The sequence below is a fragment of the Protopterus annectens genome, chromosome 1.part1 (genome assembly GCF_019279795.1).
Source record: "Protopterus annectens isolate FY-2018-M chromosome 1.part1, PAN1.0, whole genome shotgun sequence".
Taxonomy (NCBI): Eukaryota; Metazoa; Chordata; order Ceratodontiformes; family Protopteridae; genus Protopterus; species Protopterus annectens.
In genome coordinates this window covers 1,011,625,178-1,011,697,266 of record NC_056726.1, presented here as the reverse complement: position 1 = coordinate 1,011,697,266, position 72,089 = coordinate 1,011,625,178, and the positions used below count along the sequence as shown (strand labels likewise).

The window sequence follows — 72,089 nt, the reverse complement described above, 5'->3', positions numbered from 1 at the left end:
GGTATGCCATTGATATCCAACTAAATGCATTTCTTTCTGGTACTGACAAAATAATAAGTAAGCATGTTTTCAAATACTGATTTGTAATCATCAACAACATAATTATCACTTCCTTTTCTGCATTTTTCTGGTATCTGGGTGTCCTTTTGGCCATCTTTCAATACAGACGCACTCTCTTATCACATGTCTTCTCTCTCACACAATCCATCCGTCTCTTAGTTGGACATCTTCATTTTCTCCTGCTTCTTCCTGTTTCTCTGAAATCTTCTTTACCACATCATCTTCTGCTTTCTTGCACATATGACCATACCACTGTAATGTGTTCTGCTTGTCCTTCTCTGAAACTGGGATTACTTTGGCTTCTGCTCTGAAGTCCTCATTTCATCATATGTCCCACAGTTAGCATCTTACTACCGTCTAAGGCACTTCATCTCCATCCTCTCAGACTTCCTCTGTCATCACTCCCCAGGTTTCTTTACCACACAGAAGAACTGGTTGCACCACTGTTTTGAGCACCTTACCCTTCATCTTCTTTGGCATTTTTCTGTCACACAGTACCGGTGACACTTCATGCCAGTTGCCTACAGCAGTTGTGTTTCTATCTTCGACTCCCTCGCTCTCATTCTGCTTAGTCACCCCTCCCAGATACTTGAAGCTGTTGAACTTGTTCCACTATTTTCTCTTCCATCTCACTTTGCAGCTTCTTCTAATTTCCTCAATTTGCTGTCATGATCACTGCCTTACCTGTACTCAGTTTCATCACATGTGCCTTCAGTTTTAAATTCCAGTCCCATGTCATTTTCTGAAGTTATTATTCCAAGTCTGAGTGAAGTGACACATCATCCATATACAGAGCTTTGCTGGTCTGCCACTCTAACCTGTTGGATATAGTAGTCCAGTACCAGTATGAAAAGGAGTGGATTCAGAGATGAACCCTGATGCAAACCCACTCAGACCTCCTCAAAGGGTTCTGAACACTGTTTATACTTGTGTCAAGAGCTTCCTGGACATAGCCTGCACTAATTCTACCAATGTTTATGGGATTTCAAACTGTCACAGGAGTACCCAAATCAGCTTTCTTGAGACTTTGTCATATGCTTTTTCCATGTCTAGGAATGCCCTGTTGGACTCCCTCATCTCCAAATTCTTCTGCATTATCATTCTCACTGCAAAAATCATTTCAGTTGTGTTTTACCTTAATCTGATTCCAACCTGTTAATCTCCCATTTTCTTTCTATTGCTCTGTGTATTCATTTATCAGTCACCTTCTCCAACACTCTCATGCGGGTCCCTATTAAAACTACGAAAGTTTGAAAAATCGAACGGCTAAATAGCCGAATATGCAGTTACTCAAAACTGGTTTTGTGGGGGTGGAGCTGCCCCTCCCCCCACATAACCCCCCGCTAATTATATATACCAACTCCGAGATCGCACTACAGTGAGGAAAGGGCAAATTTTCCGATCTTCACTGTACTGTGATCTCAGAAAATCGATCTTGAGTGGCTGAATATTTGGCTTTTTAGCTGTTCGATTTTTTTAACTTTCGTCGTTCTAATAGGGACACTTTCATGCAGTGTGGTAGGACATTGATACGTCCATATTGTGTGTAGTTGTGAATGTCGGATCCCCTTTGTTTTCATACACTGGCACTAGAATAGGTATTCTCCACTCATCTGTGATATGCCTTTCTCTCCATATCATGATGAATGCCCTCAGGAGACATTCCTTTCCCCAATGCACCCAACATCCTGATAATAATCTGCCATTGTGTCAAATGCGCTTGCTGCTTTTCTTGGCTTCATTTACTTAGTGCCGTTTTTACTTCTTCTATGGTGGGCTCTGAATCTTCTTTCATCATAAGCTATGTCTGGGACAAAAAAGCTCCTAAGGTGATTTCTTCATTCAAAAGCAGCTGGAAGTACTCCTTCCACCTGCCTTTGATGGCCTGTGGATGGTGATCAGATTGTTTTTGGCATCCATTATGAATGGTTTGTGATGACTATCTTCTTTATCTTTGTGTCATTACCTTGCAACCTGATAGATCTGCCTTGTTTAATCTGCTGAGTCATTACCTTGTTCTTTGCATTGCAACTGCTCTCTTAGACTTTTTGTTTGCCGATCAGTCTTTCTTCTTCTGATTAAATTCTGACTGCTCTAGGCATGAAATCACTTAACTGTGATTTCATGAAATTATTTTATTTTACTTTTGAGTGCTTGGACTTACTTTAGGACAACATTGCTCTGGTTATCAGCATTTCTTCTTGTTGTCTAACAATCGAAAAACAACAACTTATTACGTCACAGCTATTTCACAAAAATCAATAGGCTGTATAACAGAAGGAAGAAAATCATGGCAAAAATTAGAAGATGCAGTTCCCAGCAGGATAAAAACACTCTCATCAAGCCAAACAAGCATCTCAGAGGTCAAATAAAGTCTACCAAAGCCAAATTTGAGGTGATTCGGTCTCCCAGGCCAAGGACAACCACAAGGCACTCTTTAGCAAGCAATATACAATAGTGTGCAGAGCTCATTGTAAATGGAGCCACCTATATTGAGTCACTGGATATAGCAAACCTACTGGCTGGCAAATTCAGCTCCAACTTTACCCTTCTCTCTCCCCTTCAACCTTCCCTGAGGAAATACCATCAAATATAACTCCCCTTGTTATCACTAGAGAACAAGTCCTTAATGGTATCTCTCTCTAAGCCCAAGAACACTGGGCCCAGACAGTATCCCAAAATAGCTTCTAAATAACATGAAACATGACCTATCATGGCCTCTGGGATTGCAATTTATCTGTAGCCTCCAAACAGGCTTCCTGCCTCATGAATGGATAACAACAGTCATCTCTCTGCACAAAGGTGGGCCATCTACAGATCCTGGAAATTACAGACCCACAAGTCTCACTAGTCTTACATGTAAAGCCATGGAAAGAATTATCATGGAAATGATCAATAGTGATATAGTAAACCTCCAGACACTTGACCCAACCCAGTTTGGTTTTGTCAAGGGCTGATCACGCCTACTCAACCTGGTTGACTCCTTTGAGAAGGTTAACAAAGCAAAGGATGACGACAGAATGGTTCACACTGCCTACCTTGGCCTGGCCAGGGCATTTGACACAATACTCACTCGGACATTGTTGACAAACTCAAGAGGTTAGGTACAAACCTGTTTGTCACCTGGTGGATAGCCAACTGGCTTACAGACAGGACCTGGGAAGTTAGAATTGGGAAGTCCACCTCTATAAATAGGCCAGTCACAAGTAGAGTCCCTCAGGGATCAGTTCTTGGACCGCTCCTTTTTGGCATTTACTTCTCTGAAATCAAGGCCAATGTCAGTGGTCTCTGGCTGACTAAATTTGCAGATTATTGCAGATCTGGAATTGGCATTGAATCCCACACTGACACAGATGTTCTCCAGGAGGGGCTGAAGCAGACAAACAACTGGCATCAGAGCCATGGACTAAAACTAAATGCCAAGAAATGTATAATAGTATCCTTTGGGAAGTCATCCACCCCCTGGTGACTATCATATTGACAACACACCCTTTAGAGTTGACCCAGTAGTCAGGGATTTGGGGATACACATAGATGGTAATCTAGCCTTTGACCATCATGTGTCTATAGTAGTGAGGAAATTCTATGTTGCGCAACTTATAACAAAGGTATGAGATCTAAGTCCCAGGAAGTCATTTTTCCACTGTATTCGGCATTCATCAGACCTGTCATTGAGTATAATGCCCGCTTTGGTAAGTACCTAACCTGGCATATCCAACAATTGGAACGTCCACAGAGGTTCATCACTAAAAGAATACAATGACTTAAGTAAAATGTCCTATGCAGACTGCCTCAAGGCTCTATCCCTGTATTCTGTCGCCTACAGGCTTTTAAGGGAAATATATGCCTAACATACAGGGCATTGTCAGATCCCACTCTGATGGACCTTCTGCATGTCCACAAAACAAACAGCACTAGAATTACCTGTTCTAAAGACTTAAACCTGTTTGTGATATAAATAGGACCTGCTGGAGAGGCAGGTATGTATCCCAAAGATTACCCCATCTCTGGAACAGGCTCCCCATCAATGTGAAGCAGAGTTCCTCCCTAACCCAATTCAAGTGCAACCTGGACAATTGGATAGTGAAGAGGAAGTTCATCCCTGGTTTGATACCTATGTCTCTAATGGACACAGGCAACCTGTAAATGGTTCATCTCACAGGCCTCTGCTTGTAAATGTTTCATCTCCCAAGCACCTGCTTACACTTATCAAGGGTATCAGAACTTGTCAGAGATTTAGGATACATGGCTAGGCTTAAAAAGGCTGATTGTTAGCTGAGTAAACACCTTTGAACCTATGAACTTATGAACACACAAAAATGTCCATGCAGTTCTTTATTACTTCATCATTCATAGGATAGTGAGATTTTGGCTTTATTGGTTAGGACTTTTTTGTTCCTGTAGAGGAGACCGCGTTCTTGGTGGGTTGCCCAAGTGGGATTACTTGGGCAACCACAAACTTAGGCCATCTGCCTTAATATCAGAGAAGCAGATGCCACAGGGAAGAGGACTTCACAAGAAACAAGAAGGACTACACAGCTGATTAATCTATTAGATGAGAAGGTACCACCAACCCTCACCCTGTGTATGTAATCAGAGAGAAAATTAGCAGTCTATCAAGTAGCTAATAGCACCTTAGCTAATGTCTTTTCAGAGTAAAAAGTATTTTTCTTGGCCTGGTCCAACTTTTCTATCTGCCATTTCTGTTTGCACTCCTTCTTTCCTTTTATAACTTAATGGACTTCTGTATTTCACCACCGGCTTTCCTTATGTACCTTATTTCCATACCTGACTCAGCAACATATCTGTTCTATCACATTTATGCGTGCTGGTTTGACATGCTGTCATTCTTATTTGGCTCCACCTATTTCCTCTTATTCCTGAGGTACTAGAGCCCTGACTATTTCCTTGAACTTCTGTACTTTTGCTGCAGTCAGCTTACATACATACCAAACATAGCACCTCCACTGCCCTCATTTCCTTTGTCAACTCCATTTCACATCAAGAGACCAAAATAAACCTAACCCATGGCTATTTCTTGATCTCTCAAAGGCATTTGACACTGTCTCACATAACCCCCTCCTGAACAAGCTCTGTGAACTAAACTCATCCTCCTCCACTATTTCCTGGTTCCCTATTTACCTCAATGACAGATCTCAATCTGTTAAATGGCTTTCTGCCACTTCCCCTGCTCTACCTGTCAAAATGGGTGTACCTCGAGGATCAATCCTTGGCCCTTTACTGTTTAATATATTTACCAACCTATTGTCTACATCTTGCCCACAATTATCACTTATGCAATATGCTGATGATTCCACAGTTATTACCATAGCTGACACCCTCGCTGACAAACACAATTACACAGAAATCCTTCTTATCCATCAAAAACTATCTCAACAGGAACCTACTAATTCTAAATCCAAAAAATACTAAAATCCTGCTTTTCATTCCCACAACTATAAACCATCTCAAATCTTCCTTCTCAGTCTCATCTCTCAATAACACTCCTATCACTGTGGAATCTCATACTAAACTACTAGGGGTCATTATTGATGACCATCCCAAATTTGACTTGCGCGTTCTCAGCAACATAAAGAAAACCCACCAAACACTCGGTCTCCTCTACAGGAGCACAAAATTCCTATCCAATAAAGCCAAAATCTCACTATCCTATGCCTACCTTCTCCCCAGCCTACTCTATAGCTCAGAAATACTTACTAACCTTCAAACTACTCTCTTAAGAAAACTAGAATCCACCTACAATAAAGCTGCAAGATTCGCTGCCAGTCATTCCTACAACTCTCATCACTGTCTTGCTCTTAAAAGCTTAAACTGGCTAGAATTTCCCCACCATCTTCTCTCTCAGCTTCAAATAATTCATTCTATTCTGTATCTACCTTCCTTCTGTCCAAACATTGCCTCAGTTGTCTCACTTTACTCCCCACCAAGGTCCCTTCGAAGTGCTAAACAAATCCCTCTACAAATATACAAGCCTAAAACCAGAATAAGACAAAACCTTTACAGCTACTCCCCAGCCCAATCCTGGAATAAACTTCTTTCAACATCAGAAATATAAATCACCCACAGGTTTCAAAACGTCTACTAAAAACAATCTAAACAGTACATGGGTCTGTCACTGTAACTATCCTTGTTCACTCATCATCCCTTGCTGTGCACCCCATCTCACCTAACTCCCATCCTCTCGCCTGTCCTTACTCATAAGTTGTACACGCACAGTGGCTTGATACTTACTCTTGGATTTGTTCTTTTCATTATATTGATGCTAGAATGTATTTACTAACTGGGTTCATTAATCATGTGATTATTTTATCTTAATGCATTTTTATAATTTACTGAATCTGATTTTTGTTTCTACGTGTATTGTGTAACTGTTGGAGCTTTTCTCCCCAGACCTCCGCTGAAAAAGCGCTATAGCTCAGTTGGACTAACCCAGTCAACAAACATCAAATAAATAAATAAACTTCCAGGTCTTCAGCCTGGTCTCTGTTGATATTACACAACAGACAATAGCTTGCAGCTCATTGCAGCCACCAGTGGTTTATACTGGGGACCAATGGTTTCATTAGGGGTGAATTTGCAATCACTGATTTTAGCCCAATTCAATTTGCTTACTAGAAGGAAGTCTACATGAATTGCATGCTGTACAGTCTTGTATGTAATCATGTGACTGTCTGTCTTGATGAACCATGTGTTGGCCACCATTAAGCTATTTGCCAGATATCTCAGGTCTGTGCTGCTACCCACACCTCCATTTATTTTGGGTGCACTCTGTAGGCATGCTTCTTTCAGGTTCAAATGTGAGGGCTGGATTTGAATCCATTGCATTATATTGTTGGGGCAGAAACAACTCGAATGTTATTTGGAGGTGGGAGGAGCTTAAAACAAAACATAGGGAAATATGCAAATTCTACACAGACAGTGACCAGAGCTCAGGATTGAGCTCTGGACCTTATCTCTGTGTGGCAAAGACCATAGAAATTATGACCACCTTTATCAAACACCTATCTACTCATCAAGACCTAACTTGAAGGAGGCTAAGGTGTTACATCATTTGACATACAAGAAAAATTTGTTCCATATTTAAGAAATGCTTTAGGTAATGAAGCTATCCCATCTAAAAAGTCCTATTTATGTTACATCATAATTTAAGAGTTTTGGAGCAAGTGTTTTTAACAACAACATGTTTCTGATGTAGATATAACATTACCAGTGTTTCTGAGGTAGATATAACATTACCCGTGTTTCTGAGTTAGATATAACATTACCAGTGTTGCTGAGGTAGAGACAAACTAGCAAGATGGAGTTATTCATATCCCAAAATGCAAGACACCGGAGTCTGTATGCGATGGGAAAAGTGAGACTGTAGTCTATCATAGCTGAAGGAGCCTTTTCATTCTCTTCGTTAGGAAACATGGAGGTCCTTCATGTTGGGATACTTGTTTGGTAAGATACATATCAATTGGAGTGTAATGTTTAATGATCAGCCAAATAAGAGAGGAATATAGGGGGAATGTGACCTCTTTGTATTTAGAGGATATATTTTCATAATTATCTGAGCAATGAGAAAAGACTTCCTTACTGATGATCAAAGGATGGCTTATTATCAGTGAAAGTGCCTAGACCTTTAATGACTGTATCCATCCTAAGTGGATTTTCTCTACCTTTACCTAGGAAATATCAAAAATCTGCAGCCCAGATTTTGCAGTGATCCACAAAGTTAGGCAACCACAATATTAGGCAATCTGTCTTAGTATCAGAGAAGAAGATGCCACAGGGAGGAAGACTTCACAAGAGACAAGAAGGACTACACAGCTGATTAATCTATTAGATGAGAAGGTACCACTAACTCTCATCCTGTGCATGTGATCAGAGAGAAAAATTAGAAGTCTATCAAGTAATACATAAGTTAATACATAAGCTGGTAAGTTTATTAACTTGGATAGATGGATACTTGCATGGGGAAGTCCTATCAAATGCCTCAAAAGGATAAACAGCATGAACAGAATAAAACTTAACAATGGCATTAGTCACACCCTCAAACCTAGAACCAAATTTCTCATTCAGTGATGCTGTCCTATTCTAGAGCTGTTTCAAGGGTGGATAGGGATATGTTCATTAATTAGTTTGTACCAGAGGATGAGATGGAATCTTCAGTGACCCTGAGATTTGCAGAAAATGCTGTCTGCTATTCATACATATACAACTAACAGCTAATTGGAGTAGTTTGGTCTTCTTGGACACAGTGTAAGTGAGGATTCACAGTTTACCACTTACTGACTCAATGGTTCTGCTAGGAAAATTCAACACTCACATATGGAATGGAGTCCAAATGGAGACAGGGGTCCAAATGGAGACATGGGTCCAAATGGAGACAGGGGGTCCAAATGGAGAGATGATAAGACAGCAAGCAAAGGAAAGTAGTACTGCTGAAACTGAATTCATCCTCATGTCTTTGTGAGTACCTTCATGAGGTGTACCCTGTTTTTCACAAAATCTTACCAAGATAACACTGATATATAGATTGTATTTTATATAGTATATATCATGGACAGAAGTAGGTCAAAAACAAAAAAAGATATCTGGGTCCACAAGACCCAGGATAAAAAAGTGTCCAGTCCTGGTAGGGGCACTGGTGTCAGGACTGGAAAAAATGACAGCGTAGAATCCTCAAAATCCAGAAACATTCCTACAATGGGGCCAAGCAAAAACTGTCAGAAGCTTCAAATAAAAATGTGTGTTCATTAATACAATACATTTGTGAAAAACATTATGTAGACTATGAAACGTTGATCTGTTTGGAAAATGAAGCATTTGAGGAAGTGTAAAAATATAAACAAGAAAATCTACAGATTTTTGAAAGGTATAAAAAAAGAAATACAGACATGGGAAAGAAAGACAGATTTGATATGGTGCAATATTTATGCAAAGCTGAAAGCCAAATTAATCAATACAAAAAAGGCAGCCCCAGGGTGGCCTAATGATTAAGGTGTTTACCTTATAAACACAAGGTGCAGGGTTTGAGTCTCACAAGGGATAATTGGCTAGGCTTAAAATGGCTCGCATGTGCAGTTAGCCTAGTACTAATCTATGAACCGATGAATCTATAAGATATTCAAAGAGAAATACAGGCAAAGGCATCCAGATATGGAAAATTTCTTAATAAAAAATAATATCACAAAGAGGGAACATAGAAAAGAAGATTAGTAAAGTAGAACTTAAAAAAACTAGAAGTTGAAGTTATAGAATGTCTGTGAAGTGAAGGATTTGGTGTAGTTCTAACACAGGTTTAGTCACGGCATGATGGAAAGAGTCCCCAAAGCAAGGAGAAACAGGAAGATCAGGAGACATCTGAAGAAGAAATATGGACATGGGAAAGAAGTAGAGATTTAATATGGTGTAATATTTATGCAAAGGAGAAAGCAAAACTAATCAATGCAAAAAGAGCAGCACCAAAGATATTTGAAGAGAAATACAGGCAAAGGAATCTGGACATGGAAAACTTGACAATACAAAAAATAAGAAGACAAAGAGGAAAAGTAGAAAAGGAGATTAGTAATGGAGAAGTTAAAGAAATAGAAACTGAGGTTATGGAATACCTGCAAAGTGAAGGATTCAGTGTAGAAAATCTAACTCAGATAAAATCGTAACAGGATAGGGTAATGGACATCCAAATTAAGGAGAAACCAGTGGAGCAGGAAGCAACTGATCAGTCACCATATGAAGATATTTTGGAGACTTCTAGAGGAAACCAGTATAAACTTTCAGTTGGAGCTGGACAGCAAGGGAAGGAACAGGAAACTGTGGCAACTCTGACGCAGTCAACATTGAGGAGAGATATGCCAGTGAGTTCCCATATGACAGAGCAATGGATGACACAGGATGAAATTGAAGAGAATACGCCACAGGAAGATGTTATTGAACTTTCTATGGAGTACCCGCAAAAAATGGAGAACAAAAAATGTGCCCTCAGTTTAGAAGAAAATGAGCTAAGAGAAGAGTTGCTTGATTTAATAGAGATAGATAGATATGTTAAGATCAATAAAATAAATAGACTGCAGAATGTTAATAAAACCCAAAAAGTTAGAAGAACACAGTACTTAGGACTGTCCATAGAGATCCATGCAATATAACAGAAGTAAACAGGATATATTACTGTGCTGCTAATTTAATAACAGATAAAGTTCTACGACAAGAACACAAGAACACAGAGTAGTGAGGGAGAGAAAGGAGAGAAATTGAATACCATCATGGAAGTATCAAATAGAGAAAACTATAAAGCAATTAAGACACAAAGTGTCACTGTTAGCAGAGTATAGAAGAGGGAACAGATCGACAAAAATACTAAGAAAGATAGCTGTGACAAAAGCAATGCACAATATTAGAACAGATCAGGATCTATCATGCACTATGAAAAATAAACTAAAAATCTCAGCACATGCAGAAAAACTTAGAAGATATGCAGAGAAATATAAAAGAAAAGTACAAAACAAGCAATTTATTGATAACTCCAAAGAGTTCTATAGAGAATTGGGAAACAAGGCAAAAGGAATTGAAAGACCACCCAAAAAAAAAAAGAAATAGGTACCTTTTGGAAAAATATCTATGACATTCCTGTGGAACATAACAAAGATGCTAAATGGATAAAAGTAAAAGAAAGAATAAGAAGTTTAAAGGTACAGGATATGAAATGGGATGAAGTAACAGCCAGAGAGACTGAAATAAAGTTAAGAAAAGCCTTCAAATGGAAAACCCCAGGCCCAGATGCAGTACCTAACTTCTAGCTAAAAGTATTAACATTATTGTATGAAGATTTAGGTATGAGTAAGAGTTATTTATATGCATACCCTGAACAGTCACCAGCCTGGTTAACAATAGGAAAAAAAAATACTCCGACTTGAGAGTGAACCTGCAAATTATCCTAAAAATTATACACAAATAACTTGCCTTCCGGCGACGTATAAACTATACACCAGAATTGATGCCGACAGAGTTTATACTCATTTAGAAGAAAACTCAATCTTGGCAATAGAACAAAAGGGTAATAAAAGAAAGTCATATGAAATAAAGTATCATTCGTGACTAAATAAAGTCATAATGGAGAACTGTAAAAAGGGGAAGAATTCAAGTATGGCATGGATTGACTACAAAAAGCATTTGATAGTATCCCACATTTATGGATAAAAGAGTGCTTAAAATGTATAAGATACACCCTACACTGATCAATTACATTACAGTGACCATGAAACAGTGGTAGACCAGTTTTTAATTAAGCCATGATAAAGGACCAATTATTATTCCAGGGATAAAAATTCAAAGGGGGATATTCCAGGGTGACTCCCTGTCACCTCTGCTATTCTGTCTTGCCTATAACCCATTAAGCTGTCTATGTAACAGATTAGACCATTGCTATAATTTGGCTCCTAGAAAAAAACAAAGTGTAAAGACTTCTCATCTTTTTGTAGATGATTTAAAACTGTATAGTTCATCAGATGATGACCTGACAGCACAACTGCAAGTGGTTAAAACACTTTTAGATCATAAAAGAATGTAATTTGGTCTTGATAAATGTGCAAAAGCAACCTTTAAAGCAGGAAAGCTGCAGCATCAAGAAAACACCAGTTTGGGACAAGAATGTGATATAAAAGAAAATGAGCAAGAAGGAGCATATAAATATATGGAAATTGATGAAGGATCAACAATAAAACATGAACAAGGAATATTTTAGAAGGCTTACATTAATACAAAAACAGCACTGACATCTAGGAACAAAGTTCAAGCTATAAACCAATTTGCTCTTCCTGTCCTAACTTATAGTTTTGGAGTGACTGACTGGCCCCAAAAAGTGTTGGATGGGTTAGACAGGAAAACAAGAAAGATGTTTCGTGCTCATCATATGATTTATAAACGTCAGTGCATACCAAGATTATATATCCCACATTCTGAAGCAGGTATGGGCTCCTTCGAAATTGATTACATGTATAGATCTGTAATCATGGGACTTCACACATATCTGTTGACTTCACAAGATCCAAATGTAGTGAAAGTTCTTAAACATGAGGAGAAAAAGTCTAAGATGACTTCCCTTCTTAGTTTAGCAGAAGCATATCTGCGTCAAGCGTGAATGGAAATCAAACCAGAAGTAGATAAAAATCAGGCAGCAAATGAATGTTCCAAAAAAGAAAAGAAAGAATATAAGGTGAAGGATCAGATGAGAAGGCAAGAAATGTGGAAAATGCATAAATATAGTTGCAAGTATAGAAAACTCCTGGAAGAACCTCATGTTGATTAGGATCAAATGCAGGAATGGTTAAGGAGAGGCAATTTCAAACCAAAAGATGAGCAGTTAATATTGACGGCCCAACATTGTGGAGTATGTACACATTGTTTTACAAAGTCCATTAAACATGTGGTAGAAACAGACAAATGTAGGTTTTGTAAAACAGAACTGGAAACAGTTGCACACCTTGTTGCTGGTTGTGACATACTAATGGCAGAAGAACTGTATACCGAAATGCATAATAATGTGGCAAGACTGTTGCACTGGGGATTGTGCAAACATTATAATAATGAAGTAGCTGAAAAACATTGGAAACATGAGCCACAAAGCATCATAGAAAATTATGAAGTCTAAATCACATGGGATCACCCATTACTACCAGTTCAAAAGACAGATGTGAGAAAACCAGATATAGTGGTCCATGAAAAGAAGACAAAAGTAGCACTGATCAATGAAATCGCTACACCCAGTGACTACAGTGTCTTGTGTACAGAGAGACACAAAGTCATAAAATATCAGGATTTGCAGGCAGAAATGAGAGCAATGTGGAGAAAAGATACTCAGACAGTTCCAATAGTAGTAGGAGCAACAGGTCTTATAAAAAATAATCTACAATCATATTTAGATATGTTACCAACAGCATAAATTGCAGGAGACATTACTGGGCACATTGCAGGTGCTGCAAAGAGTACTTCTGGTTGACATCAAAGATTGAACCAATACTAATTTCATGCACTTTAATCATACTTTGACTTAGAAATGGTGTCCATTCCCATCATTGTATTATAAACCCAAAAGATTTGGAGAAATTAAAAAAGGAATGACAGATATAACTCAAAAGAGTATGATTGTGAAGAATTACTTGCATTATCAGAACCCCAAATGCTGAACTGAATTGTTATTTGACGTCTCTGTCAGTAACTTACTCTCCATTTGAACACAAACCTGATCATAAGAATATTTAGCATGAGGGCACCTTAGACTAGTGGTCAGTGACTGACTTTGTAGTCATGTTGTAATGGCTGAACACATATCTTATAAAGGCACATATTGCGAGAGTTGCTTAGCTGTTGAATGAGCACCACTTGGTCATAATTTGGGTCACATAGTTGGAGCAGTGGTTGGGTAGACCTGAGAAACCCTAATATATAGTGACAGCTCCCTGGGAATATCAAGCAGGTGATTCTCTGTAGGATATGTTCAGTTCCCAACTCTCTGTCATATACCAGAGAGACTGGAAACATAAACTGTGAAAGGTCCATGATCAAGATCTCAGTAGCTTAGATGGCAACAAGGAGAGATATTAAAAAGGTGGTGAGTACTTTTCATGACATTAATTATGGGGATTTCTTGTGCTGTTAGGTTAAAAAAAGTGACTTTTCGTGCAGTATTAGAAGGGGGCTGCAGGTCTGACTGAAAATCATTCTAATTATATATTCTGTCAGTGGTGTTAGCCTTGTATTGCTGATTTCTTGGACAGCAAGGCATTTTCTCTATATCTCAAGACTGAGACAGAAAATAGCCCAGAAGGATCAGCACTCTAACTTGGCAAGAAAGAATGTTCACAAAACACAGAAATGCACACTGGGGCACTCAAATAAGTGATCTAACAGGGATAGCTATAGAAGATACTGGGTGTCGCTCGTCTGGTCAGGATAAAACAGAAGAATAGTTGTGGGTTCTGTTCAAGCAGCTTTATTGTACACAAACACATCAAGATTGAGGCTTTTGTAACTTAAAAGTACAAACAGACTGAAGGAAAAAACCAAACCCGACAAATATAAACCCATTTAATGAAGCGCTTTTTTGTTACAGTGATACAATAACTTCATCAGATTACATGAACACCTTTACGACATGCTTTTATAAACAACACTAAGGTCATATGATCACAAACACCAATCAGCTAACTACCTACTATAAATCTAACCACATTAAAATAAAAATAAATTAGTTGATAACTAAAGTATTTCAATTAATATAAAATTATTAAACACATAAAAAAAGGTGTTCATGTAATCTGATGAAGCTATTGTATCACTGTAATGAAAAGCGCTTCATTAAACGAGTTTATATTTGTCAGGTTTGGTTTGGTCCTTCAATCTGTTTGTGCTTTTTAGTACTTTTCTTTTTTATTAGTTTGCAGCGTGGGCTTTGTAACTTAAACTTAAATAAACATAGACAGAGTGACTGCCACATTCATACATGCTCACACCCTGGCTGTTCTCTCAAAATGGCACTGCTGCCTGCACGTGCTCAGTACTTATACTGCACATGCGTCACTTAGAAATGCTTCTTAAAGTCATGACACACATGCTGTTCTACATCCTCCCTCTTTTGAGAAATTGTTCATACAACAATGATATTCAATGATATGCAATATGCAACTGTGCAAATAATCTTTTGTCATGCAGTTATACAAAACTAGATACACATAAACCAATCATGTCCAGGATGCTGCATATTTCACACTGGGTTTAGAGATACGAACAAATCATGTGATATAAAAATTGTAAGTAGGTTTAGCTACAGGGGACTGTCTCTACAGAATGTTCATCTTTGGGGACATCAGGGACATTAACAGGAACGGGAGTTGTCAAGATAAGTTCTGCCATCGGAACATTTTCTGGATTGCTCTGAAATCCAGAGTCTGTATCACAGGTACGATGCTGTGATATTGGTTCTGATACAGGAAGAAGATGTCTGTGGTTTCTCCTGTATTCCACATCCTCTGCCTTTACCATGTAGGATCTCGGCTCAGCACAAACTTCAGTCACTCCACCAATCCTGCCAAAGCCTTTCTCTGTTTGCATCCTCACAATCTCTCCTTTCTTCAATGGATGAAGAAATCTGCTCTTCTTGTCATAACTGTACTTCTGGAAAGATCTCTTTTTAAACAACTGGGCTTTAACTTCTCTGTTGTTCTTAGAATTAGGCACTAGTAAACTGGAACTAATCAATGTCTTTTGATACAGAAGGCCAAAATACTAGTCCTCTCTCCCTTCTTTTGATAGAATTGGAACACCTGGGTAGCCACAATGTAGAATCTGGATATACTCATGTTGTAAGGAAGTAGGAACAACTATTTTAGGACCTTTGAAAATGATACCCTCTTCCATCAACAACTCGTTTCGGTAAGGAAAGTAAGGTTGTACTTCTGGCGGTACACAAGATTGCTTTGATGGCCATCCAACATCAATAAAGTGGATGAGCTTTTGCAAAACTGGATCAGTCTTTGTATGAACTCTCAGCTCATCTAATCTCATAGAAGAAAAATTATGTACCTCCATGACATCAAAGTCAAAATTCTCTGCATCGTGCTGTTCCATAGTATTTCTGGGTGATCTGAATAAGATATCAGCCAGATAAAGACCTTGACTTTAGTGTAGACCATTTTGAAGTTGTAATTTTGTAATATGAGTGTCATTCTTTGCAGTCCAGCTGGAGCTGTAAGCATAGTTTTCTTTAAAATAGTAACTAGAGGCTGATGGTTTGTTTCAATCTGGATAGCTGGATCATAAATATAATCATGGAACCTAGAACATGCAAAGACAATTGCCAAATGTTCCTTCTCAATTAAGCATACTGCATTTCAGTTTGGGTAAGAATATGAGATGCATTGGCAACAGATCTGCCTTCTTGAAGTGCTCAGCACTTGTTCAGAACTTGTTGTAAGCACTAAATAAGCTAGACATTACTTTAGCACTCAACCTTCCTCATTACCTAGAGGAAAACAGTTTTTGTACTGACTTTCATAGGTTCATAGGTTTCATAGGTTCATACTAGGCTATCTGCCCTAGGGCATTTATAAGCCTAGCCAGAGTGTTCCTCACTTGCTTAGAGAAAAACAGCTCTTGTACTCACTTTCCTCACTTGCCTAGAGGAAAATATATTTTTTTAAAGTTTTTTATTCAGGCATGTCCAAGGGTCACCTCCCAGTGTTCTCTCCTGTCTATCTGACGAATCTCGGCATTTTGGGGTAATGTAGAAATTGCCTCATGTACACAAACAACCCTCTCCTCCTACCACCCAACACTACAACCTATGAGACATGCACTTATCTAGCCAAACTGGAGATAAAGCTCTCTCCAACCAAGACTGAACTTGACAGTCAAGAGTAGAAAGTAAACACTTGCACCACACCACACTCATCACATAGTCCTACTAAACCTACACCACCAAAATCCACACATAGAAACACAAAAACATTCACAGAGTCTCTCAGTAATAATCTGCTCAAGCAACAGAGACCTCCAAAGCTGAAACGTAAGCATCCCCCACCCCCCAACACAACCCAAATGACACATAGCCCACAGACTTAATGTGCCACTCAACCAAAGCCCATAAGGCAAAACAACATACCCAACACACTACATACCCAACACACTAGTCATAGGTGACTCTATAGTCAGGCACACTGATGTCCCACTCACCAGGCTAAACAAGGAGAAGGTTACTGTCAGCTGCCTGTCGGGTGCCAAATCACTCCACAACAAGTACAAATATGACTCTGTCATTGTCCATGTTGGTGTAAATGACCTGAGACATACCTCCCTGGACTACATGAAAAGAGACATGGAAGAGCTCTCCGATCTTGTAACCCAGGCAGGTATGACCCTAGCCCTGAGTAGCATCCTGCCTTTGACCAGAATGATACCACAGTACAAGGACAAAATAATTGACTTCAACAATTGGCTAAGCTTCTAGTGTCATTCTAAGGGGATCCAGTATCTGTCTGCCTGGGACGGCATGGTTAACAGACCACAATGCTTTGCCAGAGATGGCTTGAACCTGTCACCCCTGAGATTCCGGATACTGACTAATGGTCTTGCCTATAGTGCCTTTTTTAAACAAGGTTCAGATGACAAATTCACCACTGTAACAGGAACAGGCAAGCAAAAACTGAGGGTAATGCTACTCAATGCTAGAAGTCTAAATCTCAAAATGCACTCCCTCGAGGCACTCCTTAAAATAGAGAACATCGATATCTGTGCAGTGACTGAGACCTGGTTCAAGGCTCCAGAGGTCACCCCTGCATTACCAGGCTATAACTCATACCATGCTTTTCGGCCATCTAACCTGGACCGGAACACCAAATGTGGAGGTGTGTCCATATTCATTAAGGATACCCACACCTCCAGGATAGTTGCTCAGCATAATACATCCGAGGTTATCCAAGTGCAACTAACTCTGGGCAAAACTGCAATCCAAATTGTAGCTTGCTACAGATCCCCCACCATGATATACTGGAAAATATTGGGGTTCAACCAAACACCCTAATAATGGGTGATTTCAACTACCTCACCATTAACTGGGAAAACTACTCATGTACCAACTCCTTCACTCAACGCTTTCTGGAATTCATAAATTCCAATGCCCTGGATCAACTTATCCACACCTCCACCAGGGGCAACAATATCCTCAACCTAGTCATTACCAACATGAGTGACCGGTGTGCCACACCTGAAGTCAACTCTTCATTGGTCAGATCCAACCATAAGCTAATCACCCTAGATACCCACATCCCGCCCCCACAACCCATTAAGGAAACCATGGTAAAAAATTTCTCCAAAGCCAACTTCATGCTTCTTAAGACAGAAGTGGTGAACTTCATGACACCCATGCAGATGGACAATACAGTTACAATTGCTGAATCTTACACAAATGCACTCTATAAGCACTTACACAAGTGCATGGATCATGCTATTGCAAACAGAACCAAGACGGTATCTTCCAAAAAAAGGAAGCCAATCTGGTGGTCCCCTGCCATAAACAAACTTTACAACAGAAGGAAGAAACTGTTGCAAAAGAGAGTAAAATCCCATGAGTGGAGGAGCTCCCTGGTCAGCCTCAGTAAGAAGCTGAGATCCCTTATAAGATCCTCCAAAGCTAGCTACAAAAACAAAATTGCCACTGATTTTAGGGACAACCACAAAGCATTCTATAGCTATGTCAAGAATCTCAATGGCGGCAGGCGTGGCAAAGATGTTCACTGACTAGCAGCAGTTTCATCTATCTCTGCCAACCTGTTATATTTCTGAGAGGATTTATACTTAAAAAATAATCCTTTGATCTTAATTTAATATTTCTAATATCTACAAACCTACCTGTGGATTATTGTAAAAAAATCATTTGATTTTTTTAAAATTTTCCTGTCAAAATCTTCAGACAACATTTATAGCACTTCTGCTTGAAAGATGAGTTACTCCAAAAGCAATTCCTCAGACTCCTCTCTGAAGAAAGAACTTCTATCCTTGACAACAGCCTTGCAGGAGATGTATCTGAAACTTGACAAAATGGATACAAAAATAGATATATTTGAACAGAAATGTTCAAAACAGATGGATCTTATATACAAAGAATTACAGCTACAGAAATTTCAAATCTCTGACATGGAACAATCACTCAGTGATGTAGATGGAAGACTCAAAGAAGGAGAAAACAACATAGAATCCCTCCTGAAACATAATACTGCACTATAAAATAAGTTGGAAGATCTGGAAAACAGATCAAGAAGGAATAATCTATGAATATTTGGACTTCCAAATAACATAGAGGGAACAATATGGTGAGTTTCTTAATCACTTGACTTCCTACTGCTTTGAATCTCCCTGAAGCCCTTTCCTTTGGGATTGAAAGGGCACACAGATCTGCTGTTTCTTCTACTAATAAAAACACTATCAAATCTTTTATAGTTAAATTTATTTCAGTACAAGATAAGGAACTAATATTAAAAACTGCATAGTCTTAAGTCCCCTATAAAAATAAATGACAGAATCATTTGTTTCGATAATGATTATTCTTCTGCAGTTATAACTAAAAGGAAACTCTTCTTACCCATCATTAAAGAGCTAAAGAGAATCAAATAAAAGTGCTTTTGTTTCCAGCTAGACTAAAATGATTTCTCATTGACGGAATAAAAGTTTTTGATGACATGAACACTGCTGTCAACTACATTAAAACAAATAAAATAATTGACAAACTGGAAGACATGGAATGGACAAATCCTACATTAAAAAGAAATGCAGAGAATAACACCTGGAAATCTATGGAAAAGAAGAAAAATTTAAAGGACAAATGACTGTGTGCCTTTTGATATATGTTCACTTTTTTAATAATACCTTGAAATATGCCTTATATTATCTGTGGTCCTTGGAGTTTACAGGTTAGTAACCTTGCTGTTATATCACATTTCAGCTGAGGAAAGGGAGAAATGTATATAAAAATAAAAATAATAATACTAATAATAATAATGTTTAAAATATGATTGTTTGAATATGTAGATGTATATGTGTATATATGTGCATGTGTATGTGTTCGTATGAGTGAAAGTACGCATGTATAAATAGATATGTATAAAAAAATTAAAAAGTCAGAAACTGTTGAGATATATATATTTGTTAATGGGGAAATTTCAATAGTATATATTCATATGAAAATGAAGTCATATGTAGTTTGGGAGAGATCTGATTGATGTGTAGCAATGCATGGGTTTGATGCTGGGAGGGTAGGATTGCACATGACATGTTTTGGCAGCTTTTCCCTGCTTTGTTTTGTTGCTTTGTTGAACTCTTTGTGCCTTTCTACAGTCAATTCTGGGATATTGTTGACTGAGGCACTGGTGATATGAAAAATGTTATTGTGGTGCTTGATAGGCATACATTCTTTTTTTTGTGTAATGCTGTGGTTGCGAGTCTGGAGACTGGAACGTTTTTTTTTATTTGTTTTTTTTTTAACTTTCCAGCTGAAAAGGACATACAAGAAACTGTCTGAGAATTAAGAGAAAGCTTCATCTATCCTTTAGAACACTTTCTTGAGCCTCAAGTTTCTTAGACAGTTAACTATTGTTGAATGAAACGCTCGCACAGCCGTGGATCCGAAATGAATGCTGTGAACTTTGAACTCACACAACAGGAAGCGAATAGAACATTCAAACAATAAAAAGGACATTGCGTTAAGCAACTATAAAACTTTAAAAGTGGAAAAAAGAAGAGAAGAACTACATACCCAAGGTACATAATCATATAAATGTTTAACTTTATTATAAAATAACTCTAGTTCATAAAAATGCAGAAATGACCTGCTTTTCACAGTAATAGGTTTGTGTCATATACAAAACGCTTTTTGAAAAGAACAATGTCTACACAGTTAATGCTTGGTCTCATAACTGAAAGATTGAAATATCTTATATTTATTTACCTACTTATTTATTTATTTACTTTTTTTCACAAGAGGGATCAGGATGATCTCTCTTGTCCTACTAATAGAGCTCATCATTATTAGGTATTTGATGGTTATTAATATGTCATTTGATGTTTTTTTATCTATTAGTAACTGCAAACATAATGCCCTAAAGCTCTGACTATGTACACATGCTGAACTATTCATCTCTTTCCTAAAGGCTTCAAAACAAAAATAACCGTTTTAAATGGGGTTTGTCTATCTCTCATTATAATATATTGTTACAAAAGTACAAACCATTATCATACTAAAGCGGCATTATTAATTGATTACTGTGTCCTTAGTTAATGTTTCTAATTCAGAAATTGAGAATGAAGAGATATTGCTATGTGTGTGTACTAAGTGCTAACTTATTCACTATAAAATATAGAGATACAGATATACATCTCTAACCTATACTGATATACATGTTGTTGATTTGAATGTTTTCAGACATATTGATATGTTTCACCCACTATACTTCTGTTGCTCTTCATATTATTTCTTTGAAATGGTTATTGGAAAAGTTGTTGGCATTCTAAGCTATTTATAAATGTATAAATACAGATATTCTGAAATAATAGCAGAAAAGACCAGACTATGAAAATTGTACTTATTGTTTTGATCTCAATTATTGAAGTTGATTAAATTCATGATCCTAATTTTAGAGTTTTATAAATGCATTTTCCCTTTTTCTTTATATTAATATGTCATATATGCCTTGACTGAAAAATAGCGATAGCAACAAGTAACAAATTGTTTAGTAATATTACATGTGTAAGTCCTAAACTATTAATATGATTCCAATTATGGGAACACTTTCTTTAATAAACATATTTAATATTATAATACAAACTTAGTAAATGAATTCTACATGTAAATATCACAGGTCTTTAAATATGATTAAAAGAATTTAAAAAGCTATGATGCATACATCAAACAGAATGTTTATCCTTGTAATACATTATTAAATACATTAATAATTTGCTCCATCTATATTACATCTGAATAAATCTTAATACAAATATTTGAAATTAGTATAATAGAAAATAGATAAACACCTTGAGTTATCAATTTTGGTACCTAATACTGAAATACACATAAAATATCAGCTTTTTATACATTTTATCACAAATTAATATTGTTAAATTTCAAATTTGGTGGAGAGAAGTTAGCTGTTGTTAGTAAGGGGGTGGTTGATTCAAACAGTCTCTGTTTGAATCAGGAGTCTTTGAAGTCCATGAAGTGGATAAGAATGTATATAATCTTTATCTGTACACAGATCTTATTTATTTTACAGTGTCTAATTCAAATAAAAACCTAATTTACTTATTAATTTTCTTTTTAATTAGATCACAATCTGGCTGTTCTTTAACAAATATAGTAAGAAGAAACAAACACATGAATAATGTCGGCTATTTAGAGACTGCAAATGTAATTCTAATTCTAATAAAACATTTACTAATATAAATGTCAACCTTAAAATGTATCTCCATTAATGTTAATGGACTGAATAATAGCTGCAAAAGAGGGAATCTATATCAATATTTAAATATTTTCAATCCAAATGTAGTCCTTTTACAAGAAACACATCTATTAAAAGAAGACATAGATAGACTTAATAATAAAACATATACAGTACTATCAAGTTCACATCATCAACAAAAAAAGAGAGGTGTTGCTATTTTATGGAACACTACATTTTCAATTTCTAAAATATTAAATACTTATAGTGATGATAAAGGTATGTTATGTGCTGCCATACTAGAACTTAATAAAAATATATGCACTTTTGTTAATGTATACTGGATACCTGGAATAGCTATTCATGCAGTCAAACAACAGCTAGATCATATAATACACTTTTTCAAAGGAAACATCATACTTACAGGAGACTTCAATTGTATAGTAAACGAAAAATACTTTACTGCTTTCAAGAAAAGAATGATTACATCATCATCAAAAAATGTGACTGAATTAATTGAATCATATCATATGAGAGATATTAATGATCTTGCAGAATCCAGTTCACTTTTTTATACATACAATTCTCCAAGACATGGAATATACTCCCGAATTGACAGAATTTACATATCAAACCAATTAATTAATAATCTAAAAGGGGTTAGAGTACAAACATGCCCATTAATGGATCATAATGCAATAACATTTGAGTTGCTAATGCATTCCAACTATTTCCCTCAAATTAGAAGAATACCAGCATATCTAACCAGATTACCCAATTTCAAAAACTTTGTTAACTCTGAAACAAAAAAATTTATTAAAACAAACAGTGTTGAAGGTACTTCAGTTGTATATATATATATATATATATATATATATATATATATATATATATATATATATATATATATATATATGGGATACCTTGAAAGCTTACCTATACGGGAGAATAATTAATTGGTATCTTAACAAAAAAAAAGTTATGGGATAAAGAATTAAAATCTCTTCAAGAAAAAATTGATAAAGCTAAATTACAAAATCAAATATCTAAAACTAATAGGTCTGAGGAAATCAATATCTTGAATAATAAATACTTCAAAATCTTAAATCATAAAACCAAGATCAATTTAGAAAAATTTAAGCTCATAAATTTCTCCACTAATCCTAAATCATTAAAAAAACTAGCTATTAAAACTAAAAAAATAATAAATAAAATATATCATAGTAAAGAGATTTATTCTGAAAAAATAAGACGATGGTAACAGATTTGGGAGATATGCTAATGAAATTTAAACATTATTTCACTAAGATAAATCAAAATTCAGACAGTCTGGATTCAAATGCTAAAATACTTTTTTTATTAAGAAATACACTAAAAATAAATTAGGGGAACAACAAATGAAAGCATTAGATAAACCAATATCTTTCCCAGAAATTAAAAATCAAATTAACAACTTAAAACAGAATAAGGCTCCAGGTAATGATGGGATCATATCAGAAACAAATAAATTATTTTCTAATGAACCACTTGCTTTATTACACCAAGTCTTTACTAAATGTCAACAATCATTTACTATTCCTCCCTCTTAGAAATATACTCTTATCTCTCCTATTTTGAAAATGGATAATGAGCCATCTAAGTGTTCCTCATATAGGCCAATATCTCTTTTAAATGTTGACTATAAAATCTTTATGACCATTTATACAAACAGACTTAAGAAATTTCTACCTGAACTAATTAATGCGGATCAAACAGTTTTTTTTTTAAATAGGAATACATTTGATAGTATTAAAAAGGATATTAACCATTATTGATCACACTAATGAATCTAAGAGCTTAACTTTATTCAGCTTAGACATAAATAGTGCCTTTGATTCGGTTAACTGGGAATATTTATTTCTTACTTTGGAAACGTATAATTTTTCTGGCAAATTCATTAATTTAATATCCCAACTATATAAAGGTAGCCAAGCATATATAAAAATTGGTTCATACCTATCTGACAAAATACCAATATTCAAAGGAACCAAACAGGGTTGTCCCCTTTCACCTTTATTAGTCAATATTATAATGGAACCCTTAGCTAATTATATAAGAATGAATACAAATATTGGGGGAATCAGTCTAAATGTAGAAACAACAACCAAAATACAATTATTTGCTGATGATATTTTATTAACAGTTGATGGAACAAATAAAAATTTTGAAACTATATTTGATTTTATGGAAAAGTTTAAAAAGATCTCAGGTTTAACTTTCAATGATAATAAAATAAGACTACTTTCTATCACTTCAACACAACATTTGGGACCAGAAATATAAAAGATATTTGGTTACTAAAGAAGGCTTAAAATATTTAGGCATCACATTATCAGAGCATATAGAAGATATATCTAAATTAAACTACACTAATTGTATTTCTTCCATCAATAATTTAATAAACAATTGGAAACATATTCCGTTTACGATGGAGGAAAAACTATAAATCATCAAAATGTTCATTTTACCTAAGATTCTTTACATTATCCAATCTACTTCATTAATCCCATCGAAAAAATTAATCAAGGAATTTAATTAATCAATCTTGAAATTTATGTGGCAACCAAATAAACCTAGGATATCAATTCCAAATCATATGAGAGATTGGTCTTTTGGTGGTATACGCCTCCCAGATTTAGAACTATATTCTATCTCTTTAGTGATCAAGACTCTCCTAGTATTATTAAATAAAAACTATACAGCGAAATGGAAAGAATTCCTAAAGGTTCTTTGTTTTGACATAAATGAAAACACCAACTCCAATAAACTTTTAGTTTTAAATAATCCTTTTAACTTGATTATTGAAAGTTATTTAACTTTGAACAAGTTCCCCAACAACTTAACTCACTATATGAAACATTTACTAAAAGATTTTCTAAGCTTTATATATAAAAATATAACTTATAAAAACTGGATATTAATTTTGTTTCCTATTGCGTACACTAAAGATGTTATAATCTCTTCTACTTTGGCTAATATCTTAACATTGAAAGAAAAAAATCTTATTTTTTGGTTCCAGTTAATTCAAGATGATAACTTAATTACATTAGAACAGTTGATAATAAAATATGGACTAGATAGAACTACATGGCTTCAACGTCAATCTTTTATGGAATTTATGTCTGATAAAATTAACTTGATTCCACAAAATGCAAGATCATCAATATCTAAATTAATAAAATTCTTTGCTTCTTACATACATCAAAATGTAACTATAGATTGTAAAATATCAACTATCTACAGAATAATCAATAAAGAAGTAAAAAATATACCAGAAATCTATTGGAATTATTTTACCACAATAAATAATATGACACCCACTGAATTGGATAAAAAATAATTCTAGAATCATCTAAACATACTACTTCATCTCTTAGATGGAGAATTTATGCATGAAAATTTATAAATAGAGTTTTCTATACACCTCGCAAATTAGAATTGATTAGCAAGAATAAAATTTTATGTTGGAGATGTAAAACAGACTCTAAACCAGATTGGTCGCACATGTTTTACGACTGTACAATTTTAAAGAAATCTTGGGAGAAAATTAATAGTCTCCTTCAAACACTTTTTTACAGACAGTTTTATATTAGCTAAATCCTTAATTCTTTTTAATACTCAAATGTGTAAGAAAAGTTAAGTATCCACTCTTATGGTCTGTCCTAACAGCAGCTAGAAAAACAATAACCAGAAACTGGAAATCTGAATATACTTCTTCATATGATGAATTCAAAAATATTCTTGCTGAAATGTTTTTGTTAGAGATGATGACTATCAAATCAAGATCAGTTAAAATACCTGTTTCATATAATATGTGGTCCAATTTAAAAAAAATATTCTAGATAAATATACTAGTATAGTTTGATAAAATTATTATGGTTCTTTTGATACTCTGTTATATTGTTATACTTAGACACTGTTGTAAATACTTTAGTTGACCTTATCTATCGTTTATTTATTTGTTTTAGAGTTGCAAGTTATTTCCTTTATGAATGTCTGTAAAAAAATTATTGTTATAAAATCTTAATAAAAATGTTTTAAAAAAAGAATCTCAATGGCAACACCCAGATCTGCTCTGAGTTACAGCATAATGGCACAAAAATTACAGAACCAACTGATATTCCCAACATCCTAGCAGATAGGTTCAGTGCTAACTTTACCCCCCCTCTCACCCCCTAAAGGGCCCATATATATACAGGAAGAATGCAGAGTCCCTGTAATCACAACTACACAAATAAAAGCTGTACTCTCTAAAGCCAAAAACACAGCATCCATGGGACAGCTCAATATCCCAGGCTGTGTTCTACATGAACTTCAGAATGAACTGGCTTTCACCTAAGAACCATGTTCAATCATAGCCTCATGTCAGGCTTTGTGCCGACTGAATGGCACACAGCAACAGTAATCCCACTCCACAAAGGGGGAGCCACCACTGATCCCGGGAACTATCACCCTATTAGCCTGATGAGCCTGTAAGGCCATGGAACGTATCATCATGGAACTCATAAACAAAGACATCGGTAATGTCCAAAAGCTGGACCCCACCCAGTACAGGTTTGTGAAAGGCAGATCATGCCTCTTGAACCTGATCGATGTCTTTGAGGCAGTCACCAAAGCCGTAGACGAGGGTAAGGTGGTTCACACAGCCTATCTTGACCTCGCCAAGGGTTTTGACACTATCCCCCATTCTGGAATTATAGCTAAATTCACTAAATTAGGTATAAATCCCTACGTCACAAGATGGGTTGCCAACTGGCTCACTGACAGAATCCACACTGTAAAGGTTGCAGACTCCAACTCTAACTTCAAACCAGTGACAAGTGGAGTACCACAGGGTTCAGCCCTGGGACCTCTCCTGTTTGGTATCTACTTCTCTGAAGTACAGGCTAACACAGAAGGCCTTTGGCTAACAAAGCTTGCAGATGACTGCAAACTAGGAGCCATAGTCAAATCCCCAAATGATGTGAACATCCTACAGAAGGGCCTCTCTGAGACAGATGCCTGGTGTCAGAGCCATGGCCTCAAGCTCAATGCCAAAAAGTGCATTGTCATCCCCTTTAGTAAAAACTCTGTACCCATGAACTACCACATAGGTAGAATGTGTGATAAGAGAGCATGGTACCCAGGTGGACAGTAGTCTCTCCTTTGATAATCACATCACCACAGTAGTCAGGAAATCCTTCTATGTGGCACACCTCATCACAAAAGGGTTCTCATCCAGGAAAAAAGAGCTCATTGTTCCCCTCTACTCGACACTCATTAGACCCATTATAGAGTACAACACCCCTTTTGGAATGTACCTCACAAGACATCAGCAGCAGCAGGAAAGGCCACAGAAATACCTCACAAAGAGGATTACTGGCCTCAAACAGATGTCCTACACTGACTGTCTCAAAAAACTCCAGCTTTACTCCGTAGCATATCATCTACTCTGAGATAACCTCTGCTTAACTTATAAAGCTATGTCAAACCCAGAGCTGTTGGACATGCTACACCTAAAGAAATCCCAATCCCTCCGAGCTACACACTCTAGAGACCTAAACCTTGTCACCACAATAAACAGGACATGCTGGAGGGTAGATTCCTGTCCCAGAGACTTCCCATACTCTGCAACAAGCTACCCATCTATGTCAAGCAAAGTTCCTCATTAGCACTCTTCAAGAAAAATCTTGATGAGTGGATGGGAAATAGGAAATACACCCCGGGGATCATGTATGTGGTTCTGCTCGACAGGGGCATAGGAAAATGACTTTCTTGGGTGCCGTAAACCAGGGAACATTGTTGGCTAGGCTTACTTGGGCCCTCGGCTGTCAAGGCCACTGTCTTCAACCCGTATATCATAGCTGGTCTCACTACCCTCTTGTAGACCTTCCCTTTCACTCTTACTGGTACTCGTCTGTCACAAATCACTCCTGACACTCTTCTCCACCCACTCCATCCTGCATGCACTCTCTTCTTCACCTCTCTTCCACACTCACCATTACTCTGAACTGTTGATCCCAAGTACTTAAACTCATTCACCTTCAAGCTTCAGGTTCACTTCACATGCTCTGCCCAGAACTTTTTTGTGGTTTTGGTCATGTTCTGCTTTACCATTGCCTCTGACCAATAAATCATCAACAATTATGGCACAGGGATAACCCGAAAAAATTCACTCCATTGCACACTGAAAGACTTCACTTGCAGAATTTATACCAAAAGGCATCCTAAGAAATCTGTATCTGCCAAATGGGGTACTGAATGTAGTCAGTAGTGAAGATTTGTGATCAAGCATCACTTGCCAAAATTAACTCTTTGCATCCAAAACAGAAAACACAGTGGCATTTGGCATCAGGGCATGTACCTCTTCTACTGTATGCATAGGATGATGGGGTCTCTTTAATGCTCTAGTCAAGTCTCTTGGCTCAATGCATATTCTGATTTCATCCGAAATCTTCTTATGAGCAGCTACCTTGGAGGACACCCACATGGTTGGTTCTGTGACTGGACAAATCACACCTTGCTACACCATTTTATCTAGTTGTACCTTGACTTTATTCTGCATAACTATTGGAACTGTCTTTGCTGGTGTTACCACTTGACTGACTTCTGTGTCTGTTTTCATCGAGTACACGACTGGAAGTTTGCCTAACTTGTCGAAAGTATCAGTATACTCTGAAAAAATGGTATCAGTAAAATTGGAGCTAAGACATGTGCTTAGTAGCCCTGAGTAGCATCCTGCCATCACCCAGAATGATACCACAGTACAAGGACAAAATGATTGACTTCAACAATTGGCTAAGCTTCTGGTGTCATTCTAAGGGAATCCAGTATCTGTCTGCTTGGGATGACAGGATTTACAAACCACAATGATTTGCCAGAGATGGCCTGCACCTGTCGCCCTTGGGATTCGGGATACTGGCTAAGGCTCTTGCCACCCCTATAGTGCCTTTTTTAGGCAAGATTCAAATGACAAATTCACCACTGTAACAGGTACAAGCAAGCAAAATCTGAGGGCAATGCTACTCAATTCTAGAAGTCTAAGCCTCAAAATGCACTCACTCCTTAAAATGGAGAACATCGACATCTGTGCAATGACAGAGACCTGTTTCAAGGCTCCAGAGAGCACCCCTGCATTACCAGGCTATAATTCATACCACACCTTTCGGCCACCTAACTTGAACCGAAGCACTAAAGGTGGAGGCATGTCCATATTCATTAAGGACATCCACACCTCCAGGCTAGTTTCTCAGCATAATGCATCTGAGATTATCCAAGTGTGACTAACTCTGGGCAAGACCACAATGAAAATTGTAGCTCGCTACAGATCCCCCACCATGCCCCAGGATTCCCATTCCTCATTTCTTGATACACTGGAAAATATTAGGGTACATCCTAACACCCTAATAATGGACGATTTCAACTACTCCACCATTAACTGGGAAAACTACTCATGTCCCAACTCTTGTGCTCAACGTTTTCTGGAATTCATAAATTCCAATGCCTTGGATCAACTTATCCACACCCCCACCAGGGGCAGCAATATCCTAGACCTGGTCATTACCAATATGGGCAACCGGTGTTCCAAACTAGAGGTCAATTCCTTGTTGGTCAGATCCGACCACAAGCAAATCACCCTAGACAGCCACATCCCAGCCCCACCCCCTATTAGAGAAACCACCGTAAAAAATTTCTTAAGACAGAAGTGGAAAACTTCACGACACCCATGCTGATGGACAATAGAGATACAACTGCTGAATCCTATACAATTTCACTTTATAAGCACTTATATGAGTGCATGGGTCGTGCAATCCCTAACAGAACCAAAATGCTATCCTCCAAAAAAAGGAAGCCAATCTGGTGGTCCCCTGCTATAAACAAACTCTACAACAGAAGAAAGAATCTGTTGCAAAAAAGAGTAAAATCCCATGATTGAAGGAACTCCATGGTCAGCCTCAGTAAGAAGCTGAGATCCCTCATAAAATCCTCCAAAGCTAGTTACAAAAACAAAATCGCCACTGATTCTAAAGACAACCACAAAACATTCTATAGCTATGTCAAGAATCTCAATGGCAACACTCAGATCTGCTCTGAGTTACAGCACAATGGCACTAAATATACAGAACCAACTGATATTGCCAACATCCTGGCAGATAGGTTCAGTACTAACTTTACCCCTCTCTCATCCCCTAAAGGGCCCATCTCTATACCAGAAGAATGCAAAGTACCTGTAATCATGGCTGCACAGGTAAAAAACACACTCTCCAAAGCCAAGATCACAGCATCCATGGGACCTAACAACATCCCAGGCTGCATTCTACATGAACTACAGAACGAACTGGCACCCCACCTAAGTACCATGTTCAATCATAGCCTCACCTTAGGCTTTCTGCCCACTGAATGGCACACAGCAATGGTTATCCCACTCCACAAAGGGGGAGCCACAACGGACCCCGGGAACTACCACCCCATTAGCCTGATGAGCCTGGTCTGCAAGGCTAATCATCATGGAACTTATAAACAAAGACATTGGTAATCTCCAAACTCTGGACCCTACCCAGTTCAGGTTTGTAAAAGGCAGATCATGTCTCCTAAACCTGATAGACTTCTTTGAAGTGGTCACCAAAGCTGTAGATGAGGGTAAGGTGGTACACACAACCTATCTAGATCTTGTCAAGGTTTTCGACACTATCCCCCACTCTGGAATTATAGACAAACTCACTAAACTAGGTATAAATCTCTATGTCACAAGATGGGTTGCCATCTGGCTCACTGACCGAACCCACACTGTGAAAGTAGCAGACTCTAAATCCAACTTCCGGCCAGTGACAAGTGGAGTATCACAGGGTTCAGTCCTAGGTCCTCTCCTGTTTGGTATCTACTTCTCTGAAGTACAGGCTAACAAACTTCACAGATGACTGCAAACTAGGAGCCATAATCAAATCTCCTAACGATGTGGACTGGTGTCAAAGCCATGGCCTCAAGCTCAATGCCAAAAAGTGCATTGTCATCCCTTTTGGTAAAAACTCTGTACCCATGAACTACCACATAGTAGTCTACTTAACATCCAAAGTGTGATAAGAGACCTTGGGACACAGGTGGACAGTAGTCTCTCCTTTGATAATCACATTGCCACAGTAGTCAGGAAATCCTTCTATGTGGCACACCTCATCACAAAAGGTTTCTCATCCAGGAAAATTAGGTCATTGTTCCCCTCTACTCATCACTCATTGGACCCATTATAGAGTACAATGCCCCTTTTGGTATGTACCTCACAAAACATCTACAACAACTGGAAAGGCCACAGAAATACCTCACAAAGAGGATTACTGGCCTCAAACAGATGCCCTATGCAGACCGTCTCAAAAAACTCCAGCTTTACTCTGTCGCATATCGCCTACTCAGAGGCGATCTCTGCCTAACATACAAAGCTATGTTAAACCCAGAGCTGATGGACATGCTCCACGTAAAGAAATCCCAATCCCTCTGAGCTACACGCTGTAGGGACCTAAACCTTGTCACCACAATAAACAGAACATGCTGGAGGGATAAATTCCTGTCTCAGAGACTTCCCATACTCTGGAACAAACTACCTATCTATATCAAACAAAGCTCCTCATTAGCACTCTTCAAGAAAAATCTTGATGATTAGATGGGAGATAGGAAATTCACCCCGGGGATCACTTCTGTGGCTCTGCTTGACAGGGGCACAGGAAAATAATTTTCTTGGGTGGCAAAAGCCAGGGTACCATTTGGCTAGGCTTATATAGGCCCTAGGGCCAATAGCATAGTATCTACCTTTGAACCTATGAACCTATGAACATGATGGACTTCTTTTGTAAAACAGTGCAGTGGTGCAGCGGTAACATTGCTGGCTCATAGCAAGAGGTTCACTGGTTCGAGTCTCAGCTGGTGTGCCTTCTGTGTGGAGTCTGCATGCCCTCCCTGCATTCGTGTGGGTTTCCTCTGGGTGCTCTGCTTTCCTCCCACAGTACAAAGACATGTGTCTGGAGTGTTTCTGCCCGGGCCTCCGCTGAAAGTTGTCTTTGTTCCATGTTGGACTTTCCCAGTTAACAAATGTTAAATAAATAAAAGAAAGTAGTTTCATCGTCAAACTGTCTCTGAAAACTAACAATGATTGCACAGGTCTTCGAAATATGTAAAATTGCAAGCAGTACCTGTTCTCAGCCAAAAAGCATGAAAGTATTATTGAACCTTCAGTCTGAATTTCTTCACCTCCATAAGTAACAAGTTTCGCACAGTTGATTAAGTTGCTCACCAGTTCTCACCTTAGCAAATGTTTCTGCTGACATAACACTAGAGTTTCAACCAGTGTCTACTTTGAGCTCTGTGGGCTTACCATTAATCAGAATAGTACAAAACACTTTGTTTTTTGCCAACAAATCTACTGCATCAACCTTTTCACCAGCTACTGATGCACCATCTACATAGAAAGTAGGATTGCAGCTGTCTATATGATCAACTTGCTTTTTGAGTGACCTTTCTTTACAACAGAATGAGGCTTGCTTGATTTGCAAAACGTTTGAAAATTATTCCATTTTTTTACACTTGTGACATTGCTGACCAAATGCTAAGCACTTTACTCTTTTAGACTCATGATTGGCACCACAATTGTGACAGTTAACAATAAAACTTGACTTAGGTTTTACTGACTCACCCTTACACTGCACTGAGCATGTCCATTTTACTGAGCTTAGTCTTGGAACTTGCTAGAAAATCGCTTGTCTTTCCAGAAGAACCTGCTGGAGTTGCCATGTGCTTAGGCCTGTTTCTACTAGCCAGATGTTGCATACTATATACATTTGCTCTAGGACTCATTGAAACCATGCTTTTTTCACTTGCAAACATATTTTGTGTGTCTTTCTGTGAGCTCATGGATTTGACAAATCTCTATTGCCTTGCTCAACATTAAATCGCTGTCACAAAGCAAAATCTTTCTCACTGCAGCACTATTGGCATCACACACAAGCCTGTCCTTTATTAACTCATCTTTCAAGTCACCAAATCTGCATATTTTAGCTTTATTTCTTAGGTCAGTGATATAAGCTGCAAAAGTTTCTCCTGACTTTTGGTCTCTTGTGTAAAATAAATGCCTCTCTAATGTAACATTTGTCTGGGGTTGCACATTTCTCTGAATTTACACTTCAGACACTCAGGATCCTCTTTTGATTCAGCCAGTACAATAATTTGACAGTTTTCTCTCCACTATATACTGCTGGTGCATGCACAAATGAACGCACCCTTTCAATAGCTTCAGACCCTCCTAAGTTAAGTAAAATGAACACCCTTGTACATGCATCTTTATCTGAAAAAGCTGCTTGTATAAAAATGTCATATTCCTGCTCGAATACTCTCCAACTTTCTGCAAGTGGACTGGGTCTGTGAAATGCCTCTGCCATATCAACACACACCACTGAAGGCTCTTGAGTTTATGCACAAACATGCATGCACATGTGTGTGTGTGTGTGTGTGTGTGTGTGTGTGTGTGTGTGTGTGTGTGTGTGTGTGTGTGTGTGTGTGTGTGTGTATACATATATATATATATATATATATATATATATATACTATATATATATATATATATATATATATATATATATATATATATATATATATATATATATATATATATATATATATATATATATATATATATATATATGGCAGAAATTTATGCCAAGACTTGTAACTATGCGCAATAGCACAATAAGCCTCTGAAATACTTGTACTTTGCAAAATAAATCTCCATAGCACAAAAACACTCTTGAAATCACTGTATGTTATGAAACCACTCCTTATCATTGTAAGAAATACTTCAAACTGATTGCACATGCAAATGAACTGTATACAGCACACAGTAAACGTTTCAAAATGGTTGTGCTTTGCAATAACTGTACAGTAAAAGAAACACTTCAAAATGGCAGCACTCTGAGAATAACTGTACACAGCACAATAAATTTTTTGAAATCGAGTATTTTGACTGCACTTTGTGAAATAGTTGCACTTTACACACATGATCTCTTTGAAATATATGCACTGTGATAAAGCACACACTGCACACATCTTGCACACTCTGTGATACTATGAATAACTTTAGGTATGTTTTGAATATCCCAAGGATATTGTCAATATCCTGGCAGATCGATTCAGTGCCAACTTCACCCTCCTCTCACCCCCTAAATGGCCCATCTCAATACCGAAAGATTGCCAAATTCCGGTAATAACGGCCACACAGGTAAAAAATGCACTCTCCAAAGCTAAGAATACAGCATCCATGGGACCAGATGACATCCCGGGCTGTGTACTACATGAACTACAAAATGAACTGGCACCTCACCTAAGTGTCATGTTTAATCATACCCTCACCTCAGGCTTCGTGCCCACTGACTGGCATGCAGCTACAGTAATCACACTCCACAAGGGGGGATCCACCTTGGATCCCGGGAATTACCGCCCCATCAGTCTGATGAGCCTGATATGCAAGGCCATGGAATGTATTATCATGGAACTTATAAACAAAGACATTGGCAACCTTCAAACACTGGACCCCACCCAGTTTGGGTTTGTGAAGGGCCAATCTTGTCTCTTGGACCTGATTGACTTCTTCGAATCAGTATCCAGAGCCGTGGACAAGGGTAAGGCAGTCCACACAGCCTATTTGGACCTTGCCAAGGCCTATGACACCATCCCCCACTCTGGAATCATAGATAAACTTACTAAGCTGGGCATTAATCCCTACGTCACTCGATGGGTTGCCAACTGGCTTACTGACAGAACCCACAGTGTAAAAGTAGCCGACTCCAAATCCAGCTCTAGACAAGTGACAAGAGGAGAACCTCAGGGTTCAGTCCTGGTACCTTTCTTGTTTGGCATCTACTTCTCTGAAGTACAGGCCAACACTAAGGGACTCTGGCTAACAAAGTTCTCAGATGACTGCAAACTGGGAGCCATTATTGAATCCCCAAATGATGTGGATACTCTACAAAAGGGCCTTACAAAAACAGATGCTTGGTGCCAGAGCCATGGGCTCAAGCGCAATGCCAAGAAATGTATAGTTATCCCCTTTGGGAAAAAACATGTACCCATGAATTACCACATAGGTGGCAGTACACTAAACACCAAAAGTGTGATAAGGGACTTAGGGACACAGGTGGACAGTGGTCTCACCTTCAATAACCACATCGGCACAACAGTCAGGAAATCCTTCTATGTGGCACACCTCATCACTAAGGGCTTTTCATCCAGAAAAAAGGAGGTCATTGTCCCACTGTACTCATCCCTCATTAGATCCATTATAGAATACAATGCCCCATTTGGTATGTACCTCTCAAGAAAGAAATACCTCACTAAAAGAATCACAGGCCTAAAGCAGATGCCCTATGCTGACCACCTTAAAAAACTCCAGCTATACTCTGTCGCATATCGTCTACTCCAAGGCGATCTCTGCTTAACATACAAGGCCGTGTCAAACCCAGAGCTGTTGGAAATGCTACACTTAAAGAAATCCCAATCCCTTAGAGCCACACGCTCCAGGGATCTAAACCTTGTCATCACAATAAACAAAACATGCTGGAGGGATAGGTTCCTGACCAAGAGACTCCCCAGACTCTGGAATACATTGCCTATACATGTCAAGCAGAGCACCTCTTTGGCCCTCTTCAAAAGGAACATTGATGATTGGATGGGAGAAATGAAATTCGCCCTGGGGATCACATCAGTCGCCCTGCTAGACAGGGGTCCAGGGAAGTAAATAGTGTGGGAAGAAATAGCCAGGGAATTGTTATGGCTAGGCTTGTATAGGCCCTAGGGCTGATAGCCTAGTACCAACCTATGAACCTATGAATAGCTTTGGTTAATGCGAAATTATAGCTCATGCCCAAAATATGGTAATTTTACTCAAAAACATGCAGTCACCTTGCTTTTCTATGCTCATTTATGCTTATTTTGCCATATTCATCATGCTCATTTAATCTCATTTCATGCCCAATACACTTTCTTGTGCTCGTTTCACTCTGAACATATTTGTTTTACTTTAAACATGCTCATTTTGCCTTAAATATGCTCATTTTACAACCCTATCGAATTCTGAACCCATTATGAGCTTCCCTGATCATTCTTTTATCAGATACTGTGGTTCCAAACATTTTGTTTAATTATTAATGTGTTTTATGCCTTTCGTTTGCTTAATAATATGTTTTTGTGCCACGTGTTCAATTACATCTTGTGCCTTGTAAATGTCTCATTGCATTTCTTTTACAAGATAAATCATTTTTGCAAGTTTTTGTTACCTGTAGTTCATTTCTGGACATTTTTCTTTTCTTTTCTAGACATCCTGGTTCTGATACCACGTCGCTCGTCTGGTCAGGATAAAACAGACGAACAGTTGTGGGTTCTGTTCAAGCAGCTTTATTGTATACAAGCACATCAGGATTGAGGCTCTGTAACTTAAATTTAAATAAACATATAAACAGATTGCCACATTCATACATGCCCACACTCTGGTTGTTCTCTCAAAATGGCACTGCTGCCTGCACGTGCTCAGTATTTATACTGCAGGTGCGTCACTTGGGAATGCTTCTTAAAGTTACAACACGCACACTATTTACACTGGGGTTATCAAAAGATTTGTGTACTTCTTGGTCCTTTGGGGATGAACAAGCCATGGAAGAAGGAATCACATTTAAAGGCAAAGAAGTGCTGACTCAGTAATTAAAGATTTTCAGAAGCAACTTCATGAAGGTCATCAACACAGTCAAAAAACACACTCTCAAGGAAGAAGCGTTCACTTGCCCAAGATTAATGATAACCTTTATAAATTATGCAAATCCTGCAGTGTATGTGCAGAATATCAAGATACCAATACAAACAAGGCATTTGATGTAACAATAGTAATACAGCCTGAGAAGTCAGTGGTCACTGGTATGTGTCTGCTATAGAAAGAGTATCTGTAAATGTCTAACTGTTGGCAAAATGTCTGTGTCTGTATCAGGCCAAATAGTTGCAGATACAATGCAGTTCTACATGAAATTATTTGGAAAAGTGGCTGAAAACATATTGTTCCCCAATATGCAGGACAAGCATCCAAGAAACTTACAGAAGAATTAAACATGTGATAACTGGCCCCATTACCCAAAAATATAAGTTTATGGGAGGACATTTGTGACATATCAAAGCAGTTATTGAGCGAGTCTTGAAATCTGGAGATATGCAAAAGGCTGTGCTGAATGTCAGAGCAGTCATCTTTTGCATCAATCTGTTATAATCAGCAGAGTTACTGTTTGATAGAGCTACCTCTACTCTTATGCTAAGGAATGTTAGTTCAGGAAGGGAGAAATCTCAAATTCAGCTAGAGTTAAGATCTGTAAACATGAAAGGTGTACCAAAGGTAGGCATATAGAACGTTCAGAACTCTATGTTGGACAACATGTGAATGTTCTAAAACATTAGAAGAATATTTATTATGTGAAACTGTGGTATGAAAGTTTAAGAACCAAAGAGTTGTTTTTTAATGAAACCATGATTTATAGCAAAATGCATTGCAATAGATGCCAGTTTCATAAGATAAAAATTTGTAGAGCAACATACTTCATAGAGGGCTCACTTTGAAGTGGCACATTCATTATAGGTAACTGGGGAAACTATGCACGACCCTGCCAAAGCACCTTCTGCAGAATGGTGCATAGCTAATACTGGCACAAGAGGTCCGAAAGGGTCAAAGCCTATCAGTGCAAGGTGAGGTAGGGTTGGAAATAAAACAGCTTTTTACCAGAAATTATGTACAGTCCATTATAGGCATGTACCCCTTTTGTTTTACTAACTGGGTATTTAGAAAAATAATGACGGACAGTTATCAGCTGGACGTACATATTATTTGCAAATTAGACTTTTAAAAAGAATTCTATTGCTTAACTGTCTTAACTTGTAAACAAGGGAGGTGTTATGAGAAGCTGTCACACTTCGCAAAGAAGGCAGTTTATGTCAATGTATTTCTTTTATAGTACTTCCTTTTGTCATGTTGTGTTACTGAAGCTGAAATATGAAAGGAAAACAGAAGTAAATAGCAGAACACTGAACCTGAATTTATGTCTCGGCTATTACTTCAACAAGCCCTATGATCAAGGGCAAATGCAACATATCTAAGGACAATTCAGTACATACCTTCCAACACCTGAGTATTAAAATGACAGCACTAGGCTTCAAAAATCATAGCAGAGGGTTATTTCTGTTTGAAGAGCTGGCATTTTTTACATCTCGGACTTTTTTTGGAGCAAGACAAACTATTGTTTTCACATTGTAACCACCACAGGCATGAAAACAGAATCAACTTTTTTCACTCAGACAGGTGGTTATGGCCAATTATAACAGCTGATGGTAAACTTAGCACTTTATCTCCACAACGTGACATTTTCTTTTGGTAGGTTTTTAAACCTAAAAAAATTGTTGAACTAACCAATTTCTAGTCGGACCCAGAATAGTTCATTAGGGTCTTCTCCTTGTGGGAGATGCAGTGCGTGCCATATAATCAGAAATTTATCTAATACTATGATCAATGGGCATAGATTTGTCTCTCAAGCAAGGTTTGTCAATCATGTGATGTTATATACATTCTGGGATGTGGGTGTGATGAGGTTAGATGGTATATAGGTCAGACCAAAAGAAAAGTTAAGATTAGAATTTTGGAACATTTGGAAAATAATAGAAGGGATAATATAGAATTCAGTCCAGTGGCAGAACATTTCATTGAAGCCCATTCAGGAAATTTTGATTCCCTGTTTTTTAGTGTATTAGCCCAATCATCTGGCAACTCATCTGGCAACTGTGGTGGTGGTACTCTATTTGCTAATAAGTTAAATCAGCTGGCGACTACTTTCATTTTTAATTTTGGAACCTTGGTCCCATATGGATTAAATCAGGAGGTGTTGTTAAATTTTTGAAGAAATTTAATTGATAATATGTATATGTATATATATATATATATATATATATATATATATATATATATATATATATATATATATATGTGTGTGTGTGTGTGTGTGTGTGTGTGTGTGTGTGTGTATATATATATATATATATATATATATATATATATGTATGTGTGTGTCTGTGTGTGCGTATATATATATATATATATATATATATATATATATATATATATATATATATATATTTATATATATATATATATATATATATATATATATATATATATATATATGTATGTGTGTGTGCTTGTGTGCGTGCTTATTTTTCATATGAGTACATATACACATTAGGAGAAGGTATTGTTGTATTTTTTATGTAAATTTGGTTGAATTTTTTTTTTTTGATGATGATGTTGTTGCTGCAGAATTTAGTGTAATTTTGTTGTTACAATTTTGCCACTGCTGAAGTTCTATGGGAAATGTAGTCGTTTTCCCATGACTGAGGGACGTGTTTATATATAATGTGCACTGGTCACTTTAAAGGTGGGATATATAGACAAACTTTGAAACACAATTGTTTAATTGTTTAATATATTTAAGCTTTAGAATTTGATACGTTGATATTCCTTGAAGGCGAAATGCCGAGCTACCAGGATTAAAGCTGTTCTGTACTCCAAATCTGTGTACGCCTTTTGGATTTATTAGGTTTTTGTGTTTTTTCTTTGGTTTTGATTAATCCTTTAATGTCTGCCTGTACAAATACCAGACATGCATCCTTTATTTAATTCCTGTAAGAGTACAAGGCATCCATCCTTAATTCAATGCAATGGCACTCCTAGTAGGGACATGCATGCATGGATAGGATCTCATACATTTTTGGCAGACATATGCTACAGAAAAAACTTATTGCTGCAGTCTGTGAGCAGGGTTAGGATGTATCCACATTATACAATTTTTCGAATGCACTCTGCATGTGTAGTTTGATGAAATGAAAACAAATAAAATAGTGTCACCGTGGCTGCAGTGTCCTTTTCCTCATTTTATGGTGTATTGCCTCCATAGGCGTGAGCTGCAGCTTTGTCAGTTTCACTGGTCATCTGTGGCTGGTCATTATGCATGTACAGTGTCCAGTGTAACATTTGTTTTTAATTTTGTTTAAATAGAACAAACCACAATAAATACTACCTGAAATCTCACCTGGAAAATGCCACACACATGATGGGATGAGCCTGGCTAACAAGGTTAAATATTTTAGTAAAGTGAAATAAATTGCTTTCTTCACTTGACCTTTGCATGAAAAGGTTTATAGGTTCATAGGTGTATACTAGGAAATGACCACTGGGGCATTTATAAGCCTAACCAAGAATCCCAATTATATCCCACAAGTTTATTTGCCTTAGCAAGGCAGGACTAGCCAATTGGTGGTGTAAACCTTGGCTCAAGATGATTGTCACTGCTGAAGCGACACCCCGACTGCATGTGCAAAATGGGAAAAGGGGTTGAGGATGGATGGATGGATGTAAGTCAGGGCAAGATTTGTAGGCTTTGTCTGTCCAGTAGAGTCGTAGGTGCTAGACCTCGGGTGTATTTCCAATTTACTAGCCACTGGTCCAGGTTTCTCTTGAATAGGGGTATGGAACAGCTCTGCTTCACATGGATGGAAGCCAGTTCCAGAGAAGGGGAATTCTCAGGAACATATACTTGTCCCTACATGTCCTGTTTATATCACACACAATGTTTAAATCCCTGGATCAAGTAATTCTTAGGCTATTCATTTTGCAGCTATGCAAAAGGTCCACAGAAGCAGGATCCAAGGAATCCTTATATACCAGGGGTAGATCACTTTGCAACAGTCTGCAGAAAACAGAGAATGGAAATAGAGCTTTAAGGCTATTTATGCTCTGCATTCATTTTTAAGGAGCCTCTGTGGATGTTCTAGTTGTTGCATGTGTCTGGTCATGTATATACTGAAGGGGGCATTACATTCAATGATGAGTCTGATTCTTTTTGTAAGGAACCTTTGCGGATGTTCCAGTTGCTGCATGTGTCTGGTCCGGTACATACTGAAGGGGGCATTACATTCAACGATGAGTCTGATTCTTTTTGTAAGGAACCTTTGCGGATGTTCCAGTTGCTGCATGTGTCTGGTCCAGTACATACTGAAGGGGGCATTACATTCAATGATGAGTCTGATTCATTTTGTAAGGAACCTTTGCGGATGTTCCAGTTGCTGCATGTGTCTGGTCCAGTACATACTGAAGGGGGCATTACATTCAATGATGAGTCTGATTCTTTTTGTAAAGAACCTTTGCGGATGTTCCAGTTGCTGCATGTGTCTGGTCAGTTGGTCCGGTGCATACTGAAGGGGGCATTACATTCAATGATGAGTCTGATTCTTTTTGTAAGGAACCTTTGCGGATGTTCCAGTTGCTGCATGTGTCCGGTCAGGTGGTCCAGTACATACTGAAGGGGGCATTACATTCAATGATGAGTCTGATAAGGGCTGAATACAGTGGAATAATGACTTCCTTGTACCCAGATGCCATACCATTGCTCATACATTGAGCATCAAAGAATGATTTCCTTGCTACCTCAGACACATGCTGGTCAAAAGCCAGGTAATTATCTATATGTCTAGCCAAATCCATGTCTACTGATTCTACCCTTAAGGGTGTGTTATCAATGAGGTAATTTCCAAGAATGTCTCACTTCCCAAAGGGTACTGTCATGCATTTCTTGGTATTGAGTTTTAAGCTATGGCTTTGGCACCAGTTATTTGTTGTGGTAATCCTTCCAGTAGGATGTCAGTGTCTTGGGGGATTCTATAATTGCTCCTAGTTTGCAATCATCTGCAACTTGCTCAGCCCAGCAGGATAAAAACACTTTCATCTATCTAAACAAACAACTAAGATGGCAAATTAAAAGTACTAAAGCCAAATTTAAGGTAAAGATAGCCTCCCTAGCAATGGACAACTACAAGGCCTTTTAGCTATGTATGAAACCTCAAAGGCAACACAACACACACAGCAATGTCCAGAACTGTTTATAAATTGAGCAACCCACACACAGTATTTTTAAAATACTGGGCATAACACTTCCTACTCTTGGCTATGACCTTTTTTCTTTTGTTGTACGACCTGTTTATGTTTGGATTCCACCAGCATGGTTTGTTTTTTGAGAAAGTTCTGAGCTTATTTCTGGTAGGCACATGTGTTTCTACAGATTTACTGACATAATTGTGCAAGGTTTCTATGAACAATTCCGCATAAGCAGCAGGTATGGAAAATGCATGTGCACTTGGGTCCAGTTGGTACTCTGCACCACCTGCCTGGATCCCCACTACCAGATAACACTAATGATCCTTATATAAGATAAGAAAATAGTCTTATATATGAAGCTGTTTTCTCGAGAAGCATTACACACATAATGTTTAATATTGCGTGCTAACAGACTGCACTCGCACATTCACCCAGACTGAGTAGAAATTGTATATACCTGTGTGTGTGTATATTTGTTTCTTTCATTTGTTAACCACATAAAATATTTATAAACTGTATCTCTCATCTTGTCACAAAACTGTAAGCATTTTTGTAACTTTCAGCATTCATTTACTACGTATCTCTCCTCTTAGAGCAAGAAATCTGGACAATGACATAAATAAAAGTGGGACAAAGCCCCAAAAATAGGGACAATTTTTAAATATTGCTCTTACAAACTTAGAAAGTTGATAGAATAGCAGATTTTGCATTAGCATGAACTTTCTGAATGGTATGAAGTCTGAAACTCAAATGTCTGTCATATTCTAACTTCAATCCTTAATGATTTGCCACTAAGTTGCCAAAAAAAAAAAAGGAAACAATTTTATGAAAAACAAACCAAAAGTATGAGGCAAAAATCTGGATACTCTGAGAAAATCTGTACAGTTGAGAGGTATGATTCAGTATGAGGTGAGATATGTCTGATGTTGCAAATCAGAAACTAAAATGTCTGCATGTGGAGCTGATGTATACAATTTGTTACATTATAACTAATCTTTATAGTAAGAATGTTGTAGTAACAAGTGCTGCAAGGTTGTTGTTGTGTCTTTTGGCCTTTCCCGGTTAGGGGTCGCCACAGCAAAACTCCGGTCCGCTAATGATTGGCAGTAGATTTTTACGTGCAGAGTTGCCAGCTCTGACGCACAACCTTCAACGAAGGTAAGCCCATTCACGCATGTCTCCACACAGAAGACACTCTAGCTGAGAATCGAACAGGACAACGTCTTACTGTGAGGTGACAATGCTACCGCAGCACCACCACCACAGTTAACAAGTGCTGCAAGGTAAATAGGGAATAGTTTGCTAAAATGCAAGGGATAATATAACAGCTTTTTCTAACCAGTCCCTTCTGTAACTTTCATTTGTAAGCAAACATTGCATAAAGGCTCCAAGACAGAAATGTCAACTTTTTCTTTAACCCCCAGCACAGTCACCAAAGACCGACATTAATAGAAATAATCAGGTTTTGAAACATAGAAAAAATATCACTAAGAAACATCTCAATCATCACAATATTTTGGGTAAAGAAAAATCTTTAATATACTATAATCTCAGTCTTTAAATACAAAATATGGAAATTATACATTAAAATATCGGTTTGTGTTTGGTGGCTAGGTTGGTATAAACATAAATAAGAATAAGTGATTTTTCAGGGGAAACCCAAAGTTGCATTCATCCTTTCTCAGGAAATATGGGCAAAACACTAGAGAAATTCCTCTACCCTTTGCATTGTGTCATGGTGTATTTTCATCCACCTGAGCTACTGCAAACTTAGATGGTACTTGAGCATAATGTTTCATTAGGACTGAGCTTCAAACCCCCCCCCCCCCACTTCCTCCCTTTTACTACTCTGTATTATCAGTGTTGAAAAATAAACCCAGGCTTATTATGAGAAAAGAACCCATAGTCTTTTAATCATATCAGTGCAAACACAACTATACAGTTTTGCTAAGCCAATGAAACCACAATCTTTCTTTCTGGGAAATTAATACTAGCCTAACAAAGTAAATTTGTCGCACCAGTCCCCAAGGCTGGGATTTTATGTACTGAAGGAAAATGCTGCAAGTTGTGAAGGTGTTAATTATTCAGCTGCCTGCAACAAGCTTTCGTATCAGGTTTCATCGAGTACACCTGGAACAATGATGCACAGCCCTGGAGGTCTTAAGGTATTTAAAGACCTTCTACAGCTGCTGCATAATGATATACTTGTAACAATGGGTTTGCTGAATTTGTTGTACTTTTTGATTGCTGTAGGTTTTTTCAAAGTAGGGTTATGTGATAATACTTGGGATTCTTTCAGAAATAATTTGCAGTCCTCTGTTAGAGGAGGTAACACTGATTATGGTGCCTATGCTAAGGTTGGCCTTTTCCTCTATCCCTCACCCCATGATGACACCATTCACTTTCGTTCTGCATTTCCCCAAAGCACTGTTACAGTACAGTGTAATGAAGCTGATCTTGTAGTGATGGTAGATAAAGATCTTTTTGGAAATGGTCAGCTGATAAAGGAAGCTGATGTTACCCTTGGTTCTGCAGGCTGTAATCCCACTTTTGTAAATACAACAACTGTTGCATTTCAATATGGACTCCAGGAGTGTGGGAGTACACTCAAGGTAAGGACTCCAGGAGTGTGGGAATACACTCTAGGTAAGGTGCATATGGTCTTGTAGTGATGTTAATGTTAAAACATAGCCTTTAAAAACTAAGGGCCCTTTCATTGTAAATTGGAAAGCTGTGCTATGTTCTTGAGTAGTACAACTTGTAAACTGGAAATAATTGGTTGTAAAATAAGTGTGGGTGAGATTTACTTGGAAAAGTTTGAGTGCCTGCAATATTTATTATTCTATTTATTTTATTTTATTTTACATTTGTTGACCGGGCTAGTCTAGCTGGATACATGTCCTTTCCCAGTAGAGGCCTGGGGAGAAAAGCTCCAGAAGAAAAGAAGGTACATATCATATACAAGCAGAAGTAGATATTATACATAGTATAGTCAGAAAAAAAGGTGCATATCCTATACAAGCAAAAGTAATTATTATACACATAAAGACGTATAAACAATTGGCTATACATTCTGTTGACTACAGGTGCAAGCAAGTGTAAATATTATTCACATAAAGACATAAAAACAAATTGGTTTTAATTCCATTAAGAAACTGGTGGAGGCTTTTGTAGTTAATCTAAGAAGGTTACAATATGCTTCCTTCTGGGAAAGAGGATGATTTTAGGATGGGAAGAGGCTAGGAGGTGTTGGACGTTTGGTGTTAGTCTGGTTTAGTACAGGGGCATAGCCAGTGGGACTTAAGGAATTCTTTGAGGTGATTTTTGAATTGATTTAGAGAGGTCAAGAGTCTTAGTTTGTTTGGGAGGGAGTTTCAGAGTTTTCCAATGGAATTGGCATAGAGAGCGACAAGCTATAGTTTTTTGTTTTGTTTTCTTAAGGTGAAAATGCTTGCATAGTTCTACTTCAAAGCTACATGTGTGCTGTAGTGCTCTGCATGCTGGGAACTGTTTTTTGGCTGTGTAAAATAGGAAAAACTAGTAACTATCTCCTTATTCTTTTGGATGGCTTTTGTAGTAGAAACTATTCCCTCTAGTGTATAATGAGCACTAAGCACTATAGTTTTAGGGCAGTAGTTTGAAACTTGAAACTGAAAACACCCTATCTTGTGTGGTGCTGCCAGAATAAATCCATCAAAGGTGGTGTGTTAGTATTTTAATGCTTGAAGTAACAAATTATTCTGAATGTGCTTATAACTTCCTGCACACTTGGATAATATAACCATAGTCTTTTTTGTTTCTAGTTAGAGTGGTGGCTATAACCAGACATTTTTGTCTGAATGGTTATCCAGGCTATAGCTTCTGAAACAAGCCCATGGATAACTTTCAAAGCAAGCCTGTGTCAGTCCTGGCAGTGGCATGTAAATCATGCTGTTTACTTTTCTTACTAGATTATATGCTGTAACTCTGCCCAGTAATTTACAAATTGGGTTTGGTGATGAGCTTTATCTCTTTCAAAGATTTTTTGAAAACTCTAACTTGATTCCAATTCCCTTGGACTCTAGGTCTTGTGGGCCACTGTAGAGATAAAATGGCTTGGTATTTTGTGGTTGGCTCACTAAATATGTAGTGCAAGATCTCTGCTACAGTTGTGTAGATGATATTCTTTAGCACTTAAAATCTGAGGGTGCCATCAACCCTTCTGAAATGGATTACAGTCTATGTAACCTGTATGCATCATTTTATGAAGTCTGTGGTGTCTGACCATAAAGCTTTTAATTTAAAGCCATTGTCATTTGCTGTAATATTCTATGACTATGATGGGTGAGTACATCTCTGAAGTAAAAACATAGCTGAAACAAGTCAGCTGGATGTCTTAATTCCTGTGGCTTAGTAATTTTCCAGCATGCTAATGGGTAGTGTCACTTTAGAGGTAGTAATAATCCATATGGCCTAGACTGTCCATGTGTACCTGGCCCTTTCACAGAAGCAAATTGTGCTCCAGGGCTAGCACTTGGCTCCCCCCCCCCCCTGTCTGTAAGGAATGGCCCCAGTACCTGTAGCTGTGAAGTTTGCTGCACTGGAAAGGGTGCACAAGTGAAATGTCTGGAAAGATGGCCCGAAATGTCTGGAAAGATGGCCCTCTACCTGGGCTATAGTGGGCACTTGGCAATAAGTGATTTGGGGCGTATGGTAATATGGATGGGTTTGTGTAGGTTTTGGCAGTATGCAGAAATGGAAATGTTTTCCCAGTATCACCATGTGTGTGTGTGGGGGGGGGGGGGTAGAGGGTCACCAGCATATACCCCCTGGCAGAAACTAGGTCTAGTTAAATGAGAAATAGTTTTCCAAAATTGAAGTCTGATTAGTGTAGACTTGCTAGTAATACCTGCATGTCTATAGAGAGTTAAAATCTATTGCACTCTTGGTAAATTGCATTAAAAGTGAAGGATATATTTTAGGGAGGGGGTGGTGTCACAAGCCCAACAATGTGCAGCTTAATAGTTAGAAAAATGGTGTTGCAGTAAAAGTAATAAGATTTTTATCTTCCTGTACAGATGACTTCAGATTCATTCGTGTACAATACAAATGTCTACCACAAACCAACTACAAGACTCTCTATTATAAGAACCAATGGAGCAGTAATACCTATCCAGTGCCATTACCCAAGGTAAGATTGTAATTTCAGTGACTATCCTAATGTCACTTCAGCAGCATGACCACATTCCTCCTCCTTTCTTTCAGGAAAGACAATGTAAGCAGTGATGCCATCAAACCAACTTGGGTGCCATTCAGGTCAACTGTGGCTTCAGAGCAAAGGATGAATTTCTCATTGAGACTTATGAATGGTGAGACCTTTGGAAAAAAATTAAACTGATGCTTAAAGGGTGTGTCATATGTGAGAATGGGAGCATGCTATTCATTGCTGAGTAAGAACGACTACACTAAGAGCACACTAATGGGTGATTAAGGTGGTTTGAGAGCACACTAATGGGTGAAGGTGGTTTGAGAGCAGTGCAATCTGGAATACAGCAGACTAGTTAATGATGGCTGACCAGGGGATAACGCCTAGCTATGGACCTGGATGCTGCCATACTACAAAACAGACTGGCCAGACTGCTTTGCTCTTCCATGTATGGACTATTTTTTGCTTTGAAAACTTGACAGCGAAGGGATAGCTGGGTAACGGAGTTTTATTTAGTCTTGTGTACCTTCTGGACTGGCTGTTGCACTTCTGGTCATACCATCCTTTGCTACTATCAGTAGATCTGAACTGCTGGCTGGCAGTGGTGGTGACTTACACTGAAGATAGTCTGATCACCGGTTCTGTTTGTCCATAGCCTTAACAGTACCTTTCTGCTTATTCCCACAGAAGTGCCCTTTAGGTAGATTGCCTTTGCCCTTGCTTGGCCTCCTCAAGGTTTTAAGAGGTGAAGGGGTAGGATATGCTTCTAGCTTGCTTTACTGCTTTTCTTGTATTGCAACAGCTGAGATTATATACTCCAGTGGACGTATTTTGATATTGCTATGGCCCCCATTCCTGTTGTAGTAAAGTCTGGGTTCTCCATGTCTGGATTCTCCCTCAGGAGGGAGCACACCTACATTGGTATAACTAAGCTGCAACACCTGTGTGCTGTGAGATGGGTGGTACTATTAAACTTGTGAACCCTGGAATTGCTGGGATAGTATCTCTTAGGTCATGAGAACTAAACACAGCTACTGCAATCATTCTCAGCTAGCTCTGACAAAGTGGGACGTCTTGTGAAAGATGCCACCTGTTGGCACTGGGAAATAAGCTTTTTCTGTAAAGCCAATAACTGAACCATGGTGTGGCTGACCAGATCTTCCTCTCTGTGTCACTCCTATTTCTCAAAGTGGGGCACTTCAGTTGACAGCAATATGGTAACTAAACTGTCCTACTCTTTGTACAGGGCAAAGAGGCCACCAATGCCCCTAGATATTCATGAGGATAATGTTGCCATAATATCTCAAAGCAAATCTGGACAAATCTCAACCTCTTAAAGCAAATCTGGACAAAGGCACAAATGGACAATTTTTAAATATTGCTCTTTCAAAACTTAGTTGATAGAATAATATTTGCATTAGCATGAAAAACTTAGTTGATAGAATAATATTTGCATTAGCATGAATTTTCTGAAGGGTATGAAGTTTGAAACCCAAATGTCTGTAACATAAATTTTTAATCTGCAAGTAGTTTGCCAGAAAACCATAACTTTATGAAACTAACCACAAATGGGGCAAGAATCTGTACTATTGTGAGAAATATGGTCCATCTTTACAAATCTAGGCAGGTGGCCTTACAGCCAGTGCAAAGCTGTCAAATGGAAAGCTTGTGGAAGGGGGCTCTAGTTTTCCAGCATGTGCATCTCTTAGTGGGGACCGCATTAATTCTAAAATGTCACTTCAAAATTGTGAAAGGAGGTTTGATGGACTTTAAAGCCCTGAGCTAACCAAAACTGTTCACCCCTGCCAGTTTATTCCTGAGGTCTGTTGTGCCAGTCACTGATATAACGCCAAGGTATGCCTGGAATATTGATTTGCAAAGAGAATCTGGTTCCTCTTGTCACTTGGTCCTGGGACATTGCCCTTTCTCCTCAATTGGGTGGGGGAATTAATACCCCAGACTCTAGACAAGATGCACCTTTGCTCTACTGTAGCTCCTGTAAAAACGTACGCTAGCAGATATCTTTCATCTATCCTAACCTCAGAGGTGAATGTCTGCTACTTTAATTTCTTCCTTGTACCTCAACCTCTCCTTCAAAATCTGGAGAATGCATACAGTAGTTTGGGTGGGGGCTAAGGCCCAAAAATAGGGATTTATTGCTGGTAAACTTAAGGTTTGTGGTGGCATGTGTTGTAAGTATATTCAGTCCAACTCGAATGTATGTCCATATTTGACAGAAACAAATTGAGGAACACCAGAAATGAGGCAAAGATCTTGGCAGCTGGCAGGTACATTTCTCCTTTAATCTGCGTTAACAGAGCTATAAACAGCAGCTGATCTCTTGCACACCCACTATCTAGTCAACATTGCATCACATGCAACTGTAGTTGGTTCACAATGAGCTAGTCCCTTCTTGACCTAATGACCTAGGTGGGTTTCACTGCATGTTGGTTCTGTTTCCCTTCTCTTCCTGCTGAGAATCAGCATCTGGTTAAACTGGCCTTATCCCTAGGCACCGGTCTCACTCCATGACTGCCATGTCTGGGCAGTACACCTAAGCTGTAACAAGATCTTCCCAATTTCAGATGGGAATGGACAACATGGCTGAAGTGAACTGGAAATCAATTTGTCCATACCTCTCGGCTGTCCAGCTCTTTTTGCCTCTTTGGTCTGTTCCTCAGTCTGAAATGACTTGTTAGACTTGGCCATCAAAATGCATGCTAGTTCCAAACCTGTTCTAGCAACCAAGTTTCATAAGAACGATGAGTCTTCTATTTTGGGGCTTTTATCCTCTTCCATTATTTTTGGATTTATCCAGACCTGTTTCAAGAATTTTGAGTACTTGCTAGGGTAAAGTACCCAAGTGACCACTTCTTGAGCACAGTGGCATAGAGGGGAATAGACTCTAACTCTGACCAGGCTCCATTAATGGCTCAGTGCCTTTCATCCCAGCATTGTAAATAATTCAGTTAAATTCTCTAATCGGTAATGCACGGAGTGAAAAATACCACCGGCAATGATGGTACATCTGGATAGTGGTGGACTCGTGATTGGTGTATTTTCTGTAAGAATGCAGAACAAACTGCATCTGAAGCTGGTGGGGGGGGGGGGGTAACAGGTTCTTGCTCCACAACCCTGCATTTAAATTTCCAAAGGCTGTTTATTCCTTCACATCATGTCTTGATACCTACCCCCTAGCTGGACATGCCTCTTCCTGCCAACACCACCTCAGATGCTTAGGTTACTAATTGAACCCAGGTTACCTAAGCTGTAGTTTGGGCTTTATCCCTCCTGGCAACTGAGCCTTCTACCCTTTAGCAGTATTGTAGCACGGGCTCAGTTTTGTGGAGGTGCTGATACTGTTTAGATTCATAAGTGTCTAATAGGCTAATGGCCCTGAAGCCTTTTACAAGCCTAGCACAAGGTTACCCTGGCATCGTGCACCCTGACCTTGGTTCCCAGTGCCTCTATCAAGTAAAGCCACTGGAGTGATCCCCGGGGAGAATTTCTGATTTCCCATCCACTCAAGATCTCTTTAAGGGGGCCAGTGAGGTGCTCAGTTTGACATGTATGGGAAGTCTATTCCATAGCATGGGCAGTCTCTGGGTTATGAACCTGTCCCTCCATGTACTGATTGTGGTAATGAGGTTGAGTCTCTGAGCACGTGGTGTGGAGGGATTGGGATTTCTTCAGATGTAGCATTTCTGACATAGCTGGGTCAGATGTGGCTTTGTAAGTCAAGCCGAGATTGCTTCTAAGTAGGCTATATGAGACAGAATAGTTGGAGATTGAGTCTGTCCATATAGGACAAATGTTTAAGGCCTAGGATCCTCTCTGAGGTACTCTTGCAGCCTCTCCATTTGCAGGTGTTCAGTGAGGTACATGCCAAATGGGGCATTGTACTATGATTGGCCTAATGAGGGAAGAGGAGACAATGACCTCCTTACTGCAAAACCTTTAGTAATGAGATGTGCCATACAGATGTGGTGATCAAGAGGTTGCTGTCAAACCTGTGTTCCTAGATCTCTTATATAACATCACCCGTTCAGTTGCCATCTGTGGTAATTCATGGAAGCTGAATTTTTCCCAAAGGGGATGGCATTGAGCTTAAAGCCATGGTTCTGACACTATTGTTGGTCTCAGTGAGGCCTTTCTGTAGGATGTCATCACTTGAGTTAATGGCTCCCTACTTGCTAACTTCTGTAAGCCAGATTCCCATTGTGTTGGCCTGGACTTCAGAGAAGTAGATACCCAACAGGACCGAACCTTGGACTCCACTAGTGACTGGTTGGCAGTCTGACTTGGAGTTGGCTACTTTCACACTGTGGGTTCCACCTGTGAGACAGTTTGCAACACCCCTAGTGATATAGGGTTGATGCCTAGCTTAGTGATATAGGGTTGATGCCTAGCTTAGTTTTTTGATTCCCGAGTGGCTTAGTTTTTTGATTCCTGAGTGGGGAATGGTATCAAAGGTCTTGGCCAGATCAAGGTAGGCTGTATGAACCACCCTGCCTTCATCCACAGCTCTGGTGACTAAGTTGACCCAAGTTTAGCAGGCATGATCTACCCTTCACAAAACCAAACTGATACAGAGTTTGTAGATTCCCTATATTCTTGTTGGGTCCATGTGTTGCATAGCTTTGCATATCAGACACATCAGGCTAATGGGCGATGGTTCCCAGGGTCTGTAGTCTCTCCTTTGTAGAGAGTAGTAGTGTGCCATTTGGTAGGGACAAAGCCTGAGGTGAGGTGCCAGTTCACTTTGTAGTTCATGTAGAACACAGCTAGGGATATGGTCAGGTCCCATAGAAGCTGTATTCTTGGTGTTGGGACAGTGCCGTTTTAACCTGTGCAGCAGTAATACTGGGTGTCTGGCAATCTACTGGTATTGTGACTGGTCCCTTGTTGGGGGGAGAGGGGTAAAGTTGGCACTGAATCTGTCAGCCAGTATACTGGCAATATCTGTTGGCTCTGTATAGGAGGTACCATTGTGCAGTAGCTCAGCAAATCTAGGTATTGCCATGGAGATTCCTATAGAAAGTCTTGTGGTTGTCTTTACTATCTGCTGCAATTTTGTTTTCATGGCTAGCTTTAGAGGATTTGATGAGGGATCTCGTGGTTAGTTGAGGCTGAGGGGGGTTCCAGTCTTGGGACTTCACCTTATTCCATATCAGTTTCCTCCTTCTGTTGTAGTTTATGGCAGGGGATCACCAGATGGTCTTCCTTTTTTTGGAGGAGACCATCTTGGTTCTGTTGGATATGGCGAGATCAGTGCATTTCTGTACATGTTCGTACAGTGCATTGGTGTATAATTCAGCGGTCATGCAACTAATCTCCATTTGCATGTGTGCAGTGAAGTTGGCCACCTCTGTTTTTAGGAGTGCAAAAGTTAGCTTTGGGAGAAGTTTTTCATGGTTACCTTTTGGGGGGAAGAATGAGTTCCAAGTTGATTAGTTTGTGGTCTGATCTAACCAGGGAGAAGTTTGCTATTGGTGTAGAGCAATGGTTGCCCATGTTGGTAATGACCATGTCAAGGATGTTATCTTTGAGGGTAAGAATGAGCTGGTCCAGGGCATTGGAATTAATGAATTCCAGGAAACATTGGGCAAGTGTGTTGGTACACTAGTAGTCTTCCAAGTTAATCGAGGGGTAGTTGAAGTCTCCCAGTATGAGTGTTAGGCTGGACCTTAATATTCTCCAGGGTGCTTAGGAACACAGGCATTTAAGGAGTGCTTTGAGTGCATTTTGAGACTTAGACTTCTAGCGTTGAGCAGCATGACCCTCAGATTGCATTTGTTTGTAGCTGTTATGGTGGTAATTTGGTTTTTGGAACACCACCTAAATATGGCACTATAGCAGTGGCAAAAGCCTTTGCCAGTATCCAGAAGTCCAGGGGTGACATGCAGGCTATCTCTGGCAAAGCATTGAGGTCTATCAACCCAGGCAGAGATACTGGATCCCCTTAGAATGACACCAGAAACTTACCAATTGAAAAAATTTTCTGCTTGTACTGTGGTATCATTGAGTGATAGGATGCTGCTCAGGCTAAGGTCATACTTTCCTGGGCTACATAGTCAAGGGTCATACTTTCCTGGGCTACATATCAGAGTTTCATGTCTCCTGTAGTCCCAGGAGGTATGTCTTGGGTCACTTACACCCACATGTACAATGACGGGCATATTTGTACCTGTTGAGGGACCAGAGTAAATGCGTTGTGGTGGATCCTAGCACCTGACAGGCAGCTGTTGTATTCAACCTAGTGAGGTGGGACATTTGTGCATCACTATTTGACTAGTGTGTTGGGCATGCTGTTCTGCCTTGACTTTGGTTGAGAGGCAGACTTGTTTAGGAGAGTTTCTCATGATTAGTGCTGTGGTGGTAGTGCATTTCTGCCTTGGAGGTTACAGGAAAGGTGGGAAAGGAGCACAAACATGGGCTTTTAAAACTAGTAAGTTATGGAAAAACTACCCAAACAGCCTTCTGAGCCAGAAACCGCTTCTCTTGTGATAGGCTACCTAGTGCTTACCACTCCCACTGATTAGCTGGAAGGCTTTGCTTACCACTCCCACTGATTAGCTGGAAGGCTTCCGTCCAGCACAAACATGGGCTTAAACAAGACAGCTAGGCTTTATAAGACAGCTAGGCTTTCAAAGCAGGTATCTCCCTCATTACAGCCTGCCTTAAATTATGAGGGGGGGGGGGTGCTAGTTAATGTCAAACCTGGTGGGGCTCTATTTTTGCCAAGAAGAGCAAGACCCTGGCTGCAGGAGGACTACAGTATGAGGTGGATACCCTGAAGGTATGTCTCACCATGGCTGTGCAGTATCTCTGGCCTCATCAAAGCCGCAAACTGATCTTTCCACTGCCATATGCACTGCCATATGCAAGGCTGAAGAGCTGCATCACTAATAGGCTTGTACCAGCAAAGTCCAACATACCAAGTTAGAGGATTGTTGTTAGTGACACTTGGCTGGATTACTGACTCCAGCTCATGCATATCTAATATCCAGATGGCTTCCCTCCACAACTTGCAATCCTGTAAATGTGCTTTTCTGCACTACTAGAAACCAGAGGAACATGGGGAAGGACCATAGGCAATTGGGAGTGACTCTTTTCCCTAGGCTTAGGGATACAGTTATGATTTTTACTCTGCTGACATTAAAATTCCAGATTGCTCTTAATTAAGCATGACAATTTCAAGTCCTGTCCAGGTTTGCTATTACCCAGGTATCCTGTACTTTTGACTTTATTTACAATGCTAGCAAAGAGGAGGGGTGGTATATTGCAGTAGCATTTACTAGTGTCTAGAGGTCCCAGCCCCAACCCAGTTGGGGACAGCTTGTTTTCCTATGTTGCTTTTTGAGTTTTAAACCTGTATTCTAGGCACAATTTTGAATAATGTAAGTAAATTCTGCTGTTGGACTTGAGTCCTGTCAACCTTTGTTCTAGGGTTTTCGGTGTTGTGCAAACCTAGTTTCCCCATGAAATGAGAAATGAAAACCTGGGCTTAGTCACTGAAGTACATTAAGATGACTAGTGGTGCTTTGCTATGTAGTCTAACTTTCAACGAGTCTAGGTACTGGGCATCTTAAGTACATTAATCATGTACCTGGTGAAAATCTTAAACTGGCCAGACATTTAGCCCTGTTCTGAACCCAGAAAGAGTGGGTCCACACAATTGGGCGATGTGTAAATCTTAAACTGGCCAGACATTTAGCCCTGTTCTGAACCCAGAAAGAGTGGGTCCACACAATTGGGCGATGTGTAATGCTCTCACTTGGCTAATGAGCCTTGGGTGGTAATATCTAATGTGCTAACAAATTTCTATTTATTCAGATGATTGGAGTACTCAAAGGACTTCCACAGAATTCTACCTGGGAGATGTACTGCATATTGAAGCTTCTGTCTCAACAGACAACCATGTTCCTCTACGACTCTTCATTGACAGTTGTGTTGCAACACTGCAGGAAGATGAGACCTCTAATCCCAGATATTCCATCATTGGCAATTATGGGTAAGAACTGAATTTATGGAATGTCTTATGGTGGGATTATAGCTTGGCATGCACCTGTGCATTTTTAAATGCAAGAAAATGTACCTTTGTATAAGGAGAGGGTAGCTGCAACTATCAAATGTTGGTTTTGACTAGATGGCTACCTTGTCAAAATATACCTTGTGTCTGAAATCTGTTAACTACATTCTGTTCCCTGCTTCCCCTGCAGTTGCCTAGCTGACAGCAAGCTTTCAGATTCCTCTTCTGCCTTTAAAGCTCCAAGACCCCGGGACAATACTCTTCAGTTTGATCTGGCAGCTTTCCGGTTCTTCAAAGATTCCAGAAATCTGGTAAGTTTGGGAGATGCTAATATGGACAGGCAGTGAGTCTGTAATAAGCACCCCTGAAATAGTTTTTTATATACAAATAGCCTGGAAACAGGTTCCTCAGTTTTGTTTTACTATTTCAGATGTACATCACCTGTCACCTGAAAGCTATAGGCATTACTCTGGTTCCAGATGCTACAAGCAAAGCCTGTTCCTACATAAAACCTGGCAATTTGTAAGTGTAGATAAAAACACAAAAGCATTTTCAACAAACTTTTGACCCTTTAGTCCTTGACTATTGTAAATTTGTATTGCAGCTGGTCTGCAGTTGATGGATTCAATAACATCTGCAGCTGCTGTGATGGTGGGAACTGTGGACCGTCTGCCAGGAGTAAACAACTCAGAACTTATGGAAGGAAACATGGGAAAAGGAATATTGTTGGTAAGCAGACTTTCTATGCCTACTTCATGGGGCATAGAATATTGTTGGTAAGCAGATGCCTACTTCATGGGGCATAGACAACCACTCGTGACAAATCTCAGAACATCTAGAAAGGAGTACATTTGCTGGGGGTTAAGTATATTTTTAAACTGCTATTTGGTGAGAAGGGGGGGGGTGTTAAAGGTCAACCTACAGTGAACTGGTTTGTGTGGGTCTGTGCCCAACTATTGTGATTGCTTGCTGATGCTTGCTGATATGCTGTTTCCAGTCTTGCAAGTGAATGGCTATGGGTATGCATAACCTGTACTCTAGAAAAACCAATAAGTGAGACTTTCCCTGTGCAAGGGCAATTGCTCTTCAAAGCACAGTAGGGTAGTTTAAAAACAAGCCTACATTCCAAAAACACTTGTATTGAGAAATCCATACTAGGCTTCTACAAATTGGAGCAACTTTTCATGTTTTGTGGTTTGGGAGCCGATTAGCAGTTGAACTGTTGCATTTTTTTTCTCTCAAAAGGATCTGAAGCAAGCATCCATCTTGGTCCAATTCATGTCAAAAACTCATTGTCTGAACCTTTAGAGACCAAAATGGCATATACTTCACATCAAAACTTCTATGGTATGTATTTATAGCATGCATAGCTGCAGGTAAAGCTTGTGGTCTGGGATGTAACTTTCCACATGATAAAAATGGAATGCAAGAAACATGCAAATGTTTGAGATAGTTCTTTGTCTAGCATTATGTACTGAACCATGCAAATGTTGAGATGGATCTAGGATTATTTACTGAACCCTCTGGAGGATAACTTTACATGGCATCCATCTTGGCTTCAGTCCATGTCTGCAGTAGGTGTAACTTAATTCTGTAGGCAAATGGATTGTGGGCTCTAACATTGTACAATTCATTGAAAAACCTGTTTGGGGGGGGGAGTAAAAAAATAAACTTATAATAAACTGGTTGTGTGTGTGCGCACACCCTTAAACTAATGCCTTTTGGTTTAATTGCAGCATTCAGTCATTGGGTAGGAGTCTTAGCATGGCACATCTTGACTTGGCAATATTTGCCCACTCTTCTTGCAAAAGTGCTCCAAATCTTGTCAGATTCAAGGGCATCTCTTGTGCACAGCCCTCTTCAGATTAGGTCACCTCACATACTTTCTACTGGATTTAGGTCTGGACTCTGGCTGGGCCATTCCAAAACTTGAGTTGGATGTATGCTTGGGATCATTGTAATGTTGAAAGTTGAAATTCCTCTTCCATCTTTGCAGCAAATGGCTGTGACTGGTATTTGTAACTGTTTGATTCCCTCCACCTTGACTAAACAGTTTAGCTGAAGAAAAGCAACCCCAAAGCATGATATGTCACCACATGCTTCGCTGTGGGAATAGTGTTTTGGTGGTTTTGCACCAAACATACCTTTTGGAATTGTGGTAAAGTTCAACCTTGGTCTCATCAGACCATAATGCATTTTCCCACATGCTTTTGGGAGACTTTATTTTAGCTGGGCCTGGATGTCTTTCTGTGTAAAAAAAAAGGCTTCTGTCTTGCAACCCCCCTACCCCATAGTCCAGACATATGGAGAATACAGGAGATAGATGTTGTATGTAGTACACAGCCAGCACTTGCCAGAAATTCCTGCAGCTCCTTCAGTGTTTTAGGTCTCTTGGCAGCCTCCCTGACAGTTATTTCCTCTATCAGTTTTGGAGGGACGTCCAGTTCTTTGCAACATCCCTGTCCCATATTTTCTCCACTTTGATTGTCTTCACTGTTCCATGGTACACCCAACGCTGTGGAATTTTTTGTACCCTTCTGACTGACCTTCAATAAGATCCCTTTGCTTTGTAAGCTCTCTGCAAACCATGGCTTTTGCTGCAGTAGGCAACTAAATGTCAGGAAAATCCTACTAGGACAGCTTAACTTTATTTGGGGTTAATTGGTAGGTGTGTACCAAAGACAATGCTGTGTAAATCACAAGGTGCTTCAACAAAGTATTTAAGGGTGTGCACACTTTGCAGACAGCTTATTGTGCACTTTTTCTCAAGATTTTTTCAGTTTAATTGTACAGGTTATAGGTCACATTAAAGGTGGAAGTGTTGAAATGATTTATTGTGGTCCAATTTTTTATATCACAAAAACCTGGCATTTTAACAGGGGTGTGTACATTGTACCTACTCTATAGAATGAGTCACCGCATAAACCATTTGAGGAAATCCTTGCTTGGCCCATCTGCTTGTGCATGGCATTGGGGAAGGTGTTTTGGGAAGAATTGGGGAAGGTGTTTTGGGAAGAAATCTGATCATATTTCTAAACATGACTTTTTTTCTCTTTAGGTTCTGTTGTTGAAGCAATGTCGTTTGCCATCCTTGGAGCTGGAGTTTCAGCTTTGTGTGCTGCAGTCATCATCTATGTGAAGCACAGAGCATTATTATAACTTGGAATAAAAATTTCATTTTCATTAGAAATGGACTCGTTTTTGATTTTCTGTGCACTAGAAATTTAAATTGCCAAAGTCGTAACTGATTCAGATGGGCATCCGAGGTTTAACAATTTCTTGTGGTATGAATGACATTGCTGTTTTAACTGATGTGAAACTACACTAGAAAAAACGTGCTATAGCACTAAGCAAAATACACAAATGTCTGAAGTAACGCATCCCATCAAGTATGATTGGATTAATTCTCTTCCTCACTATCCTAGTGAATACTTGGCATAAAGCAACTAATTTGCCAACTGCACAGGTGCAGAAGGCATTGCATTCTTTAAATTTAAGAATGGGTGCTTCACTTGTACTATACATGAGTGTAATGTGACCTGTAATGTGACCTTTAGAAATGATATAGAAGATCAAAGGCAGAGGTAGAATGACAGAATGAGAAGACCAATGGGCTTTTGGTTAGAGGTTAGACAGTGAACAATGGCCTAAAATTCCAGTCTTCTGGCAGGATAACATGCCTCTCAACTGTCTGGATTTTCAGACTGTCCAGATGTTTGCCTCACTTTTGGTCTTGTGGCTTTCTGGAAAATTGGTGACACTTGTGAAGTTACTAGGCTATTGACCCTGAGGCCCTTAGCCTAGCCAAGAGTTTAGCCCATGTTTACAAAAGTTGGCACCCAAAGGCCTTGTCCCCGCAGGGACAGCCGCAGGGACAGGTGGTTTGTTTCTCATCCAGTTATCCAGGTTGTACTTAAAGGGAGAATGAGGTAATCTGCTTGATAAGGGGAGGGAGTTTATTCCACAATAGAGTGTCTGGGACACATCTATCCTGCCAGCAAGTGCTATTGATGCCACGGATGAGGTTGAAGTCACATGTGGGTTACTCTACTGGAGCTTGGCTTGCAGATATGCAGCAGCAATCAAGGCAGGGTCTGAGATCACTTCTGAGGAGTACTGAATAGAGGGGGAACAGTTCTGTGTAAGGCAAATGTTTGAGGCCGTGGATTCTTCTGGTGAGGAACCTCTGGTCTGCTGCTGCATGTGCTTTGCCAGGAACATGCTGAAGGGAGTGTTGACTTTCTTGGCCTTGTAAGGGAGGAATACAGGAACATTATGACCTTTGTCCCTGGGTAAGTGGGCCATGTAGAAGGCTTTCTATCCAATGGAAGCAACATGGTGGTCAAAACTCTGGTTGCTATTTACCTCGGTGCACAAATCCCTCATGGCTGTGCTTATTACATTGTAGTAATGTGGGGGACATTGCATCATCCCCTTAGGAGTGTGTTCTCAGCATTCAGCTTGAGGCCATGTTTCTGACACCAGTCACTTGTTTGGGTGAGAGACTCCTGGAGGACATCCACCATTGGCTGCCCAGCTTGCAGTCCTCTGCAGACTTGGTCAGCCACAGCCATGTATATCAAATGAGGCCCCAAGACTGGGGTAATGCCACTCATTGCAGGTTTTACTGCTTGAGGTGGTTTCCCCCTATCTTGATTAGTTGGGTTCTATCAATAAACCAGTTTGCTACCATCTGGTAACATACAGATTGCCTAGTTGACCATTTATCTATCCACAAGTGGGGAATAGTATCAAAGGCTTTGGCCGGGTCAAGGTAGGCAGTGTGCAGTCTTCCCCTCATCCATGGGTTTGGGTGACCACCTCAGTCTAACTGTGGGGTAGTGTTTGGAGGTTGCCAATGTCCCTGTTAATGAGGTCCATGATCTGTTCCATGACCTTGCAGATCAGGCCGCTGGGTCTGTAATTTCCAGATCTGTCCACCTTTGTGTAAAAATGACAGTGGTTGTCCTCCACTCAACTGGGACAAAGCCTGGCTTTGGTTTAATAGAGTGCCTAATGGTGCTATGCTGCAAGTTAATGCCAGAGTTAATGTAGGATGCAGCCTGGGATGTTATCGGGTCCCATGGAAGCTGTATTTATTTCCTTTGAGAGGGTGGGGGCAGGTACTGGGGGTGACCTAACTTGCTGATTGAGGGAGGGGGGAACAAGAGGGGATTTTTGCTGAATCTATCAGCCAGTAGGTTTGCTAGATCTACAGCATTTGTGTATGATCCTTTACCACCAGTTCTGAACTGATATGGGTGCTTCCTTTGAGATTGTGGACATGTGAAGGCCTTATGATTGTCTCTAGTAGATGTGGCCAATTTGGACTCTTGGCTTTAGAGGATTTCACTAGTGCTCTTTGCATGTGCAGGCTAAGGAGAGGGTGCTTCCAGTTGGGCACCTGCTCCTTCTTGGTCCTAGACTGCAATCATTTTGCAGATGTCCACCAGACAGGCTTAATCTTCCTTGCAGAGGATTTGATTTTTGCCATGTCATGCATTCCGTTTCCATGCATCTTTAGAAGGGCTCATATAGTACTTTGGTGCCAGTTCCTACAGAAGGGGAGGGGCTATAAAGCTGTTATACCATCAATCAGAAGTCTGTAATCTGCTTTGGAGATGTTTGACCCTAGCTAGAGGGGGTCCAGGAAGCTGCTGACTTTGAAAGTGACTGCTTTATGGTCTGATCTTACTAGGGAGGATGATGCTGTTAGGGGTGCTGCAGTGGTTACTCATGTTGGATAAGACAAAGTCCAAGACTTGACTAGCTGTTCAAGGCATTTGCATTGATAGTGAAATCTCTGGGCATTTGTGTCTGGGTTTTTTCCAATCTGATTGGGTAGTCATCCAGGATCAGGGTAAAGGGTTGAAGCTTTATAGTCCAAGAGGTCCAGATAAGTTGAGTGCGTATAGAGTCAAATTTGGGGACCTGTAGCTTCCTATAATTTTGAATAGGGATCTTGTCAATGGTTAATTGCACCTGGAGTGTCTCTGCATCATACTGACAGCCTTGTGTGTTTAATGTATTGAAACTCTACCTCCTTCGCTGCCCAGTTTGGGGTCTGAATTTGATATGATTAACCAGGTAACACTGGCAGTCTCTGCAGCTTTGAACTTGTTTCTGTGACTGTACAAATATCAATATCTTCCAGGGTTAATGCTTGCAATGAGTTTTTTCATTTATGCTCTTGGAGTTTAGCAGCATGACCTTTAACATTAACTTTTTATATTGGGTGTTCTCTACCTCTCTACCTCAGGGACTAAAGGCACTATGGAGCAGGCAGAGGCCTTTTCCCTGAAGACAGAGTGGGACGGACCACAATTCTTTGCTAGAGACTGCCTGCATTTATTTTCTCAGGCTGTCTGGTACTGAATCCTCCTGGAATAACGCAAACTATTCTATTTGTATTGAGGCATCATTCTGGGTGACAAGGCTAGGGGACATAATAGTTTCAGACTTCATACCCTTCAGAAAATTAATGTTAATGCAAAACCTAAGTTTGTAAGAGCAATATTTAAAAATTCTCCTTACTTTTTAAGACTATGGCTTAGTCCAAATTTCTTCAAATGTTGAGTTGTGTAGTTGAGAGTTGTGTAGGATAACTGTCCCAACAATTACCTAAATGCCACTTAACCACTTTGGGGCAGTGTTATTCCCTCTTCCTGTGTTTTTTTTTTTTTTAAGGGGCTTGTAAAAGTTGTATCAAATCGCTGGTGTTACTATTTCCAGCAGGCTCTCATCACTGTCATTTTATGTTCCTAGACTTCAGTCCCTACTTAGCCTGACATGCTTATGGTATTTGTCACTGCCCAAATTTAACATTTCTGGTTAGGGCTGATGTCATGGATGGTCTTTCTTTTTTTTTTATTTAAAACAAGTTTATTGTTTTTAACATACAAGAGAAATATCATGACAATTTTATACAAGTAATTAAAATAGATATGATTATAACATTCAACAAAACAACCAAAGTATTTACAAAGACATCCACTACAATCAGATCAATTAATTAAACTAAAATACCATGCTATTGAAGTTAGATTTTTTTAACAGGTTTTGTAAATTATCCCATACAATATTAAGATGTTTTCCTAGTTCTTGACCTTATTGTGTTTATTTCCATATGGCACACTATTCATAACATTTTTAAATTCATTGAACGAAGGTGTATCTGAAATCCAATTTCTGGTTAACAAGGGAAGCTTAATCTTTTTAACACTTTGAGGTACAGGTGTGTTGAATAATATAAGAGATTTAGAAATAATGAAATTATCTGTAAAAAGAGCCTGCAAAAATTCATTAATTGACTTCAATATTCTTTCAATTTTATACAGTCATAAAACATATGAGCCCAGTCGGCATTAATTTCTACATTACATCTTTTACATAGATTATCTTTATTATTTTATTCATCATCAAAGGTGTATAAAAATTTCCATGTAAAAAGTCTCCAGACAATGGAAGACTTAGTTTTGTAGGCAGATTCCAATATATATTTATCTTGTTGGTTTGGTGGGTCCCCATTAATGGAAGTGAAATAATTCCAGTAGGTATCTACACTGTAAAAAGTTTCTTGTCTGAATTTTATGTATGAAAGCTTTCCTTTATCAAACTATGCTGTAAATTGATCAGTGTTGGAATAGATTCTTTAACTGTTATAGACATAACATCTCATTGATAAAATAGATCTAGTCTAAAGGTCTGAACCTCTAACCAGTAAGTTTCTCTTGGATCAAATTCTTGTTTTAAGAAATCTAGATTTTTAACTTTATTATCAGATATCAACTGATACCAGTACTTTAGATCATTATCTATAGCTAAATGGGTTCCTTCAGAAGTAGATGACATAAGCATACCCTGAGTATACATTATAGGGAATATAATAAAATTCCATTCCCTATACTTGGGGTGCATGAATATAGTTACAATAACTAATAATAATATTTAATGGGTAACAAACCATATGTTTAGGTGTAATAGGTGAAGTACAAAATTCCTTTAGTAACCATAACATGGAGTTATTTACAATCATATTTTTATGTGTTAAGGAGATTTTCATGAAGTGCATACTAATTGGCTCCCAATAATCTTTCCATTTTGCAACATATGACTGATCTATTAATAAAGTAATAACTTTTACAATAGAAGAGAGTATATAAATTAAAGTCTGGAAAAGAAATACCCCACTTGAGACCAGCTATTAGCATGTTTTTTTAATGCAATCCTAGGTCTATTAGGTGCCCATAGGAAATTTAACATTAGTGTATTCAGTTTTTTGATACCTATTTTTGTAGGTGGAAGTATTATTGATTGTATTAAGTATAAAATCTTGGGGAATATTATCATTTTAATAATTGTAAGTCTTTTCCATAGTAAAACATATTCTTCCAGGTATTAAAAAGATTTTGTATATTAAGAAAACGGGTATTATAATTATTATATATAATAGATTTAATATCTTTAGATAATATTATACCTTATCTGACCTGAATTGGGTACATATTTAGTAAAATCACTAACGAGAATATTTTTTCGTGTATATATAGGTAGTATATTAGTTTTTTCTTCATTGAATATTAAACCAGAAATACTTTTTAAAATTCATCATTTTATCAAATAGAGACTGTATAGAAGAATTAGATATGGATGGTCTCTCTTGCTTGAAGGAGAGTTCACTTCCTGAAGGCTTTTGGCTAGTGGTGTGACTTGACACAGCTGGTGACTTTTCTGTTTTCAAGCAATGTCTGGCATTGCAGCTTCTACCTGTCCTGACACTAACCTTAGATTTGCTTATGGTCTCTTGCACTAGTTTTCTCCTCTCCCTGTTTTGGGTGTCTACTAATGCAGAGCCATTTGGGTATGCCAATTGTCTTAAGACCTCCCTGGTCCGTTTACACAAGAACGGATGTGGCCATAGTGATTTGCCATGTTTGGTGGCTGCGAACATGCAAATGATGCAAGATTGGCATGCCATGCAAATGTGCTAGTGACACATGCATACATTGCCTGACACCTGCTGAAGTCTCCCTCTGCATGTAACTCTGTTTTCCTGAGACAAGCTCCAAGGATATATGTAATGAAATAATGCTGGCCTTTTTAAGCTACCTTACAATTTTATAATCTGTTTACATGAATCAATTCAAACATGAGCATCAGCTCATTGCTTAAAACCAGATGAAGGTCTTGGTGTGCATATGCAGTTGGGTGGAATTTGGAGCCGAATAACATGGAAAAGTTTTGTAAAGTATGCACCTTTCATAATCATAGTTATCTAATTTCAAGTTGAAGTATGCCTTTCACTGTGACCTTTCAACTGTTTCCTATTGAGCTATAAGTTGCATTAAAAATGTTTTTCTAGTTAAACCGTAATGTATGGATGTTGCTTCATTTTGTAAATACAGGATTTTAACTACAAACACCCCCAAAAAAGTGTGGGAACTAAACATGCAGAAACCGCATGTGGATGAGAAATCTCTGGAAACTGATACATGCAGAAGCAAAGTTTGACATTCTGCTAGCAGTATTACTTGTCGCTCCCGTTTCACCTTCCTCTGTTTCTTCAGTACTGATTTCTGCAGGCTATACAACATACAAGTGTGTAAAATATGGCCGATTGTGAATAGACTCCTAATACAAGCAGTCTATATTTAAACAAGGCTGACTACCTCCCATTTGATAAATATTACATAAATCATTCCAATACTTGTAAAATATTGTCCTACACCAGTTAAAGTGCTGTTTCTGACACTTTACTTTTTGTAGTACAACTTGCAATTTTATTGCCATCCCTGGTAACATTTTCAGCATGGAAACTATGCTTGTATCCATTTAGACTGATGCAAAAGAGTAACTGGCTGCATTGGATACCGATGCACTCTTTCACATAGTTTTGCCTCCACAGAGTGTTTCTGGTGCATCTGAGGATTGAAGTAAATGCAAACTGACATGCATGCTGCTAGGGAAACCTTTGGTAATGACTGCCTTTAGTGAACCCCACACACTTCATTCTGAATGGTCTGTGCTGATAACACTGAAGGACCTTCATGCATGGTCTGTGCTGATAGTGTGACTAGTTGTTAAATAGTGTGACTAGTTGTTAAATGGAAGGTTAGGAGCTATGGAGCTGTAGCACTTATAAACTTTACATTTTAGAACTTTGTATGACAAATTACCAGAAATCTACTAAAAATGTTCCCATTTGCATGTTTACTGCATGCTGGTAATACCTGATGCATATTCATGCAAACTAATAAACCATTTCATGTTCAAGTCCTAAGAAAGGCTGTTGGGTGGGGTTCTTGCATCAGGGTGGTACTCATTGCTGTTGAGTGGGTGTCAAGCCATCACATCTGAAAAGCTGACAGACCCTTTTGGTGAGGGAACAATCCCTGAGTGCAGGAGAATCTGGTGGATAAGGAATGTAATACTGCAGATTTTTTGAGGGGGGGGGACCAATAGTTGGCAAGCAGGCAATCACCACACAGGAAAGGGAGAAGCCATTGCTGCACAGGAGTATAAGGGCACCCATGGTGGGCAGACTAAACTGCCTCAATAGTGCCACTAGTTCAGGTACCCTGGGTTAAATGTTGCCAGTGGGGCCCCCCCCCATGTAACAGATGTCCACAGAGGTAAGGTGAGGAACTTAAGGGAGCCAGCAAGTGTGAATGACAGAATGCCAAGTGGTAAGTTGGCTGGAAACAAGGGTAGCAAACTACCACAAGAGGTTACATCCCATCTTAATAGATGAGGAAAAGGGGCATTGTAAAGATGCATCATTACAGAAGCACTACTTGCTTGGGAAGTCTACTCCAGTTGCACCTTTAGGGGGTCCCCCCCCCATTCAAAATACCTTTTGGCTAGGGTTCACCTCGACTGGGAGGGTGGAAAAGTAAGCAAGTAGGTGTTTGAGGATATCCCTGCAGATGTCCTGATGGGAATGATAATGTAGTACTGTGTGTGTATGCAGTCAGGCTTGGACAAGTGGGGGGACCTAGACAGACTGCACACTTGAAGCCAGGACTGAGGTGGCTACTTCAGTGAGAGAGCTTCCCTGTGGTAGTGACTGAAGATGAGCCACAGATGCTGGTGGCTGCTGATGTTGGCACAGTGCAAGGGCAGAGTTTGGTAGTACCTGGGTTGACAGTGAGGCAATGCTGTCGGAAGATAAGATTCCCTGTGGAAGAGAGCTGGGATAGGTTACAAAGAGGATCAGCTCTCGGGCCTTACATTACAAGGCTTGAGGGGGGTAGCTAGGCAGACACCTGATTCTCAAGGAAAGGGGGGGGGTCTGTATACTGGGACAAAAGTTTACTGTATAGAGTGTACCCCTGAGGGAGGGCTAGTGTGAGAACACAGCAGCTGCGGCCCTTCTAGCCCATGACATTCCCTTTGCAGGTTAGACTGGTATAAAGCCTACCAGGAGATGTATTATGCAGAACATTTATTTGCCTGGGATTTCCAGGGATGTAACAAGCTCCTTTGATGCTTTTGCTGTGATTGAGGAACCATTTCAGAGGGTAACTATGGACAGTGTGGGGCCTCTGAAGTTCCACAGGTAAGTATATCCTAGTGGTATATTATGCTACCAGATTCTCTGAGGTGGTGGCTCCATCCTCCATTGACACACAATGTGGCAAATGATTTATTAGATTTTGAGCAGGGTAGGTTTTCCAAAAGAAATGACTGACAGAGGTGCCTATTTGATTTCAGACCTGCTGGCTTGTCTGTGGGAGCACTGGGGTGAAGCACCTAAAGATCACCCCCAAACTAAAGGTCTGGTGGTCAGGTTAATCTCTACACTATAGACAATGTTACAGGCATTTGCAGACCAGTTTAAGGGGGAGTGGGGCAAATTTTTGCCTCTTTGTTTAGAGAGGTGCCACAGGAATCCAATTTTTTCACCCTTTGAGTTGCTGTATGGGCATAGGGTGAGGGGACCTCTAGATTTGTGATGAGTGGGAGGGTAAGTGTGAATCCCACAAGGAGTCTGTGGCACATGTCCTAAACCTCAGAACAAGGCTCTGGGAACTCATGGGCTTGGCCCAGGAGAACCTGGCAGAAGCCCGACAGCAGAAAGGTCTGGTATGGCAGGAATGCTCAAGCTAGAGAGTATGCTCCTGGTTATGGTTCTCATTCCTGTAGGACACAAGCAGCTTGAGAGGGACACTTCAAAGTGGTAAGGAAGTTCAGTCATGGTAGAACTGTGAGGCAGGGGCACAAACTGTACCATGTTAACACAAAACCTTGTCATGATAGGGACACCCTGGTGCTAAGTACTTGCATGATGGGGACACCCTGGTGCTAAGTACTTGCAGTAGAAGGCAGGAGGAGTCTTGACTACAGCAGGCCAGCCAGCAACATCCCAAGTTGTAGCCAAGGGGTTGCAGGCATATGATGTGACTGTCACACTAATGTGGTTTCCAATGCCAAGGCAATGGAATCTCAAGACTGGGAATGGGGTAATGTATTCCTAGATAGGGTGCTTGAAAAACTAGCTTAAGGGGGGGTGTCATGAAAGGAGATTTGTGAATGTCTTGAGATTCTGGTGTTTCTAATGCATTAGAACTGTATGTCATGTATATCAAACTGGTTTGTACAGACTTGTGTAAAAAGGAATTTTGTAAAGTGTTTGTGCCTAAAATGTATACACAGTGTGCCTTACTGGAAGAGAACAAATGTACATGCAGTATTGTAACTGTTTAAATGTATATGTTAATGGAGGAAACTGGAGGGTTAACTTCAGTCCAGCAAACTTGAATTACTTTATAGGCGACACAATAAAAGATGGCATCTTTCAGTTTTCAGTGCTGCTAGAAACAGTCTGTGCTGGGAAACTTTCTGTATCTTTTTAGGGTGAACTAATTACTAGTCTTGATGTGCAGGAATACAATTGTTTTAACGACTTCCAGCATCTGCCAGAGATCTGTCTATGTATTTTTACAGGGAGATGCTAAATACTGCCAGTTTCCACAGGTGGGGGTTTCACCTGGGAATTAGGAGTCAGACAAATTATGTAATTCTAGAACTGAAAAAACAAGTCAACTCACCGTCCCATCTAGGTTTAAAAAGTAGCGTGCAGGCTTACTCTAAGGCAAAAATGGTGTATATCCAAAGATATATTTATTGAAGACAATCCACAGTATTGGAAGCTAAAATCCACATGAACAACTAGTGCTTTAATCTGATCGCAGACTTCTTCAGAACAGCTGATTGGCACCAAAAAGAAGGATTGTATTGTGAGTCATTCTAAAGACGAAACTTTAAAGTGCCAGTGCTTAATATAATTTGTATGTATTTTAAAACATTAAGAAGGCAACAATTGCATCAATATCTTAAAACTCACTAAAACCTTTAATACTTTTCTAAAAAATACTAAATGAATAAACTACCAAACTTCATACCCCATTAATGTAACATAATTTTATGATAACATTGCACCTGATGGTGACTAATCAAGCCAACATTAGGAAGGGTTTAATAGAAATAAAATCATTTATACCCAGTTCCTTTGGCATCGGTCAACACTTGCCACATGCTTTTTTTTTTTTGCTTGGTATTGCTTTAACATTGCCCCCTCTATTTGTAAAAACTTGATCTATTATGGCAAAATTGAAACTATGATCACCTTTCTTCTCTAGATGTCTATATAAAGCATTCTTGGTGTGTACCCTAATTCTGTAGACATGATCATAAATTATTTTCTTAAATAGTCTCTGTATTGCCAATATAGTAAGCAGGGCATGATGAACAACTAGTTAAATAATATTCTTACTGCTGCAATTCCCCCTTCTAAATTTAATGTCGGTCCTATTTAAATTCTGTAATTTTATTCCATCACTCTTAATCGAATAACATTGATTACATGACCCATATTTAGGTAGTAGTCTTGTTACTATTGTATCTGTGTCTTTCTACCTAATTGTAATAACCTCTTAATGTTCATACCCATCTTCAACACAAAACTGGGTTTTTCACCTAATATCAGCTACTGTTAAGTTCTTCCAATATTTTAATACTATAGTCATAATTTCATTCACATATGGGGAATAAGTTAATGAACATACTCAATTGGAACATTGTCCAATTTTCCTTTTTCACACTAATTTCTTGTTCTAGTCCTAATATAGGACAATATTTATTACCACATTCCTTAATGGCCTTCAACAAGCCACCTGGGTAGCCTCTATTATTAAACATAGATGTTATAAATTCTATTTCCCTTGTCATAATTTCCTGGCTGCTGTAATGCATTGACCCTTAGCATATGTCTTGGATGATGAGTAGTAAATTCCATATATCCATTCTAAAATGTTTTCTTCCTATAGATCTCCAATTGAAATCCAAGCTCCGTGTAAGAGATCCCTTCATAACTAACACTATGTGAATTTAAAAAAAAAAAAAAACTACTTGTCTATAAATTCATCTATCATTTCAACTGGTCCTTTCCATGAGACAAATGTATCGTCAAGAAACCTTGTATAATAAATATGTTCATAATATTTGCAGTTAAAAATGTATTTTTCCACTCTAGCATAACCCATATTTGCAAATGGGGGCAAATGAAGCCCCCATAGCTACACCCCTTACTTGTTGTTCGCCTTCATAATATATAGTTATTCAATACTATTTCCATCATATCAGTTAAGTTAATTCGATCCCATGTCAAATTAGAATATTTTCTAAGACTATTACTGTTCTTTCAGGATACATGAAAATAAGTCTACATCAATAGTTATATATGTTAATTTCTCATTCCATTTATCCGGTGTGAGTTGAGCAAGAAATATCCATGAATCTTTAATGAGATGAGGAATGTTTCTATATATGGGTTTAACCCATCTATCTGTCACCACACCTATACTGAATGTCTTAGACTTACTTCCAGAAATGATTGGGCGAAAAGGGGGTTTACTAATCTTATGTGCCTTTGGTATACCTATATTGGTAGCTATAGTGGGAAATTCTACTTTCATAAATTCATATACATCATCTGTTATTCTCTGATCCAATAAATATTAATTTAATGCCAAATCTATTTTCCTATATCTTCTATTTCATTAATAGAAGTGATTTCATAATTTCCTGTGCCAATTCATATTTTTTTGGATTTCATTGACATAAGCGATAGTATTGTATAAAACTCTTCCCCCCTCCCTTATCGGGTTTCATTACTCTATTTTTATTATTCATAAGTTCTACTAAACATTCCCTTTCTTTTGTAGTCAAATTATCCTTAACCTGTTAATATTTTGACTATAGTTATAAATATCAGAACAAACCAATTCTTCAAAATTTTCAACCTTTTTATTAAGGGGTGGTATAAATGTACTTTTTTTTTTCCTTTCCATTGTAAATGCATATTTTTTTATTTAGCATTAATGTTTAACAAATATTTAATCTTCTACAATACAACTTTATATCTATAATAGTGTCTACTAAATTAAACTTGGCAGCAGGTATATATTTCATTCCTTTAATAAAGTTCCTAATTCATCCTTTATATACAATAATTGGTGTAATTATACACCATAAGATCATTAACATGATGAATAATATTTTCTTCTCTAACAATATTATCCTCAAGGCTTACTCTGTCCAGAGTGCTGGGGTATTATGCACCATCACATTCTCTAGTACTGCCTGTACTGATTCCCCCGATAGTTCTGTTTTGTTGCTGGGGTGAAATGACCCCCTGAAAATTCATATGCTCATCTGTATGTGTCACTGCATGATCATCCCATCTGTTTTCCTTAGTGTGTTTATGCTCATTACCCCATATATATGCTCTTTTCTTTGTATTGTATAACATCCCGATTTAACTTTTTGTTCTTCCTTTCATATAATTTTTCCGCATTACTTTCTGCATATTTGAACTGTTTGTCATATAATGCATGCCATTCTGCAAAACGTACATCAGACTATCATTATTCAATTTATCAACTTCCAACACAGTTTTACTAAGTTTTTTATCATTCTTTTTGAACAATTCATATAATTTATTCCAAATGAATTACAAAGATGGAATTTAATGCTATATTTATCAGTATCTAAATTAATACCCATGGGTACCTTAAAAAAAATCTTATACCCATCGGTACTATTCCCATGGATATACATTTAGTAAGATATGCATTATCTACTTTGATTGTTTTAACAACCTGCAATAATTTTCCAAGTTCAAAAATCTTTTTTTATCAGACATTTTAAATTCAACATTACTAGCTAAAAAATTGTCCAATCAAATGACCATTGTCATTTGTGTTAAGTCATTGGTAGCTCTCGGACTTGATGAATTAACAGTACCTTTAGATGAAAAATTATTCAATTTAGTCATAGCTGCATATGTTTTTACTGGTAACAGTCTTTTAGGGCGAGCCCCCGTCCACTTGCTGTCATCCTCTTGATGAAACAATAAAAAATCAAATGTAAAATCATGCTCAGAAGTCACACTGGCATTGTCCTTTTCTTGACTGGTATTGAGTAAAATGTTAGTTGTTCCCTGACTCCGCATGCCAGGTTCCCCCTGACCATTAGGAATAGACAATTGAGATGGCACCTTGCTTCCCATGCTCAATGTTTCTTTCTGTCCGCAGGCTTCACCTCTAGGAATGCTGCCCGTATGTAGTCGTCCCACTACCTCTATAAAGCGGGCCACCTCTTCTCGTAGAGAATGAACCTCAGACTTAACAAACTCATCCTTATTCAATGAAGTATCCGCCACCTCGCTTACTTTCTCCATAGCTGACCAACACCATAAATATTCAAACACAAACGGCAACACCAAAACTGATAAAAGAAGACTGTCAAGTCACTGTCCCAGCTAGG

At 38.8% G+C, this 72,089-nt stretch overlaps 1 protein-coding gene across 1 annotated transcript; it reads left to right on the top strand.

Moving 5' to 3' along the window:
- The first annotated feature begins 44,168 nt into the window (after positions 1–44,168).
- Positions 44,169–58,452, top strand: LOC122813516 (zona pellucida sperm-binding protein 3-like). The gene is made up of 9 exons (XM_044085873.1): positions 44,169–44,657; positions 47,103–47,215; positions 47,290–47,393; positions 55,067–55,244; positions 55,453–55,573; positions 55,693–55,784; positions 55,867–55,991; positions 56,508–56,609; positions 58,321–58,452. The coding sequence occupies exons 1-9, from the start codon at positions 44,184–44,186 to the stop codon at positions 58,419–58,421; spliced, it is 1,410 nt and encodes a 469-aa protein (XP_043941808.1). The 5' UTR covers positions 44,169–44,183; the 3' UTR covers positions 58,422–58,452.
- Positions 58,453–72,089: the final 13,637 nt, after the last annotated feature.

Bases quoted from the DNA above. Each gene is read 5' to 3' on its own strand.
- LOC122813516 (XM_044085873.1), top strand. From the start codon at position 44,184: ATGATGCACAGCCCTGGAGGTCTTAAGGTATTTAAAGACCTTCTACAG. The intron at 47,394-55,066 runs GTGAGACCTTTG...CTATTTATTCAG, and splicing joins CTCATTGAGACTTATGAATG to ATGATTGGAGTACTCAAAGG. The intron at 55,245-55,452 runs GTAAGAACTGAA...CTTCCCCTGCAG, and splicing joins TCCATCATTGGCAATTATGG to TTGCCTAGCTGACAGCAAGC.